General features: G+C 36.5%; 2 protein-coding genes across 2 annotated transcripts; one reads left to right on the forward strand and one right to left on the reverse strand.

Moving 5' to 3' along the window:
* The first annotated feature begins 19,972 nt into the window (after positions 1–19,972).
* Positions 19,973–27,366, forward strand: LOC120427891 (partner of bursicon). Its single transcript, XM_039592825.2, has 2 exons — positions 19,973–21,048; positions 26,742–27,366. The coding sequence occupies exons 1-2, from the start codon at positions 20,895–20,897 to the stop codon at positions 27,035–27,037; spliced, it is 450 nt and encodes a 149-aa protein (XP_039448759.1). The 5' UTR covers positions 19,973–20,894; the 3' UTR covers positions 27,038–27,366.
* A 259-nt stretch (positions 27,367–27,625) lies between these two features.
* On the reverse strand, positions 27,626–55,314 carry LOC120427890 (uncharacterized). The gene is made up of 6 exons (XM_039592824.2): positions 54,691–55,314; positions 35,328–35,529; positions 34,902–35,262; positions 34,742–34,835; positions 30,677–31,404; positions 27,626–30,454 (listed from the first exon to the last, which is right to left on the reverse strand). Exons 1-6 carry the CDS (start codon positions 54,738–54,740, stop codon positions 27,714–27,716), a joined length of 4,176 nt encoding a protein of 1,391 aa, XP_039448758.1. The 5' UTR covers positions 54,741–55,314; the 3' UTR covers positions 27,626–27,713.
* Positions 55,315–60,948: the final 5,634 nt, after the last annotated feature.

Below are 60,948 nucleotides of genomic sequence, written 5' to 3' on the forward strand. Positions count from 1 at the left end.
AATTCGAATAAAGTAGGATGTTTAGCACATTCCATTGGTATGTTATATCTGTAATATGATGACTTAAATCCATTGCAGCTTAAATAGATAAATCTGTGTGTCTTGTATGACATCTTATATTGGGTTCAAAATTCTCAGAATTATTCTCATGAAGAAATTGGGGCATTGACAAAAAAAAAAAAAAAAAATCGGGATAGAACGTGATTTAATGTTTTGATAGCTTGAAGTGTAGAGAAATCGTGAGAATGTATTTATTAATATTGTAGAGTCGCAACCGGGACTCCTTGAGACACGACGTTCCGGACGCAGCACCATCGCTGCCGATCATTAACCTCCCAACCACCCACTGACCTCTTGTCCGCTTCCGTCGTGTCCTGCTCCGGATTCCGCCAACAGGTTCCAGCACAATTCAATCCCACTCACCCTTCCGCGCCAATCGTTCACTCTCCACTGTTCACAGCGTAAACATCAACACGCGCCTCTTTTTCATGCGCTGTCAAAAACCAAGTACACGCTTCGGTAAGGGATAGTCTGTTTCGGGTTATTATTACCCGGTCAATATATTTATATTGTTTACATTATTTTGAAGGACGAAAACCCTACATCCCCATCTTCCTTTAAATAAAATATTTGTTGGATTTGAATTCACTCTCATTGACAATTTCAAATATTTAATCTCTTCATCACTTGCTTCAATAATTTATCCTTAGTTAAACTAAACAAAACCACAGCAAAATACACATCAGTTTCAACCAGTAATCTAGCGATCCCAAGCTTATTTACTGCTTAGTAAACAAGTTTGATAATTCAACATTCAAGGCAAAACAAATCAACGTCCTTATCAACTGCCACAATTACTTGCCGAATTACTATTTATTTTCAAAACAAATTAGAATTCAAATCGTCTTCAGTTATTTCCTACACAAGTGAAAATTAACATATTTTTTTAAGTAACACTCAATATCCTTCAACACATTTGAAACAGTGATGTTCATTAGTTCACCAGCTATGTTCTTCATCCGCTCTCCCACTTCACCTTTTGAATAATTTTGAAAACAGTTAGTATACTTCAATGAACCTCAAACCATTCGTATGACCAATATGCAATATTAATAAATACATTCTCACGATTTCTCTACACTTCAAGCTATCAAAACATTAAATCACGTTCTACCCGATTATTTTTTTTTCAGTCAATGCTCCAATTTCTTCATGAGAATAATTCTGAGAATTTTGAACCCAATATAAGATGTCACACAAGACACACAGATTTATCTATTTAAGCTGCAATGGATTTAAGTCATCATATTACAGATATAACATACCAATGGAATGTGCTAAACATTCTTCTTTATTTGAATTGCTTTAAAATAAAATATCTATTTTTTTGTCGATCCCGGAGTTTATCCAAGAAAATTACAAAAAATAATAAATCATAAATTTATTATCAACACAACAAACCCTGAAAACCATTTTTAAAATTTTACTAGCGCATTTACCAAAAATTGCATTAGTAGTTCGACTATTCTTTTATTCTTTATCATTTTATTACTACATTGAATTCAACAACTCATATTTTATGTATATCTCATTTGGGCCATGTTTTCATCTTTTCTCTATTTTTAAATTCTGGTCAATCACTTTGTTATGAAATCTCAACATTTATTATCTGAATAAATTTCAAAATTGTACATATTCATACAGTTTGATTATTTTCAGTTCAATAACTAGCTAGATCACTTTTGTTATCACTCATAAACTTACGACCATTGGATTGAAAATTTAGTCGAAAACCTATTCGGTACCGAAGAAGAGAACTTTACTGTTCCGAGCTAAACAGCAATAGAAGGGGTTATCACTTTGGTTATATCATATTCGCTAAAATATTCACGTAGTATACCTTTGCTGCATATCGAAAGAGATTTCTTAATCATCATAATATCAGGAGTGATTAGCCCTTTAACAATTATTTTATAAAACTGAGATGATAACTAACTTTTGAACGGTTACTCGTCAATTACATCATAGAACAAATAACACTTTAATTTATTTACTACTATACAAGACCTCTCATCTCGACTTTCGATCTGAACCTGAATAAGTCCGATCTTTATAAACACGTTACTTTAGCCATTCAAAACAAATGCATCAGTACTCTCGTATTTCAACTGTTCTCAATCTTGTATATTTTACATGTAGTATTTTACTTATTCAAGAACACAATCAATGTTTTCGAACCTTATGCAGCCTTTCTGTATACTAGTATTTAAATCAGTAAATTGTCATATCTATAAACATTATCATTTTTATAATGTTTAATAAGTATCACAAGTACACAATACTTTTTTTTTCAATTACGTTTACATTTAAAGTTCATCATCCCGGTACGAGAATCGAACTCACGACCTCTGGATTGGAAACCCAGCACGCCGCTAGTCGAAACCCATCCCCTACCGGTCAGTATTCCCAGTGAGCATATTTACTCTTTTAAGGGATCTGACTGTCAGTGGCCATCAACTTAAAAATGTTTAAAAAAAAATAAAACTCTTAGATCCATACAATTTTCAACTGTCATAATTCTACGTTTCTCAAAACATAATTCAGTGTACTAATACACTATGCTTTTACATATCACAGAAAAAAATATAAAACCAACAAGTAACACAAACCACTTGAATAATTAAATCTTGAAAACATCATTCATTCAAAGTTCTCTTTTTTTCGCCGAACATTTATTTTTAATCGACTCGTTCAGACAAACATTTAACAAACTTCAATTGAAAAATTACAATCCATCGTTACCTACCATTTTAGCAATTCAGTATCTGGAAAACATTTTGATACTTTGATTCCTAGCTATATTAAGTCGTCGTTAATAAAACATTTAGATCAGTAACTTAGACTAGGCACAAAACATTAGGAATGTAAACAACTTACTAAATCATCTGCATTACAACCTTCGGTGGTCTCTGCTGCAAACCTCTAACTCAAATCTGTTATGCACTTCGAACCCATCAACCTGTGGATCACCTTCGGTCTACCTTTGGACTGTTCGTCTAACACACTCTCATCTCTTTCCTTTTCTTTCATCTGGCTTGCTTTCATATGCTGCGCCACAATGATAAGAAGAAAGACCTTACTATTGTTCTAAACACCAAACAAAACAAAAGGCACTTTGAAAACTTGAAACAATTAGCACATTTATGTGTTGAATGGTTCACAAATATTTCCTGGTGGGAATTTTAACCATAACGATCTTTGTCAAAATATTTTACATATCCAAACATGGAAGAGTTGAATCATTTCCATTAAAGCCTTTTTCAAATTCAAACTCCTTTAACCAAATATCGTCTAATCAATATTGCAGTAAAGTGAGTTAAACTGCAGCATGCGTTTTGTTCTTGTCACATTTCCAACCACATTCGACCACTTGTCTCAAATGTTTCGTCTTCAAGTCTTCGCACATTAAAATTTGATCATCGTTTGGCTCTCAAACCAAAGCAAACCTTTTCTGCCAAATATATGGAACACTGTCAATGAATTTGACTCGGAAATCTTTCAGTTACATTTTGTCCTCAAATTCCGTCAAGATTTTGCCTCGATTATACACCTATCGAGAAATCACTTTTACTTTTGAATACTTCAGATTTGCCCCCAAGCCAAATCACTGATATTTAGATCTCCCAGGATCTAGCAAATCTTTATAGATTGAAACCGCTAGCCAAAATTGAGTAATTTAAGAGTCACATCATTGAACTCCAGAGCCCTCTAGCTCATGCAAACTTTCAATCGTTTGGCCCTAGCCAAATCACTCAAATCCAGAGCCCCCTAGCTCTTGCAAACTTATGATCATTTGCCCCCCTAGCACATCATTCTACTCCAGAGCCCCCTAGCTCTTGCAAACTTTAAATCATTTGGCCCCCTAGCCAAATCATTCAACTCCAGAGCCCCCTAGCTCTTGCAAACTTTAAATCATTTGGCCCCCTAGCCAAATCATTCAACTCCAGAGCCCCCTAGCTCTTGCAAACTTTAAATCATTTGGCCCCCTAGCCAAATCGTTTAACTCCAGAGCCCCCTAGCTCTTGCAAACTTTAAATCATTTGGCCCCCTAGCCGAATCATTCAACTCCAGAGCCCCCTAGCTCTTGCAAACTTTAAATCATTTGGCCCCCTAGCCAAATCTTCGATCCATGACCCTTCCAGCTCAGCACATCTTCTACTGCAGTAAGGCCCTCTAGCCAAACTGTCAAGAATCAAATCATAAACAACGACAAGCCCTCCGGGAAAACAATCAACCATTTTACTTTGACTTTCGCTTCCACTTTCAATAATTTCTACTATTTTCTTCTCATCAACAATCTTGCGAGAAACCACACTCGCTTCACCACTTCACTACCAGAATCAAATTATAAACTTTACAATTACCACACAATCGCTCGTTTATAATTAGACGACACCCGGAACCTGGTCCGTTGTCCCCTTCTTCTCCCTCTGATAAAAAAACGGTCCTTTTCTCCTCGTCGCCAGATGTAGAGTCGCAACCGGGACTCCTTGAGACACGACGTTCCGGACGCAGCACCATCGCTGCCGATCATTAACCTCCCAACCACCCACTGACCTCTTGTCCGCTTCCGTCGTGTCCTGCTCCGGATTCCGCCAACAGGTTCCAGCACAATTCAATCCCACTCACCCTTCCGCGCCAATCGTTCACTCTCCACTGTTCACAGCGTAAACATCAACACGCGCCTCTTTTTCATGCGCTGTCAAAAACCAAGTACACGCTTCGGTAAGGGATAGTCTGTTTCGGGTTATTATTACCCGGTCAATATATTTATATTGTTTACATTATTTTGAAGGACGAAAACCCTACAAATATTGCATATTGGTCATACGAATGGTTTGAGGTTCATTGAAGTATACTAACTGTTTTCAAAATTATTCAGAAGGTGAAGTGGGAGAGCGGATGAAGAACATAGCTGGTGAACTAATGAACATCACTGTTTCAAATGTGTTGAAGGAGATTGAGTGTTACTTAAAAAAATATATGTTAATTTTCACTTGTGTAGGAAATAACTGAAGACGATTTGAATTCTAATTTGTTTTGAATATATATAGTTCCATTTCGGCAAGTAATTGTGGCAGTTGATAAGGACGTTGATTTGTTTTGCCTTTAATGTTGAATTATCAAACTTGTTTGCTAAGCAGTAAATAAGCTTGGGATCGCTAGATAACTGGTTGAAACTGATGTATATTTTGGTGTGGTTTTCTTTAGTTGAACTAAGGATAAATTATTGAAGCAAGTGATGAAGAGATTAAATATTTGAAATTGTCAATGAGAGTGAATTCAAATCCAACAAATGTTTTATTTAAAGGAAGATGGGGATGTAGGGTTTTCGTCCTTCAAAATAATGTAAACAATATAAATATATTGTTCGGGTAATAATAACCCGAAACAGACTATCCCTTACTGAAGCGTGTACTTGGTTTTTGACAGCGCATGAAAGGAGGCGCGTGTTTATGTTTACGCTGTGGACAGTTGAGAGTGAACGTTTGGCGCGGAAGTGTAAGTGCGATTGAATTGTGCTGGAACCGGTTGGCGGAATCCGGAGCAGGACACGACGGAAGCGGACATGAGGTCAGTGGGTGGTTGGGAGGTTAATGATCGGCAGCGATGGTGCTGCGTCCGGAACGTCGTGTCTCAAGGAGTCCCGGTTGCGACTCTACAGCCGGTAGTTGGAAGCAATTTTATATCTTAAGCGCTTTGAAATCGTTAGCGCAAGTGAAAAGATATTGATGGCGACTTTCGTTAAGCAGTTAACCTCTGATCTTGCGTGTGGATGTGTGTGCCACCGAAATGATGAGAAATGGTCTCGAAAATAGAAATTATGATCAAAAGTGCATTAAATTTGATTTTTTTGGCCAGTAAGTGGCATAAATTTGCGTGCTTACTCGAGGCGGTGCTGTTGCTGGTAAGTTTACATCCTAAATAGTATTTTTGGAGCATTAATCGAGCATCAAACTCTCCATATGACGAAGATAGGTGTTTGATTAGAAAGGGTATATCTCCCCTATCAAAACATGTAAAAATCTCGATTTTGAACCAAAGTGGACCACCCCTTCTTTTTTGGCACCGCCCCAAAGTTTTGCGATTTCTGTATTTTTTTCAAAAAACCTCTTTTTTCAAAAGGCCTCGGAAACAAAAAATGATAGAACAAAACTCGACAGCTATTTTTAAAGGAAATTGGACGCTGATTCGAATAACGTCATCAGATTTTCGACTGGAATCAAACTTTACACGCATTTTTCTCAATATACATGCGATTAGATTTTGAATGACACGTCACCAGACGATTTTACATAAGAATCATTTTTTCGAATGTTGGGCGAATTGAAATTTCAAGTGTGAGTGTGTTTGTGAAAAAATAAGCTTTTTCAAAATTATAATTATCAAAAAAATTTCAATATGTAAAAATTGTAGCGTAGACAAATTTTCTGGATGAGTAATCACAAATTACTAAGTTACACCATTAAAATTTGTGTAATTCAGAATTACAAAAATGTATTAGCTAATCTGATAGGAAGATCTAATGCATGATTACGTTATCCTAAATTACAATAAATCTTTAATCCGATCTCAGGAGAAGTGTCATATTAACCCTCTATAACCCAACCCCGCCTCTAGACGGGCATCGATTTAAAAAATCGCCAAAAATACATTTTTCAACCATTTTTTGATCTTTAAAAAGCACTGGAAAGAAGAACTCTTAAAATTTTAGAAAGTATTAGGGTTGGAAGATTTACCTGTTTTATGTCACTTTGCCAATGTTTTAAAAAATGTAAATTTTTAGGGACCTACTTTGGCAGTGTTTTTTATTAACATTTCCTTTATATTATGAGAAATTAAGTATGCAGTCATTTTTGTAGTGTCCCAGGTTTATGCCTCTACGCTTTTTTTACAACTTAAATGATAATGGTGTCATTTTATAGCAGAAAATGTGAAAAAACAAGCAAAAAATTGAAAAAGTTACTGTAAAAGCATGAAAATGTAATGATAGGAGGTAGTAAAATAGGCCAACTACTACCAAAAACAAACATAAACTAAACAAGATAAATGCAAATTAAAGTACTAAAAATGAAACAAGAAAAACATAAAACAAGAGAAGGAATGTTTATCGTAGAACAAGAGTTGCTCAAAATTACCTCCTGAACACGGGAAAAATAAAAAAAATCGAAAAAAATGTGGGCACTAGAGGGTTAAAAAAATAAAAAAAATAAACGGATGGCTAAAATCATAAAGAATAGCATGGCTTTATTAATTATTATTTTTTACTTTGTTGATCTGACTAAAAGTTGCTGAGATACAGCATCTTAAAGTAGTATTTTTTAAATCAAGATGTTTGAGTGTTATCTATTTATTCAACATTTTTTCAACTCGTGATTCTTTTGTTGTGATTCTTTTGTCCAAAGTTTCGATTATCCAAAGTGAAATTTTTCCGAGGCCTTCGGATAATCGAGTCTGGACTGTAATAACAAACTACAGGTTTTACAAAGACACCAAATCGTCTAGAAAATCCGTTCTCAATATACAGGATATTAGGTCTATTCCCGTACTTGCAGAATTGCAGAATTTCTGCAGCTTCTGCAGGATTCTGCAGCCAGCATAAGTCACTTTTTTGCAGCACGTTCCCGTACTTTTAAGCTTGCTCTCTTCATCTCTCTCTTTTGCAGAAGTTCTGCAAGGCGAAAAGCCGCAAAACTTTTGCCTGGGTAGCGCGTTCCAGTACTTTTTCTGCAATATTGTACACAGTTGAGTGGATTTACTCAAATTGGGTATAAAAGTTTTTTTTTTTATTATTTCAAAATATTTAAAAAATATTTTATTTTATATTAATTATGAACAGGTAGAAAGTACATTAGCAGCAGTTAAAAACTTTTACATTAGGTAAACTATTTTAAAAATGAGAGTTGCAGGTACGTTTATCACACATAATTAAAAAAAAAAACAAAAACAAAGGTTAAGGAAAGGATCATAAATACTTTTTTGAATAGCAGAAAAAAGTATTCAGTATAACATAAATAAATTACGACCGGGTGGCACATGGAATGTGCATCAAAATTCCAAAAAATAAAAAAAATGATCAAAACCTTTAAAACATGGAAAAACAATCAAAAATCAAACCATCCACATTAACGACCCCCGGGTCTTTTGTGGTCTCTATTGCAAGTTTCTGCTCGAACCTAGGAGTCCGAAGGCTTGAATGGGGAGAGCACCCAAACCTCTTTCTACTCCAAGGAACCTTCCACCCCAGTGTTTGAACTGACGACCTTTGGATTGCGAGTCCAACCGCCGCCAGCGATTCCACCGGAGTAGGCTTGGTTTGGTGTGTTGTTTGTACTTATGGCATGGAGATGACTCCTACACCTGGAATGACTTAACGGCCTAACAACCAAGGCCGGGACCGACATTTTACTTCCTCATCCGATGGAAGGTTGGAGCAGATGGGAATCGAACCCAGAATCATCCGCTTACAAAGCGAACACCGTAACCATTCGGCCACGCACTGCTCAAAAAACAAACATTTAGAAATTCGAAAATTAATAAATTCATATATACAAATAATACAAAAATAAATTTTTCACATAGAAAACTTAAAAAATAAGTCAGATATTTTGGAAATTTAAAAAGCAAATACACTCAAACCCCGATGGTTTGACACCAATTGTTGTCAAACGAACGGGGTCACTTTTTAGTTTGACACCCCTTTTACACGGATCTCACACACACTACTGAACGTTTGTTTTGATAGTGTGCGTGAGCGCCGTATAAAAAGTGACAGTTCGTCACTTTTTAGTTTGACTTTAACCAACCAACGGGGTACAAACTAAAAAAGTGTCAAACGAAAAAGTGACCAACCACCGGGGGTTGAGTGTATTTATATCTGAAAACGACCAAAATAAAATAGATAAGAGTTCAAAACATTAAAAATTCAAAAGCAACAGTTATTTTTAACTTTAATCAATAAAATTATAATTTAAAAAAAAGGCCGTTGCTAATATTTTGCAAAGTTTATCGTCAATTATATAACCTAAGGAGGTATTGAACTATGACAACATACAAACTCGCACCTGTCAGCCTGTTTGTTTGTTTGGTATACACTCAACCCCCGGTGGTTGGTCACTTTTTCGTTTGACACTTTTTTAATTTGTACCCCGTTGGTTGGTCAAAGTCAAACTAAAAAGTGACGAATTGTCACTTTTTACACGGCGCTCACGCACATTATCAAACCAAACGTTTGGTACTGTGTGTGAACTCCGTGTAAAAGGGGTGTCAAACTAAAAAGTGACCCCGTTCGTTTGACAACAGTTGGTGTCAAACCATCGGGGTTTGGGTGTAGTCTAATAACTCCTTTATAATTTCTTCATTGAAAGTTCGACAAAATTTCATTTTTTGTTCATATAAGAATACATGTTGGTAGCACCATTACAGGTACATTTAATTATTTTCCATTTAAATTTACCTATTATTTTTACACATATTTAGTCTGTTAAAAAAGAATTGAAGATCAAAAATTAATCCCTCAACAAATATTTATTTGAAATTTATTATAAAAAAATATCGCTATTAAGAAAACCAGAAATTTAAAAAGCTAACCCAAAACCCATCAATTTAAAATGTACAAACGTCCCTTCAATAAGACTACCTGAATTTAGTAATAATAAAACATCAAATTTATTACAACTAATACTAAAATTCTTGATTTCACCCAACTTGCAAATTTTATGTAAGCGTGTACTCAACATCCATCACACCAACTTGCAGTCACTTTTCAACAAGAAAGAGAAGAGAGAGCTTGCAGAAAAGTACGGGAACGGTTCTGCTGCAACTTATGTCTCTCTCATTGCAGTAGTTCTGCCTGAGAGAAAAGTTACTTTTTGTTGCAGAAAAGTACGGGAACGCTCTGCTGCCGATTTCGTGCAGTATTGCAGAATTCTGCAGTACGGGAATAGACCTATTCTGTGGCTTTCTTTCTATGTAGACAAAAAATACATTTTCTTCAGTAATTCGCATTTTATTCATCAACAAATGTATCAGTTTTTTTTTGTTGCTCAATTCTTCATGACAGAATTCATTCGCTCGTTGCTGCAATGTGTTTAATTTCTTCACATTTTCTTCCATCATTTAGCAGATGCTTGTGTTATCTTTTTTTTTTGCGATAATGTTGCACACGTGTTGTTTCTCGCCATTCGATTGCGGGTTTTCATTCACTCAAGAAGTTGTGTGTGTGTGTTCGTGTGTGATTGTTGTGTTAAACATGGGCAGACAAAACGTTAACAATTCGCGCAAACGGGATAAAAAGCGACATAATAACGAATATAGAATGGGGAATATAAAGGGAATATAAACAAGCATAAAACATTAATCGCTTCTTTTTTTACCTTCCTCTCATCAATAATAATATTGCAACTCTCGTGTGTGTGTGTTTTTGTGTGTAATTTTTTGTTTGCGTGTATTTTAAGTGATAACTATTTTTTATACGCAGACTAACGATTAAGCTTGCTCGCAAATGCGCTAACGTGTAATTAATAGTGTTTTGCTTAATTTTAACGCCTACTTATTACAAAATAGTACAAACAGTAAGGTTTTCGTTTCTTTTTCATCGCCGAAAGAGAAAGTGGGGGAAAAGACCAAAACGGCGGACGACGCGGGGCAAAACGTTACTCGATATGTTTTCTTTCAGTGTATGCGCGTGTGTGTGTGTGTTTTAGTATTCATTGTAGTACTACGACTTTGTCTAAGTTTATTGTCTGCGGCTGCTGCGTTTCTCATGGCCTGCTACAATCGCTCACAAAAAGAATGTTTTATTTTTGTTGAAAAGAAACAGACACAACATTTAAACTAGGTTAAAAATAATTGCAAATGGAATAAACGTTGTGGGGTGGAAAGTAACAGGGAAATAAATTGGAAGCCGACAAGAAATAAGTTGATAAATTTGGCTAATTTGCGCGCAACATTCGCTCGCGTCTTCCGTGTGTCTGTGTATGTGTAAGTTTAGCTTATAGTTTATATCACCCACCACCAAAATGCGCGTACATTTTTTCTCCAAAGTTTAATTCCTAAAAAGAGACTTTTTCTACTACATTTTCATACCGTCAGCATCTTACTTTTTAGTTTCTATTTTTTCTTTTATTAAGTTTATTATGTACACTAATTGATTACCTTTTGTTTCTCTTTACACAACTGCATGTTGATTTTTGCTTCCGTTTTTTTTTGTGCTGCTCGTATGCTCTTCGTTAGTTCATTATTAGTTTGATTTTTGTTTCTATTATTTGTGTGTTGCTTTGATTCCTGCTTGATTCGATTTTTTTCATTCAAAAGTACCCTGTTGTTGATTTTTAACAAATTTCTCACAAGTTTTCTCACAATTTACACATGTTTTGATTATTCTATATTTTTTAACAGTGAGATCTCCTAATGCTTTAACAGTTTTGATCAATGTTTCAAAAGCGTTACATTTGTCTATTTATTCTTTAACTTTAACAAAAAAAAAAAAAAATGAGAAAAATTGTCCAACACAAAAAAATATAGAAATATCTCAAAATTGTTTAAATATGCTACTTAAAAAAGTGTGCAAAATATTAAAAAGTTCAGTTCGTAGTTAATAGCACCCTTTTTTTCAACAAAACAATTAATAAAACCTCGACTAAATTAACATTCCTCAAATTTTGCAAATCAAAATTATTCGCAATTCGCAATTTTATTCCTCAAATTTCAGTTTATTTTTGCAAATCAAAATTATTGTTATTAAATTAATATAATTATATAATATTGCAAAAAAAAACTCCAGAATTATGAAATATATCACCGTCATCTAGTTGCCCAAACTAATATTAATTTTATAGCATGCAAGATTGCATTCAATTTCATTTAGAATAATAACGATAAAAAAGGTCATAAAAAAACCATCATAAGGCTGGTACAAATTTCATTGAATGTTTTTGTTTTTGTTTTGCAAATGTTTAAAAATCCAAAAATTCAAAAAAAACATGAAATACAAAAAAAAATATTCAAGAACTTTTTAATGGTTTTCAAGAATTATAAAAAATATCGAAAATTTATGAATTACAATTTTGAAAACATGTAATTCAATCAATAATTGAATTTAAAAATTCATGAAATTTTGATTATTACATTTTCGAATTTTTTTGTTTTTAATTCTTAGAAACTTAGAAACAAAGAAATTCAAAAATAGAAAAAATTAAGAAAATAAAAAAAAACAAATATTTTAAAATTCAAATTTTGAAGAAGTCAAAAAATTAAATTAGGAATAAAAAAAACTTAAAAACTCAAAAAATCTTAAATTGAGGAATAAAAATACACCAATTTTTGAAATGAAATAACAAAGAATTTCAGAAAATAAAAAATTTAAAAATAGAAAAAAAATCCAAAGTTCCAAAATTAAAATGAAACAGTAGGTCTCAAAAATTGAAAAATCCGGAAATTTAAAAATTCTACAATTATATGAAGTTATTAAATAATATGAAGTTTTTAAATATCGTAAACTGGGGTGACTTTGATAGCCCGGGGTGTCTTTGATAGGTTTTTTTAAATGCCCGTTAAATTAATATCTCAACATTTTTGAGAATTTTGGGTATGTAAGGGATATTATCGAATTATCGAACATATATGCAAAAATGTGACTGTTACATTGGATGTATCAAAATTAGTGGCCAAATCAAATTTCTATCAATGTCACTCCGGGCTATCAAAGTCACCTCAGTTTACGAATAATAATAAAAAAAAACAGAATATCTGAATTTGAGAATTTAAAAAATTCATAAATTTTGAATAGTAAAAACTATTAAATTTCAAATGATGCGTAAATAAAAATTCAAATTAACATTGAATGTATTGCATGGAAGATTGTACTCAATACCACTTTGAAATAGTTTAAAACGAAATTGATAAGCATGACGAAATCTCAACTGTTTTAGCTTACTTAATGTTTTGTCATTTTCATATCGGTTTATTAAGCAAAAATATAACTGCATTTTTTGTATCATTTCAATTTCTGTTTAGTTTTTCTCGTACAAAATCTACGTTTCACACAGAAACACACATCGAAGGGATTTTAGATTTTTGCTTTGTTTTTAGATTTTTTTTTATTGCGGGATAAAACGAACAACACTTTTTGTTTTAAATTCCAACCTTCCTAATTTCATTTCCTTACTAACTTCACAATTGGGCTACGATTTTAACCAGAAGAGTGAGAAAAGGGGGCGGACAGAAACACAACACAATTCTGTTCTATAACAAATTTCGTCTAAAATTGATTTCCAAAAAGGTTCTTTTTTCTACTAGGTTAGTTTATAACTTACTATCGATCCAATTTATCCAAATTAGGTCAATACTGGTTTTCATTTCACAATTTGGGGATGGCTCGATCTCAACAAACTATTTACAGCATGCACTTCATCACCCCCAGAAAGCAGCAATCTTTCTTTCCATTATTTTTTTCTTTGTTTATAAAAAACAGTTTCAGTTCTCTTTTGAGGGAGGCGGGTTCGGCGCGTCAAACGGAAGATTTCATTTTAGTTAATTTTAACAAAAATACAAATCTCCCCTTCCACGCGTCCTCTTCCAGGTAGGAATTGGTACCAAATAATAAACGTTAATTTAAACGCAAAAGCGAACTTCTCCGGGTGGGGCAGGATTACGGAATGAAAAAGGGTTTCGAAAAAAAGGAATCTAGAACGCGGCCACTCCGTGGCCAGCGCCCGTCGCCGTCGATCATTGGAACGCGTTAAAGCCGGACATGGAGGACGACGAGGGCTGCTGCTGGGGCCGGAAGTTGTTGTTGTTGTTGTTGCCGTTGAAGAACGCCCCACCACCAGCAGTCGTCTGCCCCATGAATGGAATGTTGTTGTTGTTGTTGCTCGGAGTTGGCAATCCGAAGGTCGAAGAACCGTGCACCGGACTCGAGTGGATGCTCTTCATCTGGTTCATGGTGGGGGCGTTTCCGCCGGGGCCGTTTTTGCCGCCCTTGCCGCTGCCGAGCAGATTGTCCAGGTCGATGTTGATGTTGCCGGCGTTCTTCCAGGTGGTGCCCACGGGGGCGGCCGTGGAAGGCTTGGACTGGCCGGGCGCGGTTCCGTTTCCCAGCAGGAGGTTGTTGTTGTTGGTGGCGTTCAGGGGTTGCGGCTGGAGGAGACCGACGCCGCCGGAGGGAGGAAGGAAGGATCCTGGAAGGAAATAAAAATGAGAAAATATGATAGTTAATTAAATTTTAAAATTCAACCCATTTCATTTCAATGACTCAACTCTGTGGTGAACTATACTCAGTAGGCCTGGCCTGGATGACTATTTCTTTAAATTAAAAATGGCTACCAATATGTCCTTGAACTGTCAAAATCCCAATATGTATTTCCATAAATCCTTCACACACTTTCTCACAGAAATTATCCTTGAACTTTTTCACTGCTCATATCGACGTGTTTTATGTTAGCTTGCGATAAATCCCGATGCACTTTGCCTCCCGTTTAACCTTCAATTATTTTCAGGATTTTCTTTCGAGCCTTTCCCCCTAAAATGGCCTCCCAGTTTAATTCGGCCACCGTCTGGCTGGCGACGCCATCCTCCTTCCACGAACCCTAGAGCGACCTAGAATCAACCCATTGATCACCTTTGGTTTTTTAGTCTTATTTTTTATATATTTTAGACAAATCAACAATCTAAAATTATAAAATTCTAAAATTCTTAAAATTCCTAATTTTCTTAAATTCCTAATTTTCTTAAATTCTTAAATTTCTAAAATTCTAGAATTTTAAAATTCTAAGATTCTAAAATTTTAAAATTTTAAAATTCTAAAATTCTAAAATTCTACAATTCTAAAATTCTAAAATTCTAAAATTCTAAAATTCTAAAATTCTAAAATTCTAAAATTCTAAAATTCTAAAATTCTAAAATTCTAAAATTCTAAAATTCTGAAATTCTAAAATTCTAAAATTCTAAAATTCTAAAATTCTAAAATTCTAAAATTCTAAAATTCTAAAATTCTAAAATTCTAAAATTCTAAAATTCCAAAATGCTAAAATGCTAAAATTCTAAAATTCTCAAATTCTAAAATTCTCAAATTCTAAAATTGTAAAATTCTAAAATTGTAAAATTCTAAAATTCTAAAATTCTAAAATTCTAAAATTCTAAAATTCTAAAATTCTAAAATTCTAAAATTCTAAAATTCTAAAATTCTAAAATTCTAAAATTCTAAAATTCTAAAATTCTAAAATTCTAAAATTCTAAAATTCTTAAATCCCAAAATTCTAAAATCCCAAAATTCTAAAATCCCAAAATTCTAAAATCTCAAAATTCTAAAATTCTAAAATTCTAAAATTCTAAAATTCTAAAATTCTAAAATTCTAAAATTCTTAAATTCTAAAATTCTAAAATTCTAAATTTCTAAAATTCTAAAATTCTAAAGTTCTAAAATTCTAAAATTCTAAAATTCTAAAATTCTAAAATTCTAAAATTCTAAAATTCTAAAATTCTAAAATTCTAAAATTCTAAAATTCTAAAATTCTAAAATTCTAAAATTCTAAAATTCTAAAATTCTAAAATTCTAAAATTCTAAAATTCTAAAATTCTAAAATTCTAAAATTCTAAAATTCTAAAATTCTAAAATTCTAAAATTCTAAAATTCTAAAATTCTAAAATTCAAAAATTCAAAAATTCAAAAATTCAAAAATTCAAAAATTCAAAAATTCAAAAATTCTAAAATTCTAAAATTCTAAAATTCTAAAATTCTAAAGTTCTAAAATTCTAAAATTCTAAAATTCTAAAATTCTAAAATTCTAAAATTCTAAAATTCTAAAATTCTAAAATTCTAAAATTCTAAAATTCTAAAATTCTAAAATTCTAAAATTCTAAAATTCTAAAATTCTAAAATTCTAAAATTCTAAAATTCTAAAATTCTAAAATTCTAAAATTCAAAAATTCTAAAATTCAAAAATTCTAAAATTCTAAAATTCTAAAATTCTAAAATTCTAAAATTCTAAAATTCTAAAATTCTGAAATTCTAAGATTCTAAAATTCTAAAATTCTAAAATTCTAAAATTCTAAAATTCTAAAATTCTAAAATTCTAAAATTCTAAAATTCTAAAATTCCAAAATGCTAAAATGCTAATATTCTAAAATTCTAAAATTCTAAAATTCTAAAATTCTAAAATTCTAAAATTCTAAAATTCTAAAATTCTAAAATTCTAAAATTCTAAAATTCTAAAATTCCAAAATTCTAAAATTCTAAAATTCTAAAATTCTAAAATTCTAAAATTCTAAAATTCTAAATTTCTAAAATTCTAAAATTCTAAAATTCTAAAATTCTAAAATTCTAAAATTCTAAAATTCTAAAATTCTAAAATTCTAAAATTCTAAAATTCTAAAATTCTAAAATTCTAAAATTCTAAAATTCTAAAATTCTAAAATTCTAAAATTCTAAAATTCTAAAATTCTAAAATTCTAAAATTCTAAAATTCTAAAATTCTAAAATTCTAAAATTCTAAAATTCTAAAATTCAAAAATTCAAAAATTCAAAAATTCAAAAATTCAAAAATTCAAAAATTCAAAAATTCAAAAATTCTAAATTTCTAAATTTCTAAAATTCTAAAATTCTAAAATTCTAAAATTCTAAAATTCTAAAATTCTAAAATTCTAAAATTCTAAAATTCTAAAATTCTAAAATTCTAAAATTCTAAAATTCTAAAATTCTAAAATTCTAAAATTCTAAAATTCAAAAATTCAAAAATTCAAAAATTCAAAAATTCTAAAATTCTAAAATTCTAAAATTCAAAAATTCAAAAATTCAAAAATTCAAAAATTCAAAAATTCAAAAATTCAAAAATTCAAAAATTCAAAAATTCAAAAATTCAAAAATTCAAAAATTCAAAAATTCAAAAATTCAAAAATTCTAAATTTCTAAAATTCTAAAATTCTAAAGTTCTAAAATTCTAAAATTCTAAAATTCTAAAATTCTAAAATTCTAAAATTCTAAAATTCTAAAATTCTAAAATTCTAAAATTCTAAAATTCTAAAATTCTAAAATTCTAAAATTCTAAAATTCTAAAATTCTAAAATTCTAAAATTCTAAAATTCAAAAATTCTAAAATTCTAAAATTCAAAAATTCAAAAATTCAAAAATTCAAAAATTCAAAAATTCAAAAATTCAAAAATTCAAAAATTCAAAAATTCAAAAATTCTAAAATTCTAAAATTCTAAAATTCTAAAATTCTAAAATTCTAAAATTCTAAAATTCTAAAATTCTAAAATTCTAAAATTCTAAAATTCTAAATTTCTAAAATTCTAAAATTCTAAAATTCTAAAATTCTAAAATTCTAAAATTCTAAAATTCTAAAATTCTAAAATTCTAAAATTCTAAAATTCTAAAATTCTAAAATTCTAAAATTCTAAAATTCTTAAATTCTAAAATTCTAAAATTCTAAAATTCTAAAATTCTAAAATTCTAAAGTTCTAAAATACTGAAATTCATTTATTCTAAAATTAGAAAATACTGAAATTCATCAATTCTAAAATTAGAAAATTCTATCATTCTCAAATTCTAAATTTCAAAAAATCTAAAATTCTAAAATTCTAGAATTACAAAAATTTTAAGCTCTTAAATTTAAAGATCATGAAATTCTAAAATTCAAAACTCAAAATTTTAAGATCTTTAAATTTTAAAATTCTTAAATTCAAAACCAAGTTCAAAACTCTTGAAATTAAAATTTTAAGAACTTGAAATTACAATTTTTGCATTTTTGAAATTCTAAAATAATTAATTATTCAAATTTTAACATTCTAAGATTCTTAAATGCCACCACTTTTGCTGCCATCTCAAATAACAGAAAATCAGATAACTTTTGAGCATATCAGAGTTTTTTTTTTTTTTTTTTTTTTGATGAATTGATTTAAATTTCGTGATGGATTATCCGGAATGAAATTTTGACGAGGACTTCGAATAATCGAGGACGAACTGCTTTCTATTTTTTTAAAATTATAAAATTATAAATTATTATAAAATTCTTGAGTTTTTCAATTTAAAGATTTTTATTTTTTTTATGTATTTTTTTTTTTTTTTTTTTTTTTTTTTTTTTTTTTTTTTATGTTTTTTTTTCACCTCCGTGTACGCACGAGAGCAAGCAGCAGTCAAGTGCTCAGTGCTCTATCGTTTTTTCGAAATTTTCCGCCGTAATCTACCGCAATTACCCGCGAGTTTGCTCCTGCAGCATGCCAAAGGCCGGCCGTGGCCGTGGCAGTTCGAGTGCGGCCTCGAAAAACCCGCGAAGTTCGTCTACCGGCCGTGTGCAAAAAGGTAAACAAACCAACGCCGTGTCGACCGCCATCGCGCAGGGGAGCGTGAGCGCAGAAGGCATCGACAAAAAGTTACTACATCCCGGATATGTTCCGAGATCACCAGTGCGAACCCGTTCCGGTACTTCCGGTGCCACGACCAACACGTCAACATCCGCCAACATTCCCATCAGGAACGAGTTCCAGATGCTGAGTGACGACGAAGAAAACAACAACAACACCGACGGTAGCAGTTCCACCGACGACGACGAATACGATGGACGTGCACGGAAGAAAGTGTCGACGTCAAAAACGAACAATTCTCCAAAGGAACGTAGACAACCTCCAATCTATGTTTTGGACACGTTGGCGGACGATATTGACGAGTTGCTGGAAGGCCTCGGATATTGTCTGAAAGTCGGTAAGTCGTCAGTGCAAGTCTACACATTTGACAGCAAGAACTTCGACCTGGTTGTGGAGAAATTGAAGAGTAAAAACTTCAAGTTCTACACATTTGACCCCGTGCAGAAGACAGCCGTTAAGGTCGTCTTGCAGGGGTACCAAGACCGCCCGATCTCCGACCTCAAGAAGGACCTCTCGGGTGCTGGAATAACGCCGCGTGACATAAAAGTCCTCTCGCGGAAGACAACGGTCACAGGTACACACACACTGTACCTGTTGTACTTCGACCGCGGCACCGTCAAAATACAAGACCTGCGGCGGACTAAGGCGTTGGACGGTTTTTGGGTAAACTGGCGGTTTTACTCAAAAAACCCGACGGACGCAGCGCAATGCCACCGTTGCCAGAAATTTGGCCACGGCTCGCGGAACTGCAACCTCCCGCCCCGCTGCGTGAAGTGCGGTGAAACACACCTCTCGGAGGCGTGTGCACTGCCGCGCAAGGCGGAATTGGGGGACGAGGCAGCACAAACCAAGGCGCGCATCAAGTGCGCCAACTGTGGAGGTAACCATACCAGCAACTACCGTGGATGCAGCGCACGGAAAACCTACCTCGAGGAGCAGGAAAAGAGGAAGAAGAAAGCAGCAGCGTCCCACCCTCCTCAGCGAAGTACGAGCGTAACCGTGCCGGCTGCTGGGCAGCGTACGGTTCCCGCGGACAACTCAGCATTCCCTCCTGGCTGGGGGCGATCGTTTGCCAGCGTGGTTGCTGCCGGTAGCGGCAATGCGGCCCAGCAAGAAGTCACCGGGGAAGATCTCTTTACCCTGCCGGAGTTCTTTGCTCTCGCGGGGGAGATGATGACGCGGTTCCGGACTTGCCGTAACAAGGCGGAGCAATTCCTGGCCCTTGGGGAGCTGATGATCAAGCACATCTACAAATGATTAAATACTGTGATTTAGTTATAAGCTTTTTCTCTTTCTTTCCCCTTTCCTTTGCAATTTTAGCAAGTTTTTTTTTTAATTTTTCTTGCTCTTGTTAGTTCCTTAGTTATAGAAATAATTGTTCCAAAATGGATTATGATGCAACACACAGCTGAAAGGAACTCCAAAACTCTGTTATGAATTGCAAAAGAACTGATTGTATCTTGATTATTCACCAATAAAACCGAATTAATTAATTAATATGTATTTTTTTTATTTTTAAATTTTGAACTTCGAAGCTTCTATTTACAAAAGGCCATTACAAATTTTATTTCAAGTCCCTGAAAAAAAGCAAAAACATACAACTTTGGAAAATTTAGCCAAACTACGTTTTTTTTATATAAAAGTTTTCGTTCCTTCCAAGCTCAGTATCAGCCTTTGAAAAATATGAAAAATAGAATTCGAAAACAGGATTCTATGTTTCGGATAGTCGAGTCTTGACTGTAGTATATATATATTTATTTTTTTTAAAGGTTTTCCTCAGATTTTTGCAAATGTTTGACATGAGTTTCCACCCAGCTGAATAACCCAATTAAATTGTCGATACCTCAAGAATGCTGTCTGCATTTCCCTGTCAAAAATTTTTTTTCTCGATTGGAGAGAAATTATAACAAAAAATATTGTGGTCAGAATAATAAAAATATTATTTTACTGTTTTACAAACAAGTTAACAAACAACCATTAGGTAAGGATATTTTAGTACCAAAACTAGAAAAGCAGCTAAAGGGTCACAAAAAGTGTCGCCATGAACTTTCATCTCACCACATTACAACCTATTATAGGATGCGGTGTCGTAATACGCAATATTGCAACGATGACTAGCCACAGCCATCAGAAGTCATCGACTTCTCCCTCCAGTGTGTAGGAGCCATGGAAAACATGCATTAACACCCCACATTACATGCTTTTCTTCAAAACTCCAACCAGCTCCCTTGCGGAAAATGCTTGTCGAGCTGCCCAGCGGGACATGGCTAGCTGGAACCTTGCCCAATGTCCCAAACTCCCGCTGCGGCCATCTCAACGAAACTCCAAGCTTATTTATTAACCCCGGCGGTCGGTGACCATTCTCGCAGATTGCCCTGTACCGTTGAACCGTTCGGAAGTGCGTGAAGTGGTCCGACGATTTTGGCCAAAGTGGTGCTGTGATTTAGTGAAGGAGATTTAGGAAGGAAGTAGCAATGCATAAACTTGCCACCGGTCAGCTGCTGGCAACGGTCTGTTGCGTGGCGTTGCTGCCCCAGCTGCTGTACCGGTCGATCGGGGCCAACGGCCAACACCAGCCGGGCGACGAAACCTGCGAAACGCTACCGTCGGAGATTCATCTGATCAAAGGTATGGGGGCGAAGCGGAGTGGTTTTGTGTTGAGGTTATAAAGTGTAAACAGAAAGTGGATGTCTTTATGATTCGATTCTTATATTTGATAACAATTTTGGGGGCAGAGGATCCAGTTAATAATCAAGATAATTTAAATAATCTTCCAAATCTTTCAATCACTTATTTAAAACGAGCTTAGGCCTACTACAAGGATAATAAAATTATCAGCATTTTATTTTTTGAAGATCATTTATAGATTTTTTATTAATTATCACGGATACAGAATACTTTACTCATGGAGAGGATTTTTCCTAAAATGGACTGCTATCAGGTTGTAGCAGAGTTTGCCATAATGATGGGCTACATATTTTTGCATGTAATATTGCATAATTTTTATAGAATAATGCACAAATTACTTTGGTACGCAGCTGAATCACTATTTTTTCTAAGGTCGATTGAGTTGGTATTTGTTCAATAATTGAGGTTATGTTACCTTATTGTTGCCATGTTCGAGCGATAAAAAAAAGGAGTTACAAGAAAAGCACATTGAAGAAGACATCTTTTCATCGAATTTGTTAGATTTCGCCGAAGGCCGATTCACCGGAAAGTTTTTTTACCTCTTAATACGAGAAAAGTTTTGTATTTATTTTTAACTAAAAAAAAATACATCTAAAACAAATATTCTTTTGTTTGCAAAGTGAAACATCAAACGAATGCAAAAACTCAGACAAAGTATTCACAAAGAATCTTGATTTCACATCAAAATAATTCTAAGAGTTTTTTTTAAAGTATGCAGAAAATCATTTCATTTTGCAATCCCAATTTATTTTTTCAAAGAACTTCCGCTCATTAATTAGGAATCTTCGAAAATAAAAATGCAAAAACTTACAGAATTAAGCTGCTCGCAACAATAAATACATATTACATTTTGAATTTAAAATAGGGACATAGGGTATTTGTCCCTATTTTGGGCCTACTAAGCAGAGCGCACTTTTAATTTGATGTATTCTCAAAGGCTGCTATTGGCAGCCTAGTTTGTTTTACATGAATAAGTTGGTTTTTTAATGCTTAAGCTCGTACATTATCAACATTTTGATAAAAATACCTTATATCGCTGTAAAAGCATGAAAAACTAAAACACTTTTTGCCCCTATTTTGGGGATATTGCTCCTAGCATACGACCTTCTTTGTGCATATTTTCGGCCTACCTTCTGATTGGTTGAAATCTCGAAGCACGTGGCGAACTTTTTTGAGGCAGTTTAGTGATTGTTTTTACAACAGAGCAGTTCTCTAGGATTTCGGTCATTCGATTTTTTTTGTATTTTTTAATCCATCTGAAACTTTTTTGTTGCTTTCGGTATGCCCAAAGAAGCCATTTTGCCACATTAGTTTGTCCATATAATTTTCCATACAAATTTGGCAGCTGTCCATACAAAAATGATGTATGAAAATTCAAAAATCTGTATCTTTAATTTTTTGATCGATTTAGTGTCTTCGGCAAAGTTGTAGGTATGGATACGGACTACACTGGAAAAAAAATGATACACGGTAAAAAAAAATTTGGTGATTTTTTATTTAACTTTTTATCACTAAAACTTGATTTGCAAAAAAACACTAATTTTTTTTTTTTTTTTTGATATGTTTTAGAGGACATAAAATGCCAACTTTTCAGAAATTTCCAGGTTGTGCAAAAAATCATTGACCGAGTTATGAATTTTTTAATCAATACCGAGTTTTTTTAAAAATCGAAATTTTGGTCGCCACAATTTTTCAACTTCATTTTTCGATGTAAAATCAAATTTGCAATCAAACTGTACTTTCGTGAAATTTTGATAAAGTGCACCGTTTTGAAGTTAAATCCATATTTAGGTGACTTTTTCAAAAATAGTCGCAGTTTTTCATTTTTTTAAATTAGTGCACATGTTTGCCCACTTTTGAAAAAAATATTTTTGAAAAGCTGAGAAAATTCTCTATATTTTGCTTCTTCAGACTTTGTTGATACGACCTTTAGTTGCTGCGATATTTCAATGCAAAGGTTTAAAAACAGGAAAATTGATGTTTTCTAAGTCTCACCCAAACCCCACCATTTTTCAATGTCGATATCTCAGCAACTAATGGTCCGATTTTCAATGTTAAAATATGAAACATTTGTGAAATTTTCTGATCTTTTCGAAAACAATATTTTCAAAATTATCAAATCAAGACTAACATTTCAAAAGGGTCAAACATTCAATATTACGCCCTTTTAAAATGTTAGTCTTGGTTTGAAAATTTTGAAAATATTTTTTTCGAAAAGATCGGAAAATTTCACAAATGTTTCATATTTTAACATTGAAAATCGGACCATTAGTTGCTGAGATATCGACATTGAAAAATGGTGGGCTGTTTGGGTAAGACCTGGGTGCTGAATAGTGGTTCGCAAAACGGCCTCAATTTTGAACTGTCAAAGTGGAACCAATTTACTGTTCGCCAAAAGTGGAGAGTATTGTTATCGATCAAAAATTGTTTTTTTTTCAAGATTGATTTTTTTTTGGCTTTTGTGGACCTGAAGTTGAAGTCAAGTAATCTTAAGAACATTGAAGGCGAGATCGACATTTTTTTTTTTAATTATGAATGGAAGTTGTTCATAGAGTCGATGCGGTTGTACCATCCAAAAGCTGTCTCAATTGTTTGATTCCGTTTTCAAATTTACTGATTTAGTGAAAATCTTTTCTGTTTGTTGGAGCAGCTTTGCTACAATAAGCGATGATTTTTCGCTGGACTAGGAAGAGCTGCAGGATTCCAAAATAAGCCAAGGTATTTATTTTTGACATCGCAGAATGACACTCTCGTCGCAGTACCTCGTCACCCGTAAAAAAATCTCTTCTATCCGAACGAAACTTGAAAACACACACAACTTTCCAGCAAAATAATGTAGAAAACTATACAAAATAAAACGCATACTACTGATTATAAAACAGCTCATCTACCAGTAAGAAAAAAGTCATGCTTGTGCTTGAACAGCCTCCTAGTTTGTAGATGTAAACAAAGTGGGATCATTCGAAAATCCCGTTACGCATTCTCTCTATTCATCACCCAGGGTAAGACTTAGAAAACATCAATTTTCCTGTTTTTAAACCTTTGCATTGAAATATCTCAGCAACTAATGGTCGTATCAACAAAGTCTGAAGAAGCAAAATATAGAGAATTTTCTCAGCTTTTCAAAAATATTTTTTTCAAAAGTGGGCAAACATGTGCACTAATTTAAAAAAATGAAAAACTGCGACTATTTTTAACCCTCTACAACCCAACCCCGCCTTTAGACGGGCTTCGATCTAAAAAATCGCCAAAAATCAATTTTCAAACCAATTTTTGATCTTTAAAAAGCATTGGAAAGAAGAACTCTTAAAATTTTAGAAAATTTTAGTGTTGGAAGTTTTACTTGTTTTATGTGACTTTGCCACTGTTTTTAAAAATGTGATTTTTTTCGGGGTCAACTTTGCCTGTGTTTTTTACTAACATTTCGTGTATTTTCAGTAAAAAGAAGTATGCAATATTTTTTTTAGTGTCCCAGACTATACATCTACGCATTATTCTACATTTTAAATGATGATGGTGCCATTCTATAGCAGAAAATGTGAAAAACGAGCAAAAAATTGAAAAAGTGACTGTAAAACCGTGAAAAAATTAGATAGGCAAAATGTAATTATATTAGGTGGTAGAATAGGCCAAATACTACCAAAAACAAACATAAACTAAACAAGATAAATGCAAATTAAAATACTAAAAATAAAACAAGAAAAACATAAAACAAGAGAAGTAAAGTTTTTCGTAGAACAAAAGTTGCTCAAAATGACCTCCTGAACACGGGAAAAATAAAAATTTTCGAAAAAAAAATTTGGGCAGTAGAGGGTTAAAAAAGTCACCTAAATATGGATTTAACTTGAAAACGGTGCACTTTATCAAAATTTCACTAAAGTACTTTTTGATTGCAAATTTGATTTTACATCGAAAAATGAATTTGAAAAATTTTTGCGACCAAGGTTTTAAATAAAAAATCATCAAATATTTTTTACCGTGTATCATTTTGTTCCAGTGTAGTCCGTATCCATACCTACAACCAGACATGCATTGGCGCTGCGCGCGGTTAGCACGCGTGCTATTTTAACGGATAGCACTGCGCTTTCAATCATAGCACTCGCCCTGGCACTCGAACAAAAATGGTAACTAAGTTGTTTTTTCATTTGTTGATTCCAAATTTTCTGTCACCATTATCTAGTAAGTGATGAAACTAACAACAATCACATTCATCTGTGAATTTGGTGCAGTGCTAATGTTCAGAGAATGTAAGCAGAAAATCCATGGTTCTGATCCGTTCAAGGTAAACTTTTTTTTTGCTTTTAGCATAAAGTGTAATTTTATTTTTTCAATCAACGCAGATTATTGTCCTGGATTCGAAATAATGAGTTGCAGTAATGAAACCGATCGTTCTGAATACCCGAAAATCAATTCCAGGAGACCTGGCCTGGCTGGCATTTAATTGGTTTAAAGAGGCTGGCATTTGACTTTTTTTTTTAAACATTCTGTAGATTTTGCGGGCCCTGAGATTCAATTTCAATGGAAGAATCTGAAAAAAGTAAGGTATTTTACAGTTATAACAGATTCTCTTTGGCCGGTGATCAAATTTGCTCGAGCACTTTTATTTAAAAAGACTGCAAAGCAAAAAAATAAGAGAAAAAATTCTATGAGTGCTAAATGGGAGTGCTAAATAATAGCACTAGCACTGTGCAGCAAGTAGCTTGCTTTGAACTTGGTGTGAGTGCTAAATTTGAGGTGCCAGTGCAGAGCGTGCCAATGCACGTCTGCCTACAACTTTGCCCAAGACACCAAATCGATCAAAAAATTCCTTCAAAAGATACAGATTTTTGAATTTTCATACATCATTTTTGTATGGACAGCTGCCAAATTTGTATGGAAAATTATATGGACAAACTAATGATGCAAAATGGCTTCTTTGGGTATACCGAAGGCACCAAAAAAGTTTCAGATGGATTAAAAAATACAAAAATTAAAATTAAAGAAAAAAGACCGATTTCGTAGAGAATTGCTCAACAGGATTGTGCAACCCACAAATAAAAACATATTGCCGGTGGTTGGAGATTCGGGGGACGGCTCTCATTCGTGTGCTGAGCGATGAACGCCTTGACGCTGAGGGCCAAGAAGCGGTAAGCAAAAGTGGTGAAAATTTGGACCTAATGGGCAAGTTGCAATTTGCTAAGAAAAATGTGAAGAGTGATATGTTTATTGCATTATTTCTAATTTAAGAGGAAAAAGTGAATTATTCTTGCCCACCAAAATGAAGATAATGACAGTACGAATCATTCTCAAGTGGCAGATTCCAGCCAGATTTGGTGAATGGAACAATTTTGTTGAATTAAGTTTGGTAGACCTAAAATAGGTACTAGGCCCAAAATAGGGACAAATACCCTAAAGAAATTGCTTCTTTTTCTTGTTGGCATCAAAAGTTGCATAATTATTTAAAGAAATGGTTGATGCCAAAAAATAAGGCTAGCTTATTTTAATATAAATATTTTTCAATTTGTTTAGCTTTTATAATAAGATTTTTTTTAATTTCTCTTATAGGCCATTGCAATTTTATTCAGTTTTTGAAAAAACAATAAAAGAAGTGTTTATTCCTAAAACAAACTCCATTCAATTTATCCAACACACAGAGGAATACGACGAGCTGGGCCGCCTCTACCGGACCTGCAACGGGGACGTCACGGTCAACAAGTGCGAGGGCAAATGCAACAGCCAGGTCCAGCCGTCGGTCATCACGGCCACCGGCTTCCTCAAGGAGTGCTACTGCTGCCGGGAGTCGTTCCTGCGTGAGCGCCAGATGCAGCTCACCCACTGTTACGACCCGGACGGTGTCCGCATGACCGACCACGACTCGGCCACGATGGAGATTCGCCTCAAGGAACCGATCGACTGCAAGTGCTACAAGTGCGGCGATTTGGTGCGTTAAATGTGGAAGATTTGGATGGATTGGACCCCCCCGAATAAAAAACAGGATATTATGCGACTTGAGATAAACTGGATGACGACGAACGAGCGAGTTTATGATTAGTTTTAGAGTAAGTTTAGTACTGGCCCTTGTTCTCAATTTGGTGATTGTCCTCACCGCAATGATGCGATGCCCCTCGTAGAAACTTATATGCAATATATCCAGAGTAATCTCAACTTGTGAAATTTTGTTTGTACGTTTGTTTGTGTAGTAGACAGTAGGAAAATATTTGAAGTGTGAATATGTTTGTAGAATAACAATTAATAAAAGTGCTGCGATATTACTGATGACCTGATTGATTTCCGAAATTTTTCCGTATAAAATCAGGGCTGTGGAATTTGAGTCAGAACTGTACCAGGAGTCGGTAGAGTCAGGTCTTTTTGTAACCAGGAGTCGGAGTTGCTAAAGGACTCTAGAAGCCTTAAAACCATTTGTTCATGGCTCTCGCAAACCAAATCGATCGTATGTATAAAGTTTAATGCAATACAAAATTGTGGAGTCAACGTCGGACGGAGTCGATAGATTTTTTGTTCGGATTAAATTAAATGATTTTTTAAAATGAATTTAACTTTATTGGAATCAACATTTCTCAAACATTACAAAGATTTTCAATGACACACTTTATTGTCCACGAACTTCACTGCTCCGACAGCACCCCATAGCACATCACCAGCACGTGTCTCGCCAACTCTCGACACTCTTCATTCTGCTCAGCCCGCGCCACCACACTCTCCCGGGTACACTCCTCCAACCAGCCGCGCAGTTCCATCAGCTCCGCGTACAAATCCTGCCTCAGCACCTCCCTGCTGACGGCCATCAGCACCGCGGCCAACATCTGCAGCACGCTGGCCCTCACCTTGGGCTCCTCGCTGAAGCGCAGCATCACGCTCAGCTGGACGAGCTCGCGAGCAAAGCGACGCCCGTCGGGACAATTTTCCGCGCAGATCATCAACACGGCAAGCGTTTGCAGGAACGTGGTCAGCAGCAGTTGATCCGCGTCGTACTGGAAGGACAGATTGGCGCTGAAGAGAAACTGCTTGGAGCCGAACCCGCGGAGCAGCGGGTAGAAAAAGTGGCCGGCGACGGGGGAGAAGCGGTTGATGGTTTCCGGGGGTTGGGATGCGTTGAGGGGGCGCGAGCTGAAGCGTCGCGTTTTGGACTGGATGCGGTCGCGGACGATGCGTTCGGCGAGGGCGCGCTTGCGGGCTTGTTCCGCTTCTTCGCGGAACTTGGACTCGAGGAGGTTGGTGGTGGGGTTTTTGGGCTGGGTTGGAGATGTTGGGGTTGGGGGTTTGTCGGTTTTGTCCAGGTTTGCGAGGACTTTGGCCATTTGGGCTAGGATGTCCAGCATGAGGACGCGCCGTTGGAGGGAGTACTTGCTGATGTCGGAGTGGAACTCTCGGCATAGATATTCGGCGCATTGCTTTGGGAAGGTGGTTCCGATGCGGACCAGGCAGGTGAACTTGAGCTGTTCAAAGTCTTCCATGTAGCAGCGACTCTCGAGGGAGAGGAAGATTTGGAGTAGGTCCAGGGCTAGTTTGAGGTCGTTGTTGGCCATTTGCTGATCGATAAGGTCTGGAGCGGCTTGGATGGCGATTTCGAAGCGTTGCGGCGTTTGCTGGTCGGAGTTGTCGAGCAGGACTTCGCGTAGATCTAGCAGGTAGCGCGGCCGCAGGCGATCCTGGTCGATTTTGGTATCGTTTGAAAGATCGTACGGTTCCAGATCATCGTCCGAGTCGAGCTCAGAGTCATCGCTGTCGCGTTGTTCTTTGCGAGTGACCTTCTTACTGTCTGGAAGTTTCATGTCTACGACCTCAACTTCAGCAATGACGGGAGTCTCGACAGGTTTGAAATCAATCAATTCTCCACGTCCAGTTGAGCATTCAAATAACTTCTCAACCAGTTTGTCCAGCACTTCCCCACCCTCAATCAAACCCTGGGACAGCTCATCCCCAGCAAACCGACACCTGCCGCCATAGCACCTCAACTCCTCCACCACCGCCAGCGTCTTCCCATCAAACCCTTCAAACTCAAACCGGAGCCGATTCTCCGCCGGAACATCGCCCTCGTCAAACCGGCCCAAAATCACCTCCGCCACGATCATCCCGACGCAGCGCATCTGCTTGACCGGTGACTCCAGGTGGCACTTGAGTCCGCCAAACAACAGCCGCCGAAACTCGCGAACCTGTTCCGCCGAAGGTTTCTCGATCTCCGCTTGGTAGGCCATCGCCAGCAGCAACAGCTTGGACGCGTACAGATGCTGCTCGAAGGGGGTTCGTTGGATGGCGGTCCGCGAGGACCAAACCGTGATCAGTTCTTGAATTAGGTCGTGGAGAAGGGTTTTGTTCTTTCGTGCGAGCAGGTGGAGGAGGTTTTCGACGACGGGATCCGGGTTCGGGAAGGTGCTGAAGAGGGGGATCTTCTGGGTTAGGACGTAGCGCCAGTCGCCGGTGAGGGCTTCCGGGAGGAGGTCGTGTAGGTCGATGCCTTTGTTGAGCGTGATAACTGCGATAGATTCGATGGCCGCGCGGGACAGGTTGGTGAAGATGGCTTGAAGTAGGGGCTTGTGGGAGTTTGAGTGAGCCCAAATTGAGAGAATTTGAAGAGATGTTTGAAGATGGGTAGATTGCTTGTTGGAGTTGAAGTCGGTGACGATCTTGCTTAGAAGCTTTGAGAGGAATGTCGGATCTGTGGTGAGATTTTGATGGATTTCGGTGGCCCTGGCTACGCAATCGATGGCCTTCAAGCAGTGTTGAAGCAAGATTTGTGAGAATCGTTCCGGCAGGAACACGTCTGGGGTGTTCCTTTGAAGTACGTTCGCCACTCGGTTTGGAACGGCCACCAGAAGCTGCACCAGTTGTTCGCTGCTAACTTGGGCATTGTGCTTCGCCAATCCATCAATTTCCGAGCCTCTCTCAACCAACGTAGCGTCCACGATCGTTCCCCCAAGCCAGTCATCGTCCTGAACTAATCTACTCAACATCAAAGCAAATACCTCTCGATTCCGTTCCAGCAGCGTCGCGTCCGTCAACACGCGTAGATTCTCCACCACAAAGCCCCGGTTACGGTCCACACAGAACAACCTCCAAACGCGCCCATCCGGCACCGGCATCCCGGGAAACTCTCCGTCAAACCGTGCCACCAACTCCTCCAGCAATCCCGGATAATCCTCCGCCGCAAACCGGTCCCAATCTACGGCTCCGCCATCCTCCCGATCAACCCGAAACAGCTGCTCCGGAGTCCTCGGCCCCGGCAAGCACTCCAGCAAGCCGTCCAGCCCCCTCCGAATCGCGTCCAACTCCTCCCCGGAACGAATTCGGGGCGTTTCTTGCAGCACCCGGCGAAGATCCTGCGTACAGCGCCTCAACTCGGTGCCAGCTGAAATGACACAAAGGTGACGCACGTTTTTTCACCCGCACTGAACATGACACTTCTTTGAGAATTGGGGGGTTCAAAAAACGCGCGCGCGAGAGACAGAACCGGCGAACTCAACTCGTTTTCAGCGGCCGTGTCGAAGCTTTGCATGCAACTACCAATAAATTATCAGCGATGCAACAAACTAAAATCGTTCAAAAAAGCAAAAAAAAAAACGAAACTCACCATTGGTACTGCCCAGCGAAAGTCCGCTCAGGTCCGACAGCAGGTCGTTGGCCGCCGGCGCCGCAGCCGTCGGCTGCGCCATCCCTCCAAACAGATTCGCCGACGAACTGCCGCTGCTCGGACTCATTCCGAAGAACAAATCCGTCGACGGCGCCACAGGCGTCGGCACAGCCGCCGATCCAAACGCCGCAAAGTCGGCAAAGTCATCCCCAGCAGCAGGTTTGCTCGCCGGCGGCGCCCCAAACGCCGACTCAAAGTCCCCAAACTCGGGCACAGCAGCAGCGGCGGGTACGTCCGCGGCTCGCGGGTTAAAATCGTCCAACTCCTCCAGCTTGCCGGGGCTGCCGACCGACGGCGGGCCGGGACACGTCTTGAACAGATCGTCCCCTGTTGTCGCGTTCGTATCATGCGTCACGAGGATCTCCTCGGCGTGGGTGTTTCGGTGGGTGGGCGAGTTGATGCCCAGGTCGGCCGTCGGCACGTTGCTGCTGGCCACTGTTCCGGTCGATTTGCCGAAGCTGGACGCGGCGCCCATGTCGATCTTCTTGGTCGCTTTCGAGCCGCCGACGGGTTGTTTGGTCACGGCGGACACGGTCGTCGGGGCTTTGATGTTGAGATTGATCTTCTTTTCGCCGCTGCCGAGGGTCGAGCCGGAAGCGTGTGAGTGGGCCGAAACGGAGGATGATTGTCGCGTGGCGGGGCTTTTGGAGCGCTCCTTGTCGTAATATCTGGGGGAAAGAGAGATAGAAAAGAAAAACCTTATTTAAGCCACCGCAGTGATTGGTACCTTCCTCACTAAATCAATTGTAATAGCTTCCTGTTTGTATTTTGTTGTGCCTGAGTGCTTGCTAGAGTGCCAATTTTTCATAACTCATTCTAATGAACAGTTGTTGGCTCGAAATTTGATTTACAGCAGATCGTTCCCGTACTTCCCTAGTATTTTTTAAATAAATGATTGCAATGCAATACCCGCTTACCGGTAGTGAAATTATAGAAAAGTGTAGTTAGAATCAGACTGTGATTACGCTTATACCTACAGCTAATCTTAGCGTTAGATGTTGTAAGCTCTTGGGCTACATTCAATGACTTATTCCAGAATGGCATTGTTCCATAATTCCGACCATAAGGCTATTGCAAATATCTATCAAAGTTTATGTAGAAAATTAAAACACAAATATTCAAAAATTCAGAAATTAAAAATTCAAGCATTTTACAATATACAAATTTTAAAATTAAGAAATTCCAAAAATACACAAAAATCGGAAATTTTTAAGTTCAAGAATACAAGAAAGGGTTTGTTCAATTCTGACTTCCAAAGATTTTCCGGATTTCAGTCTAAAAGGCATCATTCCCGATCGGCCATTTGGCGGCTATGTTCGTTTTAGAAAAAAAAATTCAAATCTTGATTCAGAAACTATGACCTTAAGGTGGTAGATGGTGTATTTCACTTTTGTGGCAATGACTGTCAATGATTGTTCTGAATTCAGGGTCCAGAAATAGTAGATTTATATGAAAAAATAATTACTATGTGTAAAGCTTCTACAAACAACACATCCAGAGTTTCTTTTATAAGGTCCTATACTGCCCATAATTGAAAATTCGGCTATTATGCCAAATCAAGTATTCCGAGAAAAACGCGTTTTAGTGTTTGTGACAAAATCTCCGTCAAGGCAATTTCCCATAAGAATGGCATATTAGCCGTTTGGTTTTTCGCATCGGCAGCCAAGTCTAAGCACTATTTCAGTAAAATTCAAGTTCCAGAAGATGCGTTGGAACATCTCTACCACCTGGTGCTAATATCTCGTTTTTGCCAAAAGTGGATATTAGCCGTTTTTTCAATGGTGGGCAGTATAAACATATGAAAGACAATAGCTTATAGGTCCTTTTAAAACAAAATCTAGACATAGAAACCGATTTTCTGTTTGAAATATCCTGAACCAATATTTGAATGTTTTTTTTTCCAAAAAAAAAACCGCCAAATGGCCGATCGGGAATGATGCCTTTCAGAGCATTAAAATGTTAAGCTGTTAAAAAAACTAAAATTCTAAAACTTAAAAAAAAATCACAAATTTTAAAATTGGAAAAAAAATTCGAGCCACGTAGCCCAGTGGTAACGCTTCTGCCTCGTAAGCGGTGGATCGGGGTTCAAATCCCGGCTCGAACCAACACAACTGGTGATCATTTCCCTTCTGGATTCGATTGCTTAGTAAAGGGAAGGTTTAGTGTATCGTCACAAACCGGACCTTAACAACGACACCTTAGGAAGGCGACATATGGAATGTCAACATTAACCTAAACATGTTAACATTAGTTGAGTAAAAAACTGCCACTGAATCCTCTTTGTAAATGCCGGCCCCGATACTGTTCAAGGGTGTTCCCCTCAGGAACTGGGAAAGATTTACTTTTTTGCCTTCCTCACCTCACTGAGGCAAGGCTATAAAATCACTTAAAAATTGAACTTTTTAAATAAGCCTTCTAGATATACCTTTACGTATACATATCGGCTCAGAATCAAATTCTGAGCAAATGTCTGTGCGTGTGGATGGACGTAGAATTTTTTTTTCTCACTCACTTTTCTCGGAACTGGCCCGACCGATTTTGTCCGGATCTATGTTTTTAGATTCGCTATCAGGTCCTTTAAGTCTTTTTTTAATTTCATCCAGTTTGGTGCAGTACTTCAAAAGTTATGTTAGAAAAACTGTTTTGGTTGATACTAAAAAGGGTCATTATTTACATAATTTGAAAGCTCCGGCGGATAGCTGTCGGAACTTTCCGCTCAGTGCACGTCGTGCACGCATACAAACACTGCAGTGCTTTCAAATGAATAATAAAAATTAATCATAGATGGCAGCACTCAGATGTATAGTGTCTTTACTAAGTAAGCGTTAGCCAAAGCTTTCAGGAGGAAGGCAGCAACCACCTTCTGGTGGATTAAGTAACGTTTTTACTTTAATATTTCAATTTCAATTCGGTTTTATTGGTGAATAATCAAGATACAATCAGTTCTTTTGCAATTCATAACAGAGTTTTGGAGTTCCTTTCAGCTGTGTGTTGCTTCATAATCCATTTTGGATCAATTATTTCTATAACTAGGGCACTAACAAGAGCAAGAAAAATTAAAAAAAAAACTTGCTTATTTTTACTTTAAAAAAATCCCAAATTCCGAAATTCTAAAATTAAAATTCAAAAATATAGAGATTTGGAAAAAATGTACAGTTCGATTATCCGAAATCCTCGCCAAAATTTTACTCCGGATAATCGAATCACGAAATGTTGATTTCTTCGCAAAAGCTCTCTTACCTAAAATATGAATCTAAAAATGTTTCAAGTTATCTGCTTTTCTGTGATTTAAGATGGCGGCATATATAAATAATGTAATATTTAAGAGTTTTAAAAAAATTTAAAATTTATTCTTATCTTTTCAAAAGGCTTTCCAGAAGACAAAGAAACATAAAGTTTAAAAAAAGTTTATAATTCAAATATATGTTTAATGTCCTATAAAAATAGATAACCCCATAGCTTATAGGACCTTAAAAAACTCTAGATATCTAGACATTTTTTCAAGCTTTAACTAGGTGACTTTTCTGAGCAGTGTTTGGACGGAGATAGCGGAGGTAGCATTTATTGTTGGCCACGATACATATTTGTGTTATGCGTTAAGAGGTATTAGACTATGATAAACTAGCACTTTTTCATGTTTGAGAGTTGGCCAAACACGCAAACAAAGTATACTGTATGCAGGCTGACGTTTCTGTAAACAAAACTGTCAAACTGTCAAAAAGTGCGAGTTTGTTTGATTGTCATAGTTTAATACCTCCTTAACGCATAAAACTTTGTTTGAAAAATTCTAAATGGAACGATTTTTGCACCAAAGGATTTAAAATTTTGTGCAGCGACTTCTAGCTAGTTGCTTTCCAGTTCGGTAAATACTGAGACACTTTCCAGTGCCCTTAAGATGCCTCGATTTTTTACGCAAACTACTGTATCCAATGTCATTCTGGTTATGTCTACGCCATAACTACTTTGGCTATTTTTTTTTTTAAATAAGTGGTTCTCTCTACTTACCGGTTTGATGAAGGCCCATTTGACTCTGTATCTGAATCTTCCCGTTCTCCGTCGTACTGGTAGTCATACTCGTAGCGATCTCTTCCCTCGTTATCTACAAAAGTATCACAATTTTTAGTTCCATAACTTAAAAAGATCTCCATCAGCATGATCAACTTACATCCCCGATCCTCGCTCCTCCTGCCGTCGTACCCGCTGTCCCGGTACCCGCCATATTCGCCGCCACCCCCACCCCCTGATCCACCGTACCGCATTCCGCCGCCCATCGCTTCCGAGCTCATCCCGATGTACTTGTCCTTGTTCTTCTTGGCCTTCTTGCGCTCCTCCCGCAGCTTGTCGTCGTCCTGGATGAAGTCGATCAGCTCGCGCACCTTGTGCCGCACGTTGATGCCCTGGTCCTTGCCATTCTCGTCCACAAAGGTGTAGTTCTCCAGCGAGCGCAGGTCGTAGATGTGCTCTCGGGACGAGGTCACCACCCGTTCCGACCCGTTGCGCACCAGGTAGTTCAGCAGCAGGAGACTCTAGCGAGGGGAAATTTGCGAAATGTATTTCTGGAGGGGTTTTCTTGAAAGAATTTGACTCCTACCTTGTACGTCCTCCGCCAGTTGGTTTTGTTGTCCTGCAGCATCCGCTTCCACAGCATCGACATGACCTCGGGAAAGTGCTCGTACGTGAAGGTCGCGTGGGCCAGCTCCTGCATCAGCGGACCGGTCGGGCCCCACGCTTCGTCGTTGGTGGCCTCGCGCACCTTGCCCTCGATCTCGGTGTAGTTCATCACCACGTTGGTGCTGGTTTTTGGAAGGAAGAAAACGAGAAGAAGGTAGATCTAATTAGTCCCGGACTTCAACGCAAACGAGAGCCTAAAGTAGCCCAAATTACCCCCCGCCATAAGAGAGCTCTAAGCTGCCGTGTCATAATCATCCATGCCATCAGGTCGTTCTTCGCGTCAAGGATTTCATTCAGTTAGCTACCAGAAACACCAGTTTTTTGTTGTTGTTGTCATTTTACTCCCCATTCTACGCGATCGTACGCGCGTACGCCGTTGCAGAAATGTTACTTAGGTGTATACGCTGAGTCTGAGAACTGTGAGGATCGCTGAGTGTGTTTACTACAGCCAGACAGTGTAGAGAAGAGAAGGCAACTTTTTTGAAGGTGATCGTCCGCGGTCGGTGCAAGAGGGGACAACCGGCACATGCCACCGCAGAAACCGCACACAGTGGATTTGTATGGATCATGATCATGTGTGTGTGGATAGCGTGAGTCACGCGGCACGGGTCTTTCAGAGGTTGGTTTTGATTTTAAATTTTAAAAATTCCGAATGTTTTCTCTACTGCAAAAATCAAGGATCCTGCAGCAAATCCAAATCCCAGGACCATCCAGGTGGGTAAAAGATCGGTGAACAGTAGAGGACTGCTGTTTTCGGAGTAGAACCCAAAAGCCACAATGCCAAAAACTACAACTTCATGCGTTTTCAAGTTCAAGAAAACCGCATTGTAATACAACATCCTTTGCAGAAAATTTAGATTTTGTTTTCTTAAATAACACCGCACACATGACGATCATTGTCGGTTCGGTGCTCAAGTCAAAATTTTCATCCACCAAAACTGGCTTGTTGATGACGACTTTAGTCACATCGTTCAGTCGTTGACCGGTAAAAATCTTCCCCAAGGGATCATCGAGGGGTCGAAAAACACACAGTGTGGAACTGAGAGATCACTTTTTGCCATCTATTCGACCACGGACACAACGTAGTCTTCCACAGGTATTGATTCGGTCGCAGTGTACAGGACCAGCGCTAGGAGAGTAGTTTGTAGTTTCCATCTTGACGGGGTCATCGTTGGAGCACAACTGATGGTTTGTTTGAAATTGTGAATTAGTCTTATCTTAGATTGGAAAAGTAACAAATTGAAGGTTTTTAGTACTTTGCTATGTATTTAAGGATGATATTCTATAAGCTAAGATTTATTATAGCTTTTCATAGATTTATTTAGACTCTGAAAAAAAATGTCGCACGGACTAATGGTCGAAAAGATAAAATGTCGGTGGAAAAATGAAGGTAGTCCGAATTGACAGTAATTTCTCAGTTCCATAAATTTTGTTGAATATTAATATAAATAAAAAAATCATTAGTACTTAATAATCATCAGCCAAGGGCTAAAAAATCTTGCAAATTTTGAAGAATCGAACAATACACATATAGGTATTTTATGTTTAAAAGAATGGGAAAAGCTAAAAAAAACAGCAACCAAATTATTTGTTTAAAATAATAGAAAACTGAAAAACAATCCTGTCCAGACTCGATTATCCGAATAGAAGGCCTTGACAAAAAATGACCGAGCCACGTAGCCCAGTGGTAACGCTTCCGCCTTGTAAGCGGTAGATCAGGGTTCAAATCCCGGCTCGGACCGACACAACTGGTGATCTTTTCCCTTCTGGATTCGATTGCTTAGTAAAGGGAAGGTAGTGTATCGTCACAAACTGGACCTTATCAAGACACCTTAGGAAGACAACCTATGGAATGCTAACATTAACCTTAACATGTTAACATTGAGTTGATTAATAAACTGCCACTGAATCCGCTTTGTAAATGCCGGCCCCGATACTCTTCACGGGTGTTCCCCTCAGGAACAGGGAAAGATTTACTTTTTTTTTACTTGACAAAAAATCACTTCGGATAATCGAATCACGATTTTGTTTTCTTTGCCTTATTTTTGATTGTTAAGCTTTAGTATGACCCTGAAACTTCTCTAAAGTGTTTTAGAATTTTTAAATTCAAGTAGCGGCCAAAATGGCGATGATGAAATATTGAAAAAATGCATTTTTTTAATTTTCCAGGCATTTAAACATTCAAATTTAAATAAATTGGGGTCGCAGAACTTGAATTTGATGTTTAAAGTAAGAAAACAAAAAAATACGATTTTTTTTTGTTGTTCGTGATTTGATTATCCAAAGTCCCATACAAACTTTCGGATAATCGAAACTTCGGATAATCGAGGCTTCGTATAATCGAGTCTGGACTGTACTATACTTACAAGAATGTAATACAGTCCAGACTCGATTATCCGAAAGCTTTGGCATAATTTCACTTCGGATAATCGAATCACAAAAACATTTTTTTCGTTGTCTTATTTTCGATTGTCGAGCTTAAGTACAGGGTGAATACTCAAATCCCATTTTAAAATTCCCGACTTTTCCGAAACTCAAATAACACGTATTTCTTATCTAAAGAATGATTTCAAACAAAAACTCTTAAAAAAAAGTCAGTATCAGCAATCAAAAACAAATTTTAAATAAATTAAAAAAAAACTATTGATTTTTTTGTAAAAACAGAAACATAACAACCAATTCCTAAAAAAAAACTTCAAAAATGGAAGCACTCATTATTTTGATTCAGAGTAGAAACAAAAAAAAATCAGCCAATCAGTCTAAGTGTTTGAAAAATAACCGAAAGCTTAACATTACTTTCAATTTAAATGTTTATTTTTAAATTTAGATGACGTATAGTTTTGATTCTTAGTTTCAACTGGAAATGGCAAAGAGTTAAAGATAACTGAATTAAAAATTTAATTCTTCATTTCATTTTATTTGCAATCATAGAATGCTTAAAACATGATTATTATTATTATTCTTTCAAAGAATTTAGAAGCATATCAAGGAATTCGTTAAAAAAAGGTTTTTACCAGTTCCCTTATCAATTTTGTATATTGTGATATTGAATTTTTGAATCAATGTTGATTTATCTTGTTGTCAGTTTTTAACTGCCATAATTTAATTTTTTTTTTAAATTCAAAATTTATTTTGATATGGTTCCATGTTTTACCACTTATTTTAAGTGAAATGTTTGACAAGACATATTCTTTAAACATATTTGCAATACCTTAAATCAAATTTTCTTGGATTTATGAATTTAGTTGAACAATAATAAAATATTATGCAAATTTGTGTCAAATGCATCCTATATTAATTTGGATTTATAATGCCTTAGAAATCATTTTAATTTTCAAATAGATTGAAAATGTAAAAGGAACCTTAAATTTAAAGTATGTTATTAAAGAAGATTAATATTTAAAGTGCATTTTATTTCAAAATTGTAAAACAAAAATAAATTAAGCGTTAAAAAATAATTTTCAAACGAGTATGCTTAGGATTCCCGACTTTTTAATAAAAAATCACAAATTACCGACTTTTTTCCCGATTTTTCGGATTTTGGCAAATTCCCGACTTTTGTAAAATATTTGAGCTTTTGCACTCGTATAAAAGTTATGATATTTGATGAGACCAAAAATTGTATTTCTATATGTTTTCTGAAAAAAAAATTCAAAATAATCAAACTAATAGTCCTCATAATTATGTATACAATTACAAATTGGTTAAATATCAATCAAATCATTACAAATATCCCAAATTCCCATTTCCATTTTTATTCCTGTAATTTTACATTATCCTGGAATGATGATGAGAACGGCAAATCCTTTATTCTGTTCGTTACATAAGTGTATGCGTTTTGAAACAGTGCCGAGAACAAAAAGCCCCCCTTCACTACCCACCTCACCCCCACCTTGCGGCGGCATTATTATTACGAGCTTTCACATCCATCTTCCGGATCACTGCCATCCATCCCGTCCTGATGCATGGCATTTAAATCCGTCTACCCGTGATGGTCTTCATCACTATGGTAGGACGGACCAACCCACAACCTCTTTCGCGATGAGCCACCCAGCAAGGACTTACTTGGAAAGAGATGGAAGAAGAAAAAGCAGAAGCAATGATGTATGGCTTTTATTGTTCCTGCCAAGGAACTCATTAAATGTACGATGATTTTGCCTTAAGGATTCGCCAACTACTTCGAGCTTAAAGTAAAGTGGACTGTTTTTTACGATGTGTAAATGAAAATATAATTTTCAAATATAAGCTTTTATTTTCAAAAAAAAATCGCATTAGATTTTTGTCAAAATTGTGCACATTATCCTCTCACAAACCTCCAAAAACCATCCCAGGGTTAATGTCGTGGGTCGACCTTGAACAAGGGGCGCAATGGGGCCTGTGGGATTTGTGTATTGTCACGATGGCGCTGTGGGAAGCTGAGAGAAACCACCACCCACAATCACCCATCACGGAAAAGTTAAAGTGTGCAAAGTGAAAACTATAAGAGTGGCAAAAAAATAGTGGAAACTGTGCTCTTATCCGTCAGAGCCAGAGCCAGAGCGCGATTCAGTGCTTTTTCATTCTGGAACCAGTAAAGCTCAATGAGTGGAAACGAGATTTGCTGGAACGTTGATTTTATTGCAAGGTCGAGGCACAGCTGTAGATTTAAAGGATTTTGGGAAGATGTATCCAGAGCGATTGAAATAATCTTTGTTAATTATATAATTCATTTTTTTTATTTTGTAATTAAGTATCAGTTGAGAATTTTGCTCAAGAATTTTGAAATTCATACAGAATTAAATCAAAACTCAAAAATTCCTCAAAAAATACACTACCTCATAGACAATCGACACCCTTTTTGCTCGATTCGTCACAACTGTCTGTTTTTGAATTTTTGAGACCAGGTCACAGACATAAACACACGATACACGTAGTAGGGAACAGTCGTCTCTCTCTCTCTCTCTCCATTCATCGAATCAAAGTTTCGCGCTCCGCTACGTGACACTCCATTAAAGCTTCCGACGTTCAAGAGTGCTCGGCTGCTATAGCTGGAGGAGTTTCAAGTGCTTCGTCGTGTCGTGTCTAGAAATTAACTGTGTGTAACGCGAAGCGATCGAACTCTTCGATGTCTCTTCTTGACATATTTGGGTGCTCCTTTCTTGGGTGGTTCAGGAGGTTTGATTCATGCAAGACTTGATATCAGAATTCTATGACTTTTTCAGTTTTAGATAGAGCGTCCAATTTCCCGTCCCGGGAAAAAAAATCCCGGGAATTCCCGGGATTTCCCGAAAAAAAATATTTCCCGTTTCCCGGGAAATTTGTAAATTTCCCGGGAATTCCCGAAATTCAAGCGGAAGTATACATTTTCTTAAATTTTTGCAACTATTTTTTTAAATTGCTCTGAAAAAATAATAAATGAACAAACTCAACATGATTTTGTTCAATTAAATGAATTGTTTGGTTTTTATATAATTAATTATGATATAAGAATTATTTCTGATAATATTAATTTTTGAAACAACTGGGAATAGATCTTGCTTAATGAGTATTAAATTATTACAATTATTAGGTAAGCTTTTAACAGATTGATGTTATATCATCAAAACAATATTAACTCCTTACCTCCAAATTAAAATTGAGATTTTTTTACGTTTTTGTTTACCATGATCAAATGAGATGAAAATCGAATTTGTGCAAAAAGAATTAATTCAATTGGTTGAAAACCTAGTACTAAAGAAATTACATTTTGAAGTAAAAGAATTATGGAGCACTGGTGCAACTACAGTTGTTAGAGGATTAAATGTGAAAAAATAGAAGATTTTTTGTGGAATGATGTTAATTTATCGTTAAATTTAAATCATGTTGCATAATATTACAAAACAAAATCATTGAAAAATTACTTTCTATTGTTTGTTCTCGAAAAATGCAAAATATATTCAAAGCTTACTTCAAATATTTGAAAACATTGGGTTGTTTAGAGTAAAACCAACACTAAAAAGCTTTACCATTTGTTCAAGAGCTGAAACAAGTATCTGTCATGAAAAACACAATTTTTGCATGTTTTTTTTTTCTCATTTCAATAAACTGGTCACAGAGGCAAGTTTAAAATTTCTCATAAAAAATACCAAAAAACATTTTCTTGTAGTTGAATGATTTTTTACATGCAGTCAAGCTGTTAATTGATCTTCACACTTATTTAAACCAGTAATGTTGATGTCCTATACAATTTTGTTGTATAATATTAATTAAAACCAAGATCATAACAATGTTCAACAAATTTATAATTTCCCGGGAATTCCCGGGATTTCCCGGGAAATTGGCTGAAAATTTCCCGTTTCCCGGGAAATTTGTAACCCCGGGAAATTGGACGCTCTAGTTTTAGATAAATATGGTTTTATAAAAATATGTGGAAAACATTTTACAAATTCAAAAAATATTCATAAAATTACCAATAAAACTTTTTTTTCTCTCTGTCAATCTGTGTATTTATTCTCAGACGTTCCTTGGTAGTGTACAGAGCTAGTCCATCTTTGGCAGCACCGTGTCGTGGAGCGAAACGAAACGCCACCATTACCCGGAATCACCACCACCACCACTACCCCTTTCCGTGTAGCTTAAGTTTGAGCTTTTATCGGTGCAGAAACACACGCTGCTGGAATTTCCGATTGAATGCCTTAATATAAAAAAGGTCGAGAAGGTAGAGCGGCCTCTACAGGTTGGGCGATTGTTCGCAATCAAAAAGGTGAAGAATGTTATGCCAAATCGACATAGTTAAGTTTTGATGATTCAGGAAATGTGGGAAAATTGGAGGTTTCAAACTGTTCAAATGTAAATCACATCTTTTCTAGACTGTGGTCCCACAATTAATTTATTTTCAAATGTTTGAAACTGTCTAAAATTCAATACAAAAAAAACTAGCTTTATTCACCTATGTGGTTGGTGCCTTCCTCACTCCTAACCATAAAGGGATAGCACAAAAAAAAATCTGAAAATCATATTCATCTCAATGATAAAACTTAGTCTAACTAAAATCTGGCATAAAAAAAAATACATCAATATCATTTAAATGGTCATAAGAAGAGACAGAGTTGCCAAATTTTCCAAACATTAGGCACGTTGGGACGGTCTTTTGATTACCTTCCGAAAGATAGTTTGGATTATGAATCCGGTCCTAGATTTTATACTTATAAGTGAAATCCTGCTCAAAAAAATTACAAACATGTGTTCATAACTTGAGGCAAGGTTGCCAGATCTTCAAATTTTATGACTGAATAAATATAACTTAGGTGGTCATATTTGAGAAAGGGATGCCAGATCTTCAAACTTTAGACACATTAGAAAAGAATTTTGATAAACATATCCAAGAAGACCGAGCCACGTAGCCCAGTGGTAACGCTTCCGCCTCGTAAGCGGTAGATCGGGGTTCAAATCCCGGCTAGGACCAACACAACTGGTGATCTTTTCCCTTCTTTTCGATTGTTTAGTAAATGGAAGGTTGTGTATCGTCCAGTGTTGCAAATGAGTGATAAAAAAGTTATCAATAGATTATCTCTGCACCAAAAATATCCGAGAGTTTAGCGGCCGTCACTATAGCTTGTGAGATCTCTTCTTGTATCTCGTGATTCCCAGCGATGTCGTTCTCTCTCTCTATCACTCCTCCCCTTTTCCTCGACTATGCGCTCTCACCGCTGAGTCTCTCAATATCTCCGAAAACTGCAATGAGAGAACGCGAGAGTGCGATTAGGAGCCGACCACGCATGACGTCCCGTTAAACTGCGTTTGCGAAATTGGTTTTGTGGCGGCTTTTGTGGTTAAACGCTGTTGCAGTAGGATGATCGTGGAAGCGGGAATGAGAGAGAAAAGGAAAATGTCAATCGCGAGTGGGTAAACACGAAAACGTGTTCGGCTATGTTCGGCGCTGAGATTTTCAATGAGGAGAGAAGAGCAGTTGTATTTGAGGTATGAATATTCAGGCGGGATAATTGTAGTTGCTGAGAGCTGATATTTTGTTATTCTAACAACCCTGGTATCGTCACAAACCGGACCTTATTACGACACCTTAGGAAGACAACCTATGGAATGTTAATATTAACCTTAACATTTTAACATTAAGTTGAATAATAAACTGTCACTGAATCCGCTTTGTAAATGCCGGCCCCGATACTCTTCACGGGTGTTCCGCTCAGGAACAGGAAAAGATTTACTTTTTTTTACTTATCAAAGAAGAGTCAATAGAGGATCCGGACGCTATTTTTAGGGTTAGTGAAATTTCACGATTTGGCGAGCAGAGTGAAATCCGCGAAATTTGGCTTTTTACGCAAAATCCCGTGAAGTTTTATGTTTGTGTGAAAATGTAACGATTTTTCTCAAAATAATTTATCAAATTCAAAAAGGAGTAAAAATAATCTTATAAACTACTGTAGAATTAAGCGAGTAAAAACCTGGGTTAATTACTAATATAGGGTTAGTGATTTTTGACGATTTCGTGGACGGCGTAAAATTCGTGAAATTTATCAATTTTCTTAAATATTTTTTTAAAATAACAACTTAATAAATGTTTCATCCAAAAAGACTATTTAATTAAATTTTATTAGTTTTGAAAAGTGAGCTAAAATCCCTAACAAAATTTTTGTTGAATGGGCTAAATGTAGCAGAAAATTCTATCCAGAGTTTTTTTTTTTTTGAAAAGGACCTGTCTGTCATACACAGAAAAAAATAATCCGGTAAATTTACATCATTAATGATGTACCAAAAGTGCACGTCATTAATGATGCTAATTTACATCTAATTCATTGTAAATTTTAATGCCATCCGACTTAAATATGGCGAACAAAAATTGCTTCTGAAACTTGTAATTTTCCGATGAAATCGATGTAATTTTACCGAAGCCTAAATTTTTTTTACTCCGTTGAATTTTGAATCTGATGTAAATTTCAAACGTTTTCATAGCTCAATGTTGTTTTCAACGACGCACTTTTGTTATCACTTTTAACCAATTGAAGCAGTTGATGTACATCAAACTGTACTTTTCATTGATTAGCAAAGACAAAAGTGGATCATTTTAAACTACATAAAACTGATAGCTTGAAAAGTAGTATCAGAATTAAAATTCAACGGAGTTATAGGAGTAGTATGAAATTTCACTTAAAGCAACAACAAAATTGCCACTTAGAGAATGCAAATTGTGATGTTAGCTTTGCGGAAATTATTAGCATTGAAAAAATGCAATACTTGAAACCACGGTGACCAGAGGAATATATACTTACTCGGTGCAACTAATTTTCATTTATGTTGATAGATCGCAGATCCAAATTTGTAGGGACCAGTCTCGTAGCGTCGCGATTTCCTTTAGAATGTTGTGTCGGAAGCCGTTCGCCGACACGCCCACCTCGTGCCCATTTAGGCCAAGATGATCTACTTGCGCTCCAATTGCTTGACTAAATGCTCCGAGCGTAGACTATTGAAAAAGACCTTATCCAGCATGACGTCCAGACTGAGTAAACTGCAAACAGGAAGCTGCAACAAACCACAATATTAGTTTGGAAAAAAATCCATGTCAAATCCATCCCACCTAGAGCGAAAGCTTTATGGAGGCGTGACGATTTGCGTTGTCGCCAACACGCCCCTGCATGCCCAGTGACCTAGCGTAGTCACTGGCCGGATTCAGGCTTGGTTGACCTTCCTGGTTCATGACAAACTGCTTAGAATAAATACTAAATGTAGACCAGCAACGGGAGATGTTCAACCACAACTTACAAAATTTGTAAGCTAATTTAATTAGCCTAACTGGGGCGATCCATCTGGGATGCACTAGAATGGGTTCAGCCCACCCTTGTCGAGTGCGTTCAAATCGGCGTTCCGTCACCTCCAAGTTGTCTAAACAATCTGGGTGAAATTAGCTAAATGCAGCATAGCTGCGACCATTTACGTGCCTCGTCGCAGATTGGCCGCTTCCTGGTCGACCTCGGCCCAAGATGCCCGTATTGTTGTTTTAGTAGAACGATTACAACACCAACAGCAGCAACGGTATCTGGTCGAACGAATTTGCTCATCATATACACCGTTTTTAATCGCACTTAACCCGATGACGATCCCAGCACAGATTCTCGTACGCATTCACACCTTCGAAAACAAAAAGCTGCAGCCGGTTCCCGGCGAGTACCGACTGAATTCCAGGTCGGAATTTAAATTCGATCCGCGACAGGCGACGAGTGTGTTGTTTTAGTTTTGTTTTGACTTTTGAGTGCAATGACCTTGAACAGCGACGACATTGACAGATTGGCTTGAGGCTGTCGGAGTTGCGTGATGGTGTAAACATTTCAAACGGGCCTAGAATTTAAAAACCAAAAAAAAGGTTGTAGGGTAGTTGGAGGCAAATATGTATTTAAAAAAAACTTGACCTCAGAATGATATTGCAAACTCATGAAATCATGAAATTAAATATTTACTTCAATTTCAATTAAAAATTGATTAAAAATCTCTTCAGACATTTTTCTTTGCGATCAAATTAACTTATTTCAAATATTCTCAGAACTTAGAAAAATTTCATTATAGTAGTAATATCGAATCGACATTTTTAGAGTTTTTTTGAAAGGTCCAATAAACCAAATTTTGGGTGTTTTTAAAACCGCCTTAAGTCGGGAGTGTTAAAAAACACTCAAAAAGCAAAAACTGAAAATTTGGTGTATTAGCCCTTTTCAAACGAAAATCGTAAACGATTAGAATTGATTTGCTTAAAAAAACATTTTTGCAATTCCGTCGTGAAACTACTTACTTTTCCTGTCATTCTTGAACGACGAAATAGCCTACTTTTCTGTACCAAAAATAATAGAATCGAATAGCAACACTTTTCAAAATAAATGCTGAAAAGTTCTACTTTTCAGCACTGAAATGGGTGCTGAAAAGTTGAACTTTTCAGCACTTGTTTCGAAAAGTAAAACTTTTCAATTTTTTTTGATTTAAACGATTTATTGACAAAATACATGAAAATTCGACTTAAAATTTCACTCAATGGGTGTTTTTCGAAATTGCAAAAAATGTTGTATGGAACTCGTTGCAAAACTTGATTTTTTCAGCACTCGTCGTATTTATCCAACTCGGTGAACCTCGTTGGATAAATGTACGACTCGTGCTGAAAAAATCCTCTTTTTGCAACTTGTTGCATAAACTACTATTTTGATCTCTTGGCACAACGTGACGTTTTACGATACTGTCAATGTTAATAAAAGTGTCAATTTTTCGATTTTAATTTAAAAATCCTTTGTAGTAGTTTTGCGCCTATCAAAAAATATGTCTTTGTACTGAAAATAAAATATGCTTTATCGTTAACATTTCAAGAGTTTTTTTAAATGGGTCCAATAAACAAAATTTTCAATGTTTGCTTTTTGAGTATTTTTGGTACCGCATTGAGCAAAAATTTAAAAACTTTGTTTATTGGACCTTTTAAAAAGATCTCAAGATTTCATCTCAAGCCGTTTTTTATAGTTTTTCCTAAAATATTCGTTCAATTTAAACTTTGGAATTTTGCTAAATATGTCTTTTTGAATATTAAAGGTGAATTGGGAGATTCTCACACTCATTTTTGAATAAAAAGACTAAGTCAACTCAATCCGAATTCTGAAACGGAATTCAACTTGAAACGTATACGAGTTCCGTTTCAAACGCAATACCCGGTACCGGTTGTTGCGTTTGAAACTGAATTCCGTTTCAGACTGGGTGAAAAGTACGCTCTTTTTGTCGGAGTAACCATTTATACAAGTTTTTAGTCTTTTTTGGTAAGCCAACTTTACTGTGTAAACTCCGACACTTTTGATTTTTCTAAAACCTGTTCCGACCGTTCCGACCTGAAAAACCTGAAAGCTAAAAAGTAAATAACAAATACCGCGGAGGAAAGAAATCAACGAGGGCCACCATACCGGTCAGGAATCTACTATCGGACGTGGACATTACATTGAGATTGCCGGGCATCTGACGAAGGATCGCTGAAGTAAATTCATGTCGGCCATTCAACACTCGCAAAAAAACACCTTACTTTGCTCTTCTTGGCCCCCAAGCTCCGTTCACCGGTTCCAGATTATCGGATCTGGCGAATCACAACAAAGGCACAGCTCGCCATGATCGTGCTGGAGAAATATCTACAAAAGGACGGAATGCCCCATCGAAACCGGCCCCGTAAATGAGCATCCGGCCAATGTGAACATTCCCGCCATCAGCAGGATGGTGTCGCTTTGAAAGTTGAAATCGTACGGCATCGACGGGCCCGAGGTAAGCCTGTGGATCGGTAACATTCAGCTTTAAAACTTTCTACAGACGGCATTTTCTCCGGGTCCACTCCGGCCCGGGACCAACAAAACAACTGGACTTTCTGGTGATTCCTCCTAACGCGTTGCAAGCCCTGTTGCACCTTCCGGGCGATTTTCTGGTGCCGATCGTGATGTGACGAAACTATAAACAATAGTTGCATTTCAAGCAAAACAATGTTATAGGGCCGAAGCCGAAGTGTAAACAAAGAGTCTATCCTGCTCACGCCAGTTGAAGTTTACATTTGGAACGGGCAGGATAGACTCTTTGTTTACACTTCGGCTTTGGTCCTATTACAATGTTTTGCAAGAATTCGTGTCTACAATGTAGATGATCCTGGAAAAGAAGTTTCATTCGAATTACTTGTTTGTTTACTTTATCAAACCTTGTTGCAACAAACCATTAATATTGGATTTGCAGTTGAAATCCAGCAGTAAAAAATTCCACTTCCACTTCGCTGCGAAACAAACATTGAACTGTTTTTGAGTCTTTCGCTTGATCTGTCATTCGCGATGCTAACCAAAAATAGAATTTAGAGGCTTTTTAAGTTTACATTTCGAAACATTTACATCAGAAATATATTTACATGCTCTTTATATTTTCAAATTTTTGATTTTCCAGAACCAAAATTTATATTTACATGCATTTCATAAATTACATTGAATCTCACTTTACATGGAGGCTGTTTAAATGCAAAACAACTTTTTACAGTGAATTTCAAAATTAAATTAGGCATGTTTACGTTCAAAGCATGGTTTCAGTGTTGGGTAAATTTACATTTTTTTTTCTGTGTATGTTTATAGAACATATTTAAAAAAGAACTCTAGCTATTTATTTTACTCATTTTGACTGGTAAGATTGTTAAATCTTGCTTTGATATGAAATTCAATTAAATGAAAAATGATATAACAGAAACAAATTAGCTAAATCATTTTAGCTTTGTTAGTCGAATATTAAAAGAGCAGTTCAGTAAATGAGATTACGCGTGCCCGACATTTTGTTTCAAAATTTATATAGAGCCAGCCCATCCATAAACCAGAAGGATAATGTTTTTTTGAAAATTAGGAGATTTTTTTTTGTGTCGCATTCAAATTTAGTGAAGTTTTTAGTTTATTAAAGAATAATATGTAATGAAGCATAAAAAGTAGTTTCTGTGATTTAAACATAGGATTTTCAGAGTTGATAAGTGCAGTGCTTCTGGGGACGCGCAGTCCTGTTTTTTCGTGATAATTTTCGTCTCTTTTGTGTCGCTATTTGTGTGCATGGGGTGATTGGGCATAATAATTGAATAATGCCTTCATAAGTGCAGTGGTTCTGGGGACGCGCAGTCCTGTTTTTTCGTGATAATTTTCGTCTCTTTTGTGTCGCTATTTGTGTGCATGGGGTGATTGGGCATAATAATTGAATAATGCCTTCATAAGTGCAGTGCTTCTGGGGACGCGCAGTCCTGTTTTTTCGTGATAATTTTCGTCTCTTTTGTGTCGCTATTTGTGTGCATGGGGTGATTGGGCATAATAATTGAATAATGCCTTCATAAGTGCAGTGCTTCTGGGGACGCGCAGTCCTGTTTTTTCGTGATAATTTTCGTCTCTTTTGTGTCGCTATTTGTGTGCATGGGGTGATTGGGCATAATAATTGAATAATGCCTTCATAAGTGCAGTGCTTCTGGGGACGCGCAGTCCTGTTTTTTCGTGATAATTTTCGTCTCTTTTGTGTCGCTATTTGTGTGCATGGGGTGATTGGGCATAATAATTGAATAATGCCTTCATAAGTGCAGTGCTTCTGGGGACGCGCAGTCCTGTTTTTTCATGATAATTTTCGTCTCTTTTGTGTCGCTATTTGTGTGCATGGGGTGATTGGGCATAATAATTGAATAATGCCTTCATAAGTGCAGTGCTTCTGGGGACGCGCAGTCCTGTTTTTTCATGATAATTTTCGTCTCTTTTGTGTCGCTATTTGTGTGCATGGGGTGATTGGGCATAATAATTGAATAATGCCTTCATAAGTGCAGTGGTTCTGGGGACGCGCAGTCCTGTTTTTTCGTGATAATTTTCGTCTCTTTTGTGTCGCTATTTGTGTGCATGGGGTGATTGGGCATAATAATTGAATAATGCCTTCATAAGTGCAGTGCTTCTGGGGACGCGCAGTCCTGTTTTTTCGTGATAATTTTCGTCTCTTTTGTGTCGCTATTTGTGTGCATGGGGTGATTGGGCATAATAATTGAATAATGCCTTCATAAGTGCAGTGCTTCTGGGGACGCGCAGTCCTGTTTTTTCGTGATAATTTTCGTCTCTTTTGTGTCGCTATTTGTGTGCATGGGGTGATTGGGCATAATAATTGAATAATGCCTTCATAAGTGCAGTGCTTCTGGGGACGCGCAGTCCTGTTTTTTCATGATAATTTTCGTCTCTTTTGTGTCGCTATTTGTGTGCATGGGGTGATTGGGCATAATAATTGAATAATGCCTTCATAAGTGCAGTGCTTCTGGGGACGCGCAGTCCTGTTTTTTCATGATAATTTTCGTCTCTTTTGTGTCGCTATTTGTGTGCATGGGGTGATTGGGCATAATAATTGAATAATGCCTTCATAAGTGCAGTGCTTCTGGGGACGCGCAGTCCTGTTTTTTCGTGATAATTTTCGTCTCTTTTGTGTCGCTATTTGTGATTGGTGCGTTGGAAGTGGGGACGCGAAGTCGTGATTATTCAGGTTAATTTTTTTATGTGCTTTTGTGCCGCTGTTCGTATGGGGTGAGTGATTGTGGTAATCGAATAATAGCGTCATTGGTGCGTTGGAAGTGGGGACGCGAAGTCGTGATTATTCAGGTTAATTTTTTTATGTGCTTTTGTGCCGCTGTTCGTATGGGGTGAGTGCATAATTTGTAAAGGTGTTTTAAAAAATATTCGAAGTGAAAAGTGATTTTTTTGTGTGCCTTTTGTCGTGAACTGTGTGTGACTGAATTTATTGTTTTGTGATTTTCAAAGCCCTTCCTATATCATCGTTGATCGGAAGGCACGGCGTCGGGTGGATTGTGTTTAAATTTTTCGAATAAGGTTTTATTTTTTTTGCGGTGAAAAAGCCATTTCTATATAATGATCGAAAGACGCACTGACAATTTGGATCGTCGAGTTAATAGTGGAGCAAAATAACTATGTGTGAGTGATTTTGTGTGCTAACCAGAAAGACCTTCCCATAGCATCGTTGCTCGGAAGGCTCGCCGACGGGTCTGTTATGAAAGTCCTCCCCATAGCGTCGTAGCTCGGGAGGCATCGAAAAGCCAATACCCTATCCTACTAACCAAAAAAAAAAATTAATCACGTGATGCTTGAAGGAGATGCTGTGGATTCAACGGTCTCATGCGGTATCAACAAGTATATAGCGAAAAACTATGTGCTTGATGAGTCTGCAACTTCAACTATCGGACTAACATTCCTCCCTTTCGTTGAACTGCAGGCTTCTTGGGAGGGCGCCGGTATTGACTAATAAAGTAGGGATCTTCAGAGGTTAAACAGTGAACGGATGGTTGGCTCCCACTGATCATTTTTGATTCATTGTTTAACTTCAGCTGATCTGTCAATAACGGAGTAGCAGCTCATTGGCAGTCAACCATGCTCATGCTCATGCTCATGCTCATGCTTTAAACATAGGATTTTCAGAGTTATTTTAACATTTTTCAAAATCCGCGAAATTTGCGTGAAATTTTTTGTTTTGAAATTGAGGTCCCCGTGAAATTTGCCATTTTCGAGCGTGAAAAATCACTAAACCTACACAGAAAAAAATATTCCTGCAAATTTACATTATTTATCATGTACCAAAAGGTATCATGATAAATGATGTATATTTACATTAGGTTCATTGGAAATTTACATTAGATTCATTGGAAATTTACATTAGTTTTGGAATTTACATTACTTTTGGAATTTACATTAGTTCAAATCAACTAATTCTGATAGGCCAATGGGAATGAGAAACTCGACTTGGATTGCAGAAGGAAAAGGGTGTGGCCTATGTTCTATTTTAAAATGATTGAAGCGGGCAGCAAAAGGAAATTCGGATTTTAAAAAGTTGCTTCACAGGTAAAGGACGCTTCCTCGTCGACGGCCAAGTGGAATAACGCTGGACTGGAATCGAACGGACGACGGGTAGGATGTTCGGTGATACTGCTGCTACCCGCTGCCGACTGAGCCATCTTCGCATTTTATAAACGAGCGGCTAAAGCATCAACTTGTTCAGGAAGAGGCTCAGGCAGTGGGCCAGCGAAGTATGAGAGCGATAGAAAGAGAACCAAATATAACTATTTTTAGTTCGGGTAGTTTTGAAGTCAACGTTTGGCAGAAATACATTGGATATATGATTTACATTAAATAGGAATTTACACGAAGCCGAACACGGGTAGAAATTCATCAGATTTGAGTTTCCATGCTCAACGTTTCCATTAGATTCATGATTTACATTAGATTTAAATTTACATTGGAGTGATTTCCATTACTTTTTACTCTTTACATCATATTTCAACATTACATTGAGTGAGAATACATAAGAAACAGTCATTACGTGCTGTGTAAATTTACATATTTTTTTTCTGTGTAGTTATTTCCATTGCAATATATGAGATCCGCCATCAAAATTCCAGCATCCGATACTCAACTTTGACGCTTTTTTATACTTAAGTGTTGAACAACTTTGCGGATCTTCAAGCAATTTAATAGCGCATGTGGGGCACCAATCCGAATAAGTCAGTACCGACAAAACTTGGCAAGACACTTGTTCAGTTTTCGATTCTGAGTCGATAAGTACAAATGAAGGTGGGTCAAAAAAAGGAAAAATAATTTGTTATTTTTTATTTTTCTTTTAACCGTTACGTTTAATTCAATGAATATTTTCAAACCCTTTCCTTTCAATCGTGTGATGAGATTGAAAATCACAACTGAATCAATTCGTCTCCACCTGCTCAAAAACGTCCATGAAAGCACAGTGTAAATAGTGTTTTCCTAGAAATCAAAACACATCTTGAAATCTTGAAAAGTTCAGCGGTTCTCGCGATCACAATTTGAGTGAGTTCAGGGTAGTAAAAAAACAAGTTATCAACCACCTGATAACAAGTGGCGGGGAGAGGTGCAAGTGCTCTCCCACACTACCACCGACACTTGTAATAGCGCAAAAGTAATGGCTTGAAGTCTGGAGAGGATTTGTCGTATCACTTGGCGATAAAGTGAAGAATGAATGCATAAACAAATAAAACGTTGAAAGATAAAACGAAGATGGAAAAGAGTTGTTATCAGGTTTTTTCTTGGTATTTCAGTTTGACGAAGTGAAATTATACAGATTTGTTTGCCTCTACACTGTTATTTTGAAAACTGTTATAGTTCGTCAAAACTCAAAATTCAAAGTAATTAAAAAAAAGTAGTGGTTTAGATGTTAGCAGTATAAGGTTAGACAAACCCTTTAAAAGCAGCTTTAATCTCGCTGACTCAAGTGGGTGCGAGAATGGGTTGCTGTCCGCCAGGATGGACACAGTGTAAACACACCCCGCCCGTTAACGTCAAAAAGCGAGGGCCACAAACATTTCCCAATGGACCGCCTCCGCCGTAGGGATGGGCTGGGTTGAGTTTTTCGTAGTCCGAGTTGTGAAAAGCTGCGTGTGGGTGTGTTAATGCTGTCACTCTTCAACCCTGGTGAAAACTCATTTCACACCATCTCTCCAAGCTTGCAAGGGGAGTGTTCGGGACAAGTGCATGGACAAACAAAAACACAACGGAGCTGTTTGCGAACATGCTTCTTGACACTTCTTTCGGGAGGCATCGTCTGTCTGGGACAGCGTGCCCGAGGACACACACTCCTTGGTTTAAACGACTTGAGCAGATCTAATTCATATTTCAAGTCCGTTCAAGTCCGTTGGGACCTGCTGGTAAATCGATTCAACAGTCGCGGAGACCGATGCCAGAGGCATATTTATTGGGTGATTTTATTGCAAGATAATTTAGACAAAAGTCTACAATTAGATTGTGCTTAGTATGCAAATGTGCCACGTGCTATTCCACACAGGCAGCTCTGAATTATTATTCTCCATCAACAATGTGCTCACACTGCCACACATAACTGTGAACGCGTGAAACGTCGTAAAACTTTTTATGCAGTGCTGACGGGTACGATGTTCTTGGTTAGAATATGGTGAAGCACAATCTTGCATTATATCTTTTGCGATGAGGCTTTAAGGAACCTACATTATGATTGTGATGTTTTCATTTCACTCCCAGAAAACATAAAGTTTGTTCCACAAGTTTATGCTGAATTTGTAGAACTTTTTCTGAGGTGAAATTTGCATAAATACGTAAGGTCGGATGTCATGTATTGTACGTACATAAGTGATTTTTTTAAACAAGCCTAAACGGCATGAACAGTTCTCTATCCCATTCCCCAGAAAGCCGTTAGTCAGAGCGGCCTCTTCAACATTCTCAAGAATTTTTTTATTGGATCTCTTTGAATGACCCATAGGTAATTCAAAATTTATGAAATTCTAGCATAATCGAGGCTTCGGATAATCGAGTCTGTCAACAAATAAAAATGTTTAATATTGAAGTAGAATAACCCCAGCATACCTGCTCTGATACTAGATACCTAATATTATTTGGATTTGTGAAACCATAATATTCTTTTATTCTAGAAGTATCAAGTATACTTAGTTTAGAGTTATAACTGAATAAAGTAAAACACGGTATAAAACGTAGCTTGAAACGCCCATGTTCGTGGTCAACGTGGTCATGAATAATCGGCAGCAATTTACGATAACATGTTTGTGCTTAATGATATTAACTAATAAACTTGGGAATCAACGAAATAAACTTTAAGTAATGAGGTAAAAACCATGAGTTGAATGTTCAGTTTACATTGTAAAAATAACTAAGATAAATGAAATAAACAACTCTCTGCGAGGATAATATTTTAAAGATATTATACTCTTTATATTTAATATTTAAAATATGTATAATATCAGTTGCAATACTTACACTTTATCGGCGAGTTCTCGCACCTTCCACATGCTGATAAATTTATCCATTTTGTGTGATTGATTGCCTTCAGGGTCGCCTCCCAAACTTGAAAACACACACGCTCCGGAAGGATAATCCTCTTCTACACGGCGCGCGCTACGCAAGACCCAATTTATTTCACCAACTCACTGCCCTTCCAAAACAACCCAAATTTAATTCTGACGTTTCACTAAACAACCTTCCCCTGCTTCTGCTTCTTTTTCTCCAGCTTGATTGCTTTTACTTCACACACACACACTGCCAGCGCACACCTTGAGAGCTAAAACTTCCAGCAGGTCACTTGCTCTTCCTGTCTCGCTCACTCCCTGCCACCACCGCACCTTTCGCGAAGGTGTTGAAAAAAAGTAAGATTCTACCCTGTTCCAGGCCCCCTTGCGTGGCCCACACGACCCGTTTGCCACGATTCACACCGACGGCACCGCGTTCCGCGACGGATGTTCCGGGGTTGGGGAACCGTTTTCACGCCCAAAAAGCGCTGGAAATTCCAGGTTTTTTTTTCTCTCGCGTAGATTGCTCAACGGCGATGAACGACGACGATGACGGAATCTGACTGCTGGCGAACTGAACTGACGAGGGGAGAACTCTGAAAACGGAGTGTCACTTTTGAGAAGCACAAACACGCAAGCAAAAAGAGCTGTGACAGCAGCGTTGCCAGATTTTCTGGGAGATAAATGTAAAGTCTGTATATTTTTTTTTAATTGGAATACAGACACTTTTCAATAAGCATTCTTGCCCGGGCCTCCATTTCATTAGGGCACATAACCTTTGTAAACAAGAGTGTACTAGAGAGTGTATCACTCTCACACCTTATGTTAACTTTAATTTGAGTGAAAGGGCTACACTCTTGTTTATAAAAGTTATGTGCCCTTTTTAAATGTTAGGCCCCACTACCAAAATATTTCAAAATATCAATAAATTTATGAAAATTTTGTGAAATTTGTTAATTTGAATAACACTACATCGAATGTCCGCTAATTCTAACGTATCCGCGTTAAAAAGCACTAAACGTCAACATTGAGCTGTCAAACTAATGTTCACATTTTGATTCCTTTGTTCGTCGATTTTCGAGAACGTAGTTTCGTGCTTTTGATAGCTGTGACCCAGTTAACTCAATCGGAATTCTGAAACGGAATTCAATTCGAATCGTTTAAGTATTCCATTTCAAACGCAACAACCGATACGTACACGGAATGACACGGAATCGGTTGGTGCGCTTGAAACGGATTACGTAAACGATTCGAATTGAATTCCGTTTCAGGATTTCAATTGAGTTGACTGGGTAGTCGTTTCAATACACTGAAAATACGCCACACTTCTTATTGAAGTGCCCAAACACTTGAAAGATTGAATAAAGCCACATCATAGATCTAATTGGTTTGTGTTTCAACATCAATCCAAACCAAACATCAATCCAAACCACTATCAAATTCAAGTGTTTGGGTGATTGACTTTTTAGTATTTTTTGACACACCCTATAGGGTCCTAAATGTTTATGTGCAACGGTAAAAAACACGATTAAAAACCATTTCTGATCACTAAATAAATTGGGTCCTAAAATGAAGCTTAGATTGCTGATATTATTGTTTACAGCGATAAAGCTTATTTTTCTGAGTACAATGACCCTTTGTACGACCACAAAGAGTTTAAAATTAACCTCGCGGTCCTTCTTGACAGAAAAGCTCCTACTTGACAGCTCGTTCCAAGGGGACCATAGTTGATCCATAGAAAAAATGTTGTCTTGTCAAAAAATAATTTTGCATTAAAATGAAAAAAAGTGATCAGAAATGGTTTTTAATCGTGTTTTTTACCGTTGTACATAAAAATTGACATAGGGCTTTAGTACCCTATTGACAAGACCATTTTTTTTTTCGATGGATCAACTATGGTCCCCTTGGAACGAGCTGTCAAGGAGGACCTTTTCTGTCAAGAATGGCAGCTGAGTTATTTTTTTTAAATTGGATCCTGAAATTAAGCTTAAATTTCTGATATTATTGTCCACAAAGAAAAAGCTTATTTTTCTGAGTACGATGACTCATTGTACGACCGCGAACGAATTAAAATGGATTGTTGAATCAATTTTAATAAATTAACTTTGTGGCCCTTCTTGACAGAAAAGTTCCGAATACTTGACAGCTCGTTCCAAGGGGACCATAGTTGACCCATCGAAAAAATGTTGTCTTGTCATTTTTTTAATTAAGATGAAAAAAGTGATCAGAAATTGTTTTTAATCGTGTTTTTAATAAAAATTTACATTAAAATCCATTTTGAATCCTTTGCGGTCTTACATAGTACTCAGTACATTGTACTCAGAAAATAAGCTTTATCGATGTGGACAATAATATCACAAATTGAAGCTTAATTTTAGGACCCAATTAGCTAATTTGTCGGCCTGTGTGGATTAATCGGACCGCGCACTGGACTCACAATCCAGAGGTCGTCGGTTCGAATCCCGATGCAGACGCAAAAATTATAAGTGTTAATTCGGTGCCCTCTATCCTTCACATTTAGGAGACCCGGGAGGCGGAGTCTTGTCGCAAAAAAAAAAACGATACACGCCTGTGGATCCGTTGACGAAACCGCAAGGTTTAAGAGGGCCACATTATAAGGTGTTACGTCGATTCCGTTTTTTTATTAGCTAATTCGGATTCACTTATTCGAATGCAGTTCCAGTTGATTAAAATGGATTTAAAAATAGCTTATAGGACTTTAAAAAAAATTCTAGAATATCCTTCGGGAAGTCGCGTGTTTTGCCTTTCTTACAAGTGCCCTTACAAACTGTGTACAAAGTACACGTACGCGACTGCTGGTGGGATATTTGTTATATTTTAAATTTTTATGCTAATTGGGTCCTAAAATGAAGCTTAGATTGCTGATATTATTGTTTACTGCGATAAAGCTTATTTTTCTGAGTACAATGACCCTTTGTACGACCACAAAGAGTTTAAAATTAACCTCGCGGTCCTTCTTGACAGAAAAGCTCCTACTTGACAGCTCGTTCCAAGGGGACCATAGTCGATCCATAGAAAAAATGTTGTCCTGTCAAAAAAAATTTTTGCATTAAAATGAAAAAAAGTGATCAGAAATGGTTTTTAATCGTGTTTTTTACCGTTGTACATAAAAATTTACATAGGGCTTTAGTACCCAATTGCGCTTTTGTCGTTAAAATCCTTAAAAATCTGTAATTTTAGTTGATTGATTTCAAAAGAGATTTGAAAAGTTATCAATCTGTGCAAAGTAGCATCTTTGATTAAAATCGCCACCAAGGAACTTTTAGCTGGACAAGCGTACCGCTGTAATGGAATCGAAATTAGTAAACAAACTGTATCCTTGAATCCTTTCGGAATCGTGTGCAGCCCTAGCGTGTATGCCGACGACCATTTGTAATTTTGTAATTTGTTTGTTTATTTGTAACGATAGCCTGTTAGGGCATCTCCACCGCAGGGACCTAATTGCGTTGCAAAGCTAATTTGGCACCCGCGTCAAGCCCACCGCGGTACTTGTGCGAGAGCTAATTTAGGTTCGAGTTCATCCGTGTTCATTCGAATCTAAACAAAACTCAGGTTAGCTCCGGGATCTACCGGGAGCAAATCGTCTGACGGATGGTTTTTTCAAGCAAAACAATGTAATTGGGTCAATTTGAGTTTGTAAACAAAGAGTTTATCCTGCTCACGTCAGTAAATGTTTACATTAGGAGTGATGATTGATTTTTCGATTTCAATTCTTAGAGTTTGGAGATATTTTCCCTCCCGTGCTGCAAGTTCACGCATGAAAAATGACTTTTGGTAATCTGGGGTGATGCAGTTTTGTTTTTTAGGTTAGATTGGGGCTGTGTTTGATTAATTTTGGACAACGCATTGTCGATCTACTGCCAGACATGCAAGAGACAAGTCATTTGTATTGAGTAAAAAGCAAAATTCAAGCAAAACATTTTAAATAAGCCAATACGGATTTGAAAACAAGCAATCCGAGCAGTTGGGTCCTAAAATGAAGCTTAGATTGCTGATATTATTGATTACAGCGATAAAGCTTATTTTTCTGAGTACGACCACAGAGAATTTAAAATGGATTTTTAAATCAATTTTGAAAAATTAACTTCGCGGTCCTTCTTGACAGAAAAGCTCCTACTTGACAGCTCGTTCCAAGGGGACCATAATTGATCCATCGAAAAAATGTTGTCTTGTCAAAAAAAAATTGCATTAAAATGAAAAACAGTGATCAGAAATGGTTTTTAATCGTGTTTTTTACCGTTGTATATAAAAATTTACATAGGGCTTTAGTACCCAATTCTGATCTTAAATTCTTAAATTCGTAAATTCTTAAATTCTTAAATTCATAAATTCTTAAATTCTTCAATTCTTCAATTCTTTAATTCTTCAATTCTTCAATTCTTCAATTCTTCAATTCTTCAATTCTTCAATTCTTCAATTCTTCAATTCTTCAATTCTTCAATTCTTCAATTCTTCAATTCTTCAATTCTTCAATTCTTCAATTCTTCAATTCTTCAATTCTTCAATTCTTCAATTCTTCAATTCTTCAATTCTTCAATTCTTCAATTCTTCAATTCTTCAATTCTTCAATTCTTCAATTCTTCAATTCTTCAATTCTTCAATTCTTCAATTCTTCAATTCTTCAATTCTTCAATTCTTCAATTCTTCAATTCTTCAATTCTTCAATTCTTCAATTCTTCAATTCTTCAATTCTTCAATTCTTCAATTCTTCAATTCTTCAATTCTTCAATTCTTCAATTCTTCAATTCTTCAATTCTTCAATTCTTCAATTCTTCAATTCTTCAATTCTTCAATTCTTCAATTCTTCAATTCTTCAATTCTTCAATTCTTCAATTCTTCAATTCTTCAATTCTTCAATTCTTCAATTCTTCAATTCTTCAATTCTTCAATTCTTCAATTCTTCAATTCTTCAATTCTTCAATTCTTCAATTCTTCAATTCTTCAATTCTTCAATTCTTCAATTCTTCAATTCTTCAATTCTTCAATTCTTCAATTCTTCAATTCTTCAATTCTTCAATTCTTCAATTCTTCAATTCTTCAATTCTTCAATTCTTCAATTCTTCAATTCTTCAATTCTTCAATTCTTCAATTTTTCAATTCTTCAATTCTTCAATTCTTCAATTCTTCAATTCTTCAATTCTTCAATTCTTCAATTCTTAAATTCTTCAATTTTCAAATTCCTGATTTTGAATTATTTTTTTTAATTTTTGATAAAAATTGTGTTTTTGAATGTAAGAATTTCGGGTTTTTCGTAAATTTGTAAATTTTACTTAATTTCGATCCCGTCCGTGTGGATCAATTAGGTTTTACGCCGACTCGATTTTTAGGTTAGAAATTTGACATCTCGGCTGCACTGTTTACATTTTTTGCACGTGAGTCTAAGTAAAAACGTGTGTGTGTGTGTGCGCTCGTGACGTCACGCTGTAAAACCTAATTGGACAGCGCAGTGGACTCACAATCCAGAGGTTGCTGATTGGTACTAGCAATAGTGGCCGACAACTCTAAAGACAACTTCTTTTTTACTCCATTTCGACCAAAAATCTATATCTGTCCTTTTAATTTCAAAATTCTGTATTTTGAGGTTTGGCGAGGATTTTAAATATTATTATATCGAATACAAGATTATTAAAAAGGAAAATTCCAATTCTTCGATTTTTTCATGAGAACATATTGCAAACAAGCACCGCGTGAAGAAACGTCAAACGCCACTTTTCGTTTATGCTGCGTACCACTTAAGAAAAATCTTTTCGTGACCCTTTCCCTGACCGTTTCTTGGGCGTTTTTTTATATGGAGTTTTGCGTTCCTTCGGATCTGCGTATCAGCCTTTACGGTACAACCATTCAAAATATTTTTAAATGAAATGAAAAAAATAAATAATAAAAATAAACGTATTCGTAATTTTTTCTTACTCCTCACTGACGTGAGCAAGATACACCCTTTGTTTACAAACTCACATTGGACCAATTACATTGTTTCGCTTGATATATATTTTATACATAATTTAAAATGTTCAAATCAGTTTAGTTATTTTTAAATTTTGGGCATTCATGTTTAAATTTTCGGTGTTATTTTTTTTATATTAATATATGTGGTTGATTATTTTTTATTAAAAAAATACAAAAAAAAATATATAAATTCCACAACTTTTCAATTTAATAAAATCGTTTTGAACTAAATTACTGATTTCTTTAATATTCATTCAAATTT

This window comes from Culex pipiens, chromosome 1 (assembly GCF_016801865.2).
Source record: "Culex pipiens pallens isolate TS chromosome 1, TS_CPP_V2, whole genome shotgun sequence".
In the NCBI taxonomy this organism is placed as follows: domain Eukaryota; kingdom Metazoa; phylum Arthropoda; class Insecta; order Diptera; family Culicidae; genus Culex; species Culex pipiens.

Coding starts and splice junctions, on each gene's coding strand:
- LOC120427891 (XM_039592825.2), top strand. CDS start 20,895: ATGCATAAACTTGCCACCGGTCAGCTGCTGGCAACGGTCTGTTGCGTG. Junction 21,049..26,741: donor GGAGATTCATCTGATCAAAG/GTATGGGGGCGA, acceptor TCCAACACACAG/AGGAATACGACGAGCTGGGC.
- LOC120427890 (XM_039592824.2), bottom strand. CDS start 54,740: ATGGATAAATTTATCAGCATGTGGAAGGTGCGAGAACTCGCCGATAAA. Junction 35,530..54,690: donor CGAGAACTCGCCGATAAAGT/GTAAGTATTGCA, acceptor TCCAAAAACCAG/CACCAACGTGGTGATGAACT. Junction 30,455..30,676: donor TTCGCTGGGCAGTACCAATG/GTGAGTTTCGTT, acceptor GTGTCATTTCAG/CTGGCACCGAGTTGAGGCGC.